Below are 64659 nucleotides of genomic sequence, written 5' to 3'. Positions count from 1 at the left end.
TTTGTCTGAAAGAAGGAAAACAAGATTCCCACCAGAACGCTGCGGGCAGCCTGTAATTTGTCTGAAGTCTGTCCAGGGGGTCGGAGACCCAGGGCCAGGCCTGAGGAGTCACATGCTTCACATACTTGTCTCCGCTCTGTGGTTTGGGAAGCTGGGCTCGCAGGGCGCCATCCCTCGTGTCCTCGGCCTCGGTCCCCCTGCCCGCTGGGCGCTGCTGACCAAGGCCCCGAAGGTGGCGTTTACCAGGCCTGAGCACAGGAAAAGCCTCCCCTGGAGGCCCCGCAGGGTTCCCGGGCAGCCTTCTGCCCACCTGCCCCTCCCCCCACTCCAGGGGAGCCCAGCTGGCCCCCCAGCCCCTGGGGCTCCCCATGTTCTCTGTGAAGGCCTCCTGTCTCCACCTTCGCCCCTCCGGGTGATGGCCCTCAAACATCCCACATACCTGTGTTCCCCTCAAGAAACCACACGGATTTTCAATGAAAACGTGATGACTAAGAGAGTTTTAAACATTTAGCTCCTCCGGGTTGCGGGCTCTATCCCCACTGGGGGGTGTGCAGGAGGCAGCCAACCAATGTTGGTCTCTCATTGATGTTTCTGTCTCTCTATCCCTCTCCCTTCCCCTCTCCCTAAAAATCAATTAAAACATTGTAAAAGTGTAGCTCCGGAGTTTCATTTTGGGACGATGGGAATGTTCTGGGGCAGTGGTCGGCAAACTCATTAGTCAACAGAGCCAAATATCAACAGCACAACGATTGAAATTTCTTTTGAGAGCCAAATTTTTTAAACTTAAACTTCTTCTAATGCCACTTCTTCAAAATAGACTCGCCCAGGCCGTGGTATTTTGTGGAAGAGCCACACTCAGGGGGCCAAAGAGCCGCATGTGGCTCGCGAGCCGCAGTTTGCCGACCACTGTTCTGGGGGGACGGTGGTGACGGTTGCACAATGTGAGTGGCCTGAAGGTGAAGCTGTTCTGTGCGTTTCACCGCAGGAAACAGAACCCCAGCGCCTGGCTGCTGGGCTGCTGAGGCTGTGGGAGGCAATTTGGGTATCGAAACCCTCTGAACCCTAGAGGACTCTGTAGGTCTCACCTGCCCGTGCCTCCCTTCCCTGAAGAATCTGTCACCTTCTTACCAATCTCATTCGGTTTCCCATTGAGTGCTGTGCACAGGTGACATCCTTCTGCAGGGGGCTCAGGGAGCCGGGTGAGGCCCTGGCTGACCCCTGACTTCCTGAGCCCCAGACCCTGCTCAGCCACACACACGTGTGGGGGCAGCCCGGGGACACGGTGGGGAGTGACTTGCATCGTGGAGTGTGAGGCCTGGACCTGTAAGATGAGCATCTTTGCCTGCAGCGGAGCCCCAGTTTGGAAGCAGTGATTGGAAACATCCTGAGGGGTGCGCTGACGCGGTGGGCTCTGCCAGGGAGGGGCCTGGAGGGGCCTGCGGGTTTGGAGGAGGCCTCTCTGGAGCTGAGACCAGCCCCTTGCTCGGGGTGTGGGGGAGCAGGCTGAGCGGTCAGAGATGACACCCCTGCTCCTGGCCTATGCCTGCCCGGGCCCCCAGGCCCGAACACCCTGGGTGGAGAGCAGAAGGGGGGAGTGGGTCCATGTGCACCTGGAGAGGGTGTGGAGGTTATGTGGGGTCAGGTTGGTGGGTCACAGTTAGGAGAGAGGGCAGGAAGACCGACCGGACCGCACCCTCCCTGCACACACCCTGCCCGTCCCCAGCTCCCACGATTGGGGGCTGAGATGGCTGTCTCCTGGGTCCCTTCCCCGTAGAAGATTGGGGAGGCTGTCCCTGGGTTTCGGGCACAAGGATCAGGGTAGCATGTCCACTTCACAACTGGGCCCAGGCTACCTGGACCCCGGGAGTCCTGAACCACAACCGGAATGGGCGCCACCACCCATGAGGTGGGGCTGCTGGCGGGAATCCGTTCCTGAGGCTGGGGGGGGGGGGGGCGGCGAGAGAGGAGCCTCCAGAGATGGCACAGCCCTCCAGGAAGAGAAGGGGCGCTCAAATGCCACCTTATGCCTCACGGAGGGCTGGATGCCAAGGCAGGGAGGGTGTCCATCCTACTCAAAAAACAAGATAGAAAAGGTACGTGAAGAAATCTTTGAAAAAGGTAGAAGAAATGAGGTGAATCGGGGTAGGGTTAGCATCCCCAATATCATAGGCAGCACCAAGGCCTGAGGCTTTGCTAGGATGGGACTCCTGGTTGGCCAAAGCAGGCAGGGAAACAGGATGGGTTCTATGATGCCGAGTCCACAAGATAAAAAGAAACCGGTTTCCCGGGAGGACACAGAAATTCCTGGGACTCAGGCCAGGAAACCGGCTGAATTTCACCGGCTGCAGGAAGGCATCCTCAGCATCCCTCCTGCAAAGAAAACCCCGTCCTGGGACTTTGGTTAATAACGTCCCATACGGCTAGGCCAGCGGCATTGTGCCAAGGTAAACTTTCTGTGGGGGAGAAGATTTTAACATCCCTTGTTTACATAGGAACATGTAGCTAATTCCAAGCAAACCTAATTGGCCTGTTAAGGCAGAGCCTGGCCAGACGTGGTTGTCAGTAAATACTAACAGCAACAACAAGAGCTCAGCCAGCATTTACTGAACAATTACTGTGCCCAAAAGACAGTGTGAAACCATTTTTACAGATAATGAGGTGGGCATGTTATTCTCTCTCACCGACAGTTGAAGAAATAGACTTAGAAGGTTATTGTAAACCTCAAATGCCACGTGGCTCCTTGTGGGAGAAAGATGGGAAAGGTTTCCAGAGCGAAGGCTATATGACCCCGTTGGAAACCACCGAGGGGCCTGGGCTGTTAGATTAGAGAGGGCAGGGCCAGGTGTCCAATGGCAACACACCCAAGTGTCAGGAGGGCAGGACAAGGGCTGTTTTCCTCAGTGACCCGTAAAGATGCTGAGGCCCTGCAGGATGAAGGATTCATGCCCTAGCTGGTTTGGCTCCGCGGATAGAGTGTTGGCCTGCCGACTGAAGGGTCTCGGATTTGATTCCAGTCCAGGGCACATGCCGGGTTACAGGCTCGATCCCTAGTAGGGGGCGTGCAGGAGGCAGCCAATCAATGATTCTCTCTCATCATTGATGTTTCTATCTCTCCCTCTCCCTTCCTCTCTGAAATCAATAAAAATATTTAAAATAAATAAATAAATAAATAAAAACATTTTAAAAAATGATGAAGGGATTCGCTTGTGGTCACACGTCGGGCGTCTAAGAGTGGGGCTGCATTGTTTACCCAGAGTCCCTTTCTTTGGGGAGCTGCCTTTGGGAATAGAGCGGTGCATGAATGGTTCGCTGGAGAGCAGGGGCGCTGTTGGAACTGCAGCCATAGGCAGAGGGGTGACTGTGTGTTGGCATTGGGAAGCCAAACGGTGGCTGGCGGTGAGCGACATCCACCAGGATGGCTGTGGCTGTGATGAACCAGTGACTGGGTCCTGCTCCCAACCAATTAAACTCAAGGTGGAGCAATTAAATTCTCTGTCCTTGGAAATTAAATCTGGTGCCAAAGTACACCCGAGAGAGGGCGGCTGGAGCCAGATTCCTCCAGCTACGGCTGCTGAGACCCTGGGCCTTTCCCTCGTTCTTATTTTTCTTTAAACCTAGATGTGCATGTCTTCCTTCACATGGTTTCCTCCCAATGAATCCCCTTTTCTTTTTTATTGATTTTTAGAGAGAGAGGAAGGGAGAGAAACATTGATGTGAGAGGGGAAACATTGATCAGCTGCCTCCTGCATGCCCCCTACCGAGGACTGAATCAGCAACTTGAGCTAGTGCTCTGACTGGGAATCGAACTGACAACTTGTAGATGCGAGGGACAACGCCCAACCAACGGAGCTGCAATGGCCAGGGCTGAATGCCCCTCCCCCCTTTTTAAATTGACTTTAGAGAGAGGGGAGGGGGAGAGAGAGAAACATTGATTTGTTGTTCCACTTATTTAAGGATTTATCTGTTGATTCTTGTATGTGCCCTGACCTGGGTTCGAGCAAGCAACCTTGGCCTATCAGGTAGATGCTCTAGCCAGTGGTCGGCAAACTCATTAGTCAACAGAGCCAAATATCAACAGTACAACGATTGAAATTTCTTTTGAGAGCCAAATTTTCTAAACTTAAACTTCTTCTTCAAAATAGACTCGCCCAGGCCGTGGTATTTTGTGGAAGAGCCACACTCAAGGGGCCAAAGAGCTGCACGTGGCTCGCGAGCCGCAGTTTGCCGACCACGGCTCTAACCAACTGAGCTACCTGGCCAGGGCTGAATGCCCTTTTCTTGATTCAACTCACCAGTTTCTTTCACCACAACCAAAGATCCTGACTGACCCCGCTAACTCCCCTGCTCTGTTCCCAACAAAATAAAGGCAGGTGTAGGGCGGGGCTCAGCTGGCCTGGCTTCCCTTCGGAAGGACGCTGACCGCCTGTAAAATGCCCTTTGTGGAATTAACAACCCCCGTACGAATTCAACTTGCCTCCAGAATCCCCACGGAACGCGAGCAAATGCATCATTTTGTGGGCAGCTGGAAGTCTTCTGGAATGAGTGGAAACAGATGCTGCTACATCAGGCTCCCTGATGGTCCCGCCTAGGCACACCGCCCCCCTCACACTCCCCGCCAAGCACACGCACACGCACACGCAGGCGCACATGAGCACACACGCACTCCAACCAGCATGCCTCACTGTGTTGGGTGAGAATAAATGCTGCTCACAAGAGAGATGCCCGCATGCAGAATATCTGAGATCTCTGACGGGGAAGCAGGCGTGCATCATCTCACTTGTCTCTGTCCTCAGAGACATGCACTCAGGGGTGGCGTCCACATTCCTCATCTTACTATTCAGGGAAAGGCACTCTTGCCAGGCCTTTGCTCAAGATCTCTCTCTAGGAAAATCCAGTGGGACTGCAGAGAAAAGAAGGACCGAGAGCTTTCCGTGCCTCAGGCACAGAGGTGTGGGCCTGCTCCGCTCACGCCAGATTCTGTCATTTGGCAAACGCCTCATGTAGACGTGGACCATGGCGTACCTGAGATCTACTCACTGGTGGAGTTGACTTTGTCTACTTCACCTCTCTGGGCCTCAGTTTTCTCATCAGTAAAATCAGGAAGATAATCTGTATCCTGAGAAGTTGTTATGAAAGTTAAAAGTTAGCCCTAGCCGGTCTGGCTCAGTGGATAGAGCCTCGGCCTGTGGACTGAAGGGTCCCGGGTTCCATTCCAGTCAAGGGCACATGCCCGGGTTGCGGGCTTGATCCACAGTGGGGGGCGTGCAGGAAGCAGCCAATCAATGATTCTCTCTCATCGTTGATGTTCCTATCTCTCTCTCCCTCTCTCTTCCTCTCTGAAATCAATAAAAAGTATATATTTAAAAAAATTTTTAAGTAAAGTTAAAAGTTATTACACAATGTTTTGAGCACAGTGCCTGCCTTATAGTTGTTACTTGAATATAGTGAAATAATACTATATAGCACAGGAATTATAGTATAATTTTGAAATAATACTATATAGCACATCTCTTTTGTTTTTTGTGTTTTGGGGGAATAATATATATAGAAAGGTTCTACCAGTCTTGTAAATTGTCACTTTCCCATCAGGTAGTGAATACAGAGACCTGGTTTTACCTCCCCATGACCTGTCGCAGGCAGGATGCTGGTGACAAGTGTGGATGGTGGGTAGCTTCAGGTGATGACTTGCACGAGGAGTTCGTGGAGTTGCCCTGAAACCATAAACCCCACTGCACAGTGGGAAGTCACGGGGCGTGGGAAGGTCTCCTGCCTCAGAAAGGCTGGAATCTGGAATGCAGGACAAAGCTTGTCGGTGTCCCCTTTGCAGCAAATGGAAGCTCCGTAATTAAGAAGGAATCAGACCCAAACCTTCTCCTTCCTAGATCATAAAGGGCTAATATGCAAATTGTCCCCACGGGCGGGAGTTTAACCAACTGGGAGTTAGACGTGCACTGACCACCAGGGGGCGGTGCGGAACATGACATGGTGCTGGCAGCAGGTGGCAGTGGAGGCACAGCTGGCCCTGATGGGCCCCAAGGAGAGCAGGGCCACAGCGGGATGGCGGAGCAGGTGAGCTGGCAGCACCAGGCCAAGGCAGGTGTGCGGAGGGGCCCCGATTGCCCCGCTGGTTGCCCCACAGATTGGCCCTGATTGCTGACCAGGCCTAGGGACCCTACCCATGCACGAATTTCGTGCACCAGGCCTCTAGTAGTAGTAGTAGTAATCATCATCATAATAATAACAATAATAATAATAATAATAATAATAATAATAAAAGGAATCAGACCAGGACCCTGACAGAGAAGGAGAGCCGGCACCGCTGCAGCAGCAGCAACCAGAGGAAGGTCCCCGCAGGCCAATGAAATGGATGGTGAGGCCGCAATAACGTGGAGTAGCTTAGCTAAACTCTACAGAGCATTTGGGTTGTTTCCAGCTTGTGACTATTGGAAATAAAACTGTTACAAAAATTCATGTGTAAGTCTTCATATGGACATATGCTTTCATTTCTCTGGGGCAAAGAGAAATGGATGAGTCATATGGTAGGTGTGCTTAACTCTTTAAGAAACTGCCAAACTGTTTTCCCAAGTGCTTGTGCCATTTTATATTCTCAGCAGACTTACATGAAAGGTCGAGTGGCCCCATAACCTTGCCAACAAGAATTCTTGAACAATCAGCCGTTCATTTTAACCATTCTAATAGGTGTGTCTGATGTGCCATTGTGGTTTTAATTTGCTTTTCCCTGATGGCTAGTGATGTTGAGATCTTTTTATGCGCTGATCGGTTATTTGTACATCTCCTTTGGGGGAAATGTCTATTCAAATCTTTTGCCCATTTTTAAATTGGGTTATTTATCTTTTTATTGTTAAGCTGTAAGAGTTTTGTGTTTTTTAAAGTATATTCTGGATACAAAACCCTTATCAGAGATGATTTGCAAATACCCTCTTCCATTCTGTGGATTACGTTTTCACTTTGTTGTGAGAGTACTTTGAAACGTAAAAGTTTTTAATTTTGATGAAGTCCAATTTCTCCTCTGATAGTTTGTTTGCTTATGCTTTAGATGTCATATCTAAGAAATTATTTCCTAATCCAAGGTCATAAAAATTTACACCTATGTTTTCTTCTAAGAGTTGTAGAATTTTAGTTCTTACGGTTAGGTCTATGCTCCATTTTGAGTTAATTGTGTATGTGGTGTGAGGTATGGAGTCCAAGTTCATTCTTTGCATGAGCTGTCCAGTTGTCCCAGCACCATTATTTTTAAAAGATTGTTCTTTATCTCTTTGAATTCTCTTGGCTCCATTGTTGAAAATGAATTGAACACAGATGTATGGGTTTATTTCTGGGTTCTCAATTCTATTCCATTGGTCTATATTTCTGTCCTTATGCTATGCATTGGTTGATTTTTGAATGTTAAACTGACCTTGAATTCCTGGGATAAACCTCACGTGGTCATGATATCTTATGGTTTATATATATTGTTGAATTTAATTTGCTAAGGTTTTGTTTAGATTTTTGCATCCATGCTGAATATTGGTGTATTTTTCTTATAATGTCTTTGATTTTGGTATCAGATAACACTAGCCTAGTGGAATGAATTGAGAAGTTGTCTCCCCTCTTCAATTTTCTAGAATTGGTATTATTTCTTCCTTACCTGTTTGGTATAACTCCCCAGTGAAGCCATATGGGCCTTAAATTCTCTTCGTGGAAAGGTTTTAGCTACAAATTCAATTAAAAAAATAGATATAGGGTTATTCAGATTATATATTCTTGATGGGGTTTGTGTCTTTTATGTTTTCTGTGCTTGAGTTTAGAGAGTTCCTTGGATCTGTGGATTTATAATTATTATCAAATTTGGAAACTCTCAGCTATTATTTCTTCAAATATTTTTGCTGTTTCTTCTTTTCTCTCCTCTTCTCCAAGGACTCCAATTACTCATATATTAGGCTGCTTGAAGTTGTCCCACAGCTCACTGCTGTTCTTTCCTTTTTTAAACATTCCTTTTCCTCTGTTCTTCATTTTGCATAGTTTCTGCTGCTATGTCTTCAAGTTTACTAATATTTTATTTTATTCTGTCATACCCAATCTGCTGTTAATCCCATCCAGGGTTGTTGTTGTTTTAATTTCAGACATTGTTTTCTTTCTTTTTTTTACAGAAAATGATTTATTTTTATATTTAAACTGTGATCAATCACTACACAGAAGTTTGTTCACTGCTGGAACCTAAAACTAAGCATAAAAGTCTTTGAGATTTTTAAGATTACTAAACACTGGAGAGGACATTGTTTTCATCTCTAGAAGTTCAGTTGGGATTTTTTTTGAGATAATCTGTGCATCTACACCTGTGAGCACATGGAATGCAGTTATAATAATGGTTTTCCTGTCCTTGCTGCTCTCCCCTCAACCCCACGTGGGGGTTGGGCAGTTACCTCTATTTCTCTTCCCATCTGGAGTAGTTTGCTCATTCATGCATGTGTCCACCAGTCCCCAGCTACGTATAGGAGAGGGGCCTTCTGCAGGTCTCCAGGATCTCTCCTCTCTGGAACTCTATCCTGCCATCTTTAGCCACTTTGTTCTTCCCAGACACTCAGCTGTTTCTGCAACTCAGGGAGTCCACTGGCTCCAGCTGGGTTCCCGCTGCCTGCTCTCTGGTCTGGAATGCTCTCAGGGCAGCGAGCGGGGCCAGTGGCGGGCTCACCTCAGTTTTTGCTATCTCTCAGGGATTGCTGTCTTTCATTGCCTGCCATCCATCGCCTTGAAAACTGCTGCTTCATATATTTCATATGCTAGTTTTTTGGTTGTTTCAGGTGGAAGCGGTAGGGTAAATCTAATCCTTACGACTCCATCTTGGCCTGAGATGGAAGTCAAAGCTAGTGAATTTTGAAAGTTGTTTAAAACCACCTTCCTAAAACAAACAAACAAACAAACAAAACACACACACACTACAAAACAAACTAAAAAAAACCACCCCTTTTGTCCAGTTAGCCTCTGACATTCCTCTGAGGCTGCCAGGAAGCGTGTGTGGGGGAGATAAAGTGAAAATTGGGGCGGAGGGAATGTTTACCAGCTGGCTTTCATACTACATGTCTTTACTGACACAGCCCTGGTCAGACACCCAGGAAAGGCCCACACATTCCAGTCCCAAACGCGGGGGTGACCGCGGAGAGCTGCATGCATGTCCAGACTCCTCACTTCCCTCTGGGTCAGTGTCTGAGCAAATCTCTGTTGCTCAGAGGGCCTGACTTCTGACTTCTGAGGCCAGCGGCTAGAGGCAGTGGCCAATACAAAGATTTTCTTGGCGTGAGAGGGCGATTTGATGTTTAAGCCTGCTTCCTTTTTAGTCTTGAACCTGATTGGAATGGTCAGTGACCCCTTGAAGCAGACGGAGTGTCCTTCTGGGGATGAGGGATGCAGGCTGTGGGGCTAGCCCAGTGGTGCAGCTCAGCCTCGCTCTGGACCCTCACCCAGGGACCAGGGACCCTGTAACGTCTCATGCTTGTCCCCTCCTCTCTGCACCCTGGCCACGCGGGCCGTGTGGAACACATATATACAGGGTTTAAGGATATATGGCCATGTATTATTCTCCCAACAATAATTTTAATTCTCTGATGGTTGTCCTCCAAACATTAATAATAGTAGTAATAATATTGAAGCTTCTTAAAGCCTTCTTAAAAAAAAAAAAAAAAGGCACAATGTGCTTGTGCATGGTAAAAAAGATCAAGTACAGCTCAGGGGAGACTCCCAGAGTCCTCCCTGCCTCCTGCACACTTCCAGTTTCTGAAGACTCCACCTGTGGACCAGGCTCCGCTTTCTGCCCTCGCCTCTCCGCCTCCTTTGAACTAACCCACCTCCACCAGCGTCTTTGACTTCAAACCTACTGTCCCCACCCACTCCCGCCTCCCGGTGACCCCTCTTTCTGGTGACCCTCCCTCACTGCCTACAAGTAGGGTCCTGCTCCTAAAGCTGAGCTGCCAGCTGACTCACAAGTCCGGGTGTCTCCTGTTAGGCCACTCGGGGAATAACCGCCCAACGCCCTGGGGGACCCCATTATGGGTTTTTGTTTTGTTTTTTTCAGAGTTTTTTATGGTCAACCTTTGGGAGAAGTTCCCGTTGTCGTGATGTGGGCTGGCTTTCCAAAGCCACCCTGCTCACCAACCTCGACCCCCACCCCCACCACGCAGTCACAAATCCCCCCCGAGGTTCGCCCCCCCCCCCCCCCCCCGGCCCTGGAAAGAGCCCCAGCGGGTCCCGGAAATCCTTTAGGACCTGGAGGACCTCCCCGCCCACGCTCTAACCCCCACCCCCCGCGAAGCCGGACCGGAACTGCTTTAATGGGAACCAGCAGACCGGCGCTCGGTGGGGGTTCCTGCAGAATCCTCGGTGGACCCTCCGAGGCGCGGAGCCGAGTGGGCGCGGGGGCGGCGCGGGGCGGCAGCCGCAACTCGCCGGCTCCGGGGGCAGGGACCGGAGTGGCTGGAGCTCGGCCCCCCGGACTCCGGCACTGCTCCGGGGAGTGACCGACCTCTGCGGGAAGCCCACCCCCCTCCGCCGGGGCTCGCATCCCGCCCCCGCCCCTCCCTCCGGGGAGACTTCTTCAGAGTTGGGGTGCACGTGATTTCCCAGCGAGGGCGGACTAGGGCCCTCTCCGACCAGGGGGCCGCTCCCGGCCCCTGAGAGCCCCCAGGTAGGTCCTAGGCCGGGGAGCCTGGAGCGCGCAGCCGCCGGCCCCAGCGAGCCACTCGGACTCTCGGTCCCCCTCCGGGTCCCGGTCCCGGTCCCGGTCCCGGTCCCGGTCCCGGCGGGGCTGGCGGAGGGCGGGCGCCCAGGACAGCAGCCGGGCAGCCGGGAGGTGGCACGTGGAGTCGTCCCGCCGGGGCTGGGGCCGTGGGCCGAGCTTGGTGTCGGGGGACCGGCTGGGGTGGGGGCCGCACGCCGCGGAGCAGTGGGAGGGGACAGGTCGGGGGTGGTCTCTGAGGAGGAGCCGGCCGGGCGGTATTGTTCCTCCCTCCGCCGCCCGAGCGCGCGGCCCGGCCGGGAGGCGTGCGGGACGTGGGGCGCTCGGCTTCCCCGAGTTCCCTGCACCGCCGCGCCCCGAAACGCCTTCGCCCCGCTCGCCGGGCCCGGAGGGAGGCCTGCTCAGGTGGGGGTGTGGGTCTCCCGAGGGGCGTGGGGAGGGGGGCGCTCTGTGCCTGTCGGGCCGGGACTGCCCCTCGGAGGAGGGGGTCCCAAGTGGACTGCCCACGCCGCGCCCGCGGGGCCAGCAGACTGGGAGCGAGGGCCCCCCCTTATCCCGCGCGCCCCGCGCCCCCCGCAGGAGCCTGGAGTCCGGCCGCCGCGATGACCGAGGGACGAAGCCGCAGACGCCCGGGCGCCCCTGCCTAGCGGGCAGCGCCTCCTCGCCCCCTGCGCGGCCGGCGGGATGGGGGGCGGCGGATCGGCCCTGAGGGTCTGCGCCGAGCACCGCGGGGGCATCAACTGGCTCAGCCTGAGCCCGGATGGGCAGCGCCTGCTGACGGGCAGCGAGGACGGCACGGCCCGGCTCTGGAGCACCGCGGACGGCCAGTGCTGCGCCCTCCTGCGAGGTACACACGCCGCGCCTCCCGCGCCTCCAGCTCTGTCCTTCCGTCCGCTCGCCGGCCTCAGACCCCTCCCCGAAGCCCAGCCCCCGCCCAGCCCGGGCACTCGTGGGAGCGACCCGCCGGGGCCCACCGCCCGGCCAGCTGAGGACCGGCGGGGTGGATGCTGGGGGGGCGGTGGGGGCGGAGAGCGGCCGCAGTGGGTCAGTGGGCCGAGAGGCGCCCCCTGCGGGCTGTCACTTGTCAGCCCGGAGCGGAAACAATTTCCTCTCCAAGTTAACAAAAGGAATGGCACTCACCCCCAGGCGGGCAGCGCCTTCTCTGGCCTCTCACTGGCCGGACGTCTCCTCCCTCGGCCGTCAGGGCAGCCGCGGGGCCTGCCGAGTGCCGTGGGCTCCCAGCTGTCAGCCCGGCGCAGACCGGGAAACCGAGGCGGGAGGTCAGGGACAGCCGTGGGGGACGGAGTTGAAATTTGATCACCCGCCCTGCTCTCTGCTGCCTCGCTTTATCTGCAGTTCAGCTTATTTGAAAACTGGATGAAATGGCAGGAATTTTATAAAAGTGTTACAAATACACGTGGGTTTATATTTCTGTACTTACTCACTGGAAGTGGATATATTTCTTACCTGGGACCCCGTCACCTCATCTCAGGTCTTGGGCCGGGGCTCCCAGCTCTCTGAACCCTGTGGGCAGGGGTCGGGGGTATGCATACAGGCTGGAGAAGCTGCCGAGAGCAGGCTGGAGAAGAGGTTTCGGGAGGGACAGACAGAAGCTCCGCCGGGATAGCACAGGGCAAGGGGGCACCACTGCCATGCCCTCTGCAGCCCACCTGGGCCCAGCGCTGAGCCCCTCCGGTACCTGGCGGGGCCAGTCTAAGGGTGTGAGGACAGGGAGGCTGGGAGGGCCCACGACCTTGGCAGGAACCCCTGAGCCTCAGCATGTTCTTTTGAACATAATAACTGCATCTTATCTGCACTCTTCATCCCTTCGAAAATATTTTTAGTTTGGCTTTTTTGCTTATTCTGCATAATTCCGACAGCTCGGTTCCAAGGCGCTGTGGTCCCTGGAGACAGGATGGGCCGGCCACCCCTCCTCCATGCCCTCTCTCGCCCTTGCCCTGCCTCATCCTTCCCCAGGATGGGGTGAGGCCTTGCTCCCCTGGTGACCCTGAAGGCCTGGGGGGCAGTTGAGCCCTGTCTCTGGTCTATAGACCAGGGTCAGGGGTCAGGGACACACTCTGCAGCCTGCAGGGCGCCTCTGCTGGGGAGGCTCTGGGCCAGGACTCAGTTGGCTTGTGTTTTCAGAGTCACGGTGGGTGCTTGGCGCACAGAGGAAGGGGCTGGTCCACCGGGGAGCCTTGACCACCGCAGGGAGCCTCGGCCAGCTCAGGGCCAGGTCCCCAGAAGACAGAGGGTCAGTCGGGCCCAGCTTAAGAAATGAGGTTTTTAAAAAAAATTTTTTTATGTGCCTCAGGCATGAAACAGCTCTGGCCACCAACACAGGCATCAAGCTAGGATGAAGTAAGGACGGTACATCTGCTTTGCCCCCGATTGATATAAGAGCAACACCACCAATCAGGTGTCTCCGTGCCCATTGCCAGGGGGTTTAAAAAATTTTTTATTGATTTCAGAGGGAGGGAGAGAGAGAAACATCAATGATGAAAGAGAATCATTGATTTGCTGCCTTCTGCATGCCCCCAACTGGGGATGGAGCCTGCAACCCTGGAATGTGCCCTGACCAGGAATCGAACCATGACCTCCTGGTTCATAGGTCAATGCTCAACCACTGAGCCGCACCAGCCTGGCGAGATGAGGTTTTTTACATTGAAAAACTTCTTTTCATTATCACCTCTTAAGTTTCTGTTTATGTGTTATATTTTTATTGATTCGGACTCAGTGTTTATATTCTTTTTCCTTCTTCTTACTTCTGTGTATCATGAAAGCAGTCCTGTGTCTCATGATCCTCAGCATCCCTGGTTTCCGGAGTCCTGGGGCACTAACATTTCTCAGTGTGTTTCTTGCCCTAATTGACTTGGCCTTCCTGTGAGATGGAAGGAGGCAGATTGAATGGGGATGACGCCCCCCAAGGTAGCCTGTCTGGGCGGCCTGGGTTAGTCGCACTGGGTTAGGCCTGGGTTAGTCGCACTGGGTTAGGCCTGGGTTAGTCGCACTGGGTTAGGCTTGGGTTAGTCGCACTGGGTTAGGCTTGGGTTAGTCCGCACTGGGTTAGTCGCACTGGGTTAGTCCGCACTGGGTTAGTCGCACTGGGTTAGTCCGCACTGGGTTAGGCCTGGGTTAGTCCACACTGGGTTAGGCCTGGGTTAGTCCGCACTGGGTTAGGCCTGGGTTAGTCCGCACTGGGTTAGGCCTGGGTTAGTCCGCACTGGGTTAGGCCTGGGTTAGTCCGCACTGGGTTAGGCCTGGGTTAGTCCGCACTGGGTTAGGCCTGGGTTAGTCGCACTGGGTTAGGCCTGGGTTAGTCTGCACTGGGTTAGGCCTGGGTTAGTTCACACTGGGTTAGGCCTGGGTTAGTCGCACTGGGTTAGGGCTGGGTTAGTCCGCACTGGGTTAGGCCTGGGTTAGTCCGCACTGGGTTAGTCGCACTGGGTTAGTCCGCACTGGGTTAGTCGCACTGGGTTAGTCCGCACTGGGTTAGGGCTGGGTTAGTCCACACTGGGTTAGGGCTGGGTTAGTCCGCACTGGGTTAGTCGCACTGGGTTAGTCCGCACTGGGTTAGTCGCACTGGGTTAGTCCGCACTGGGTTAGGCCTGGGTTAGTCCGCACTGGGTTAGTCGCACTGGGTTAGTCCGCACTGGGTTAGTCGCACTGGGTTAGTCCGCACTGGGTTAGGCCTGGGTTAGTCCACACTGGGTTAGGGCTGGGTTAGTCTGCACTGGGTTAGGCCTGGGTTAGTCCGCACTGGGTTAGGCCTGGGTTAGTCGCACTGGGTTAGGCCTGGGTTAGTCGCACTGGGTTAGGCTTGGGTTAGTCGCACTGGGTTAGGCCTGGGTTAGTCCGCACTGGGTTAGGCTTGGGTTAGTCGCACTGGGTTAGGCCTGGGTTAGTCCGCACTGGGTTAGGCCTGGGTTAGTCGCACTGGGTTAGTCCGCACTGGGTTAGGCCTGGGTTAGTCGCACTGGGTTAGTCCGCACTGGGTTAGGCCTGGGTTAGTCCACACTGGGTTAGTCGCACTGGGTTAGGCTTGGGTTAGTCCGCACTGGGTTAGTCGCACTGGGTTAGGCCTGGGTTAGTCTGCACTGGGTTAGGCGTGGGTTAGTCGCACTGGGTTAGGCCTGGGTTAGTCGCACTGGGTTAGGCTTGGGTTAGTCGCACTGGGTTAGGCTTGGGTTAGTCCGCACTGGGTTAGGCCTGGGTTAGTTCACACTGGGTTAGGCCTGGGTTAGTCGCACTGGGTTAGGGCTGGGTTAGTCCGCACTGGGTTAGTCGCACTGGGTTAGGCCTGTGTTAGTCGCACGGGGTCCGTGGAGGGCTGCTGGGCGTGAGTGAGCCTGTGTGTGGCCAGCTCGGTGGCACCTCCCTGCTTTCAGGGCACCCGGCTGCCCTCCCCTCACAGGGCTGAGCCTTCCCACCAACAGCTCTGGTCTCAGCGAAGTTTGTTGATAATCTTAACATATTTTATAAACTCTGGGTTTGGCCAAAAGCCGGGCTGTGTTTTGCCAAACAACTTTGCCCTCGACTTTTAAACTGACATGTTTTTAAGGGAAACATAATCTGCAGTTTCTTCAAGTGTTTATTTAATTCGCACAAACGTTGTTTTCCTAGAGGCCTGATCTAGGCTATCCAAGAAGACAGAAATCTTTCTTTTAAAAATTTTTTTAAAAATTGATTTGAGAGAGAGAAAGAGTAAGGGGGGAGAGAGAGAAAGGTTGATTTGTTGTTCTACTTATTTATGCATTCATTGGTTGATTCTTTTTTTTTTTTTTTTAAATCTTCATCCGAGGGTATGTTTATTGATTTTTTTAGGGGGAGAGAGAGAGAAACATCAATGTGAGAAACATCGATTGGTTATCTCTCCACCAAGGTTCAAACCTGCAACCTTAGCATTTCAGGACTACACTCTAACCAACTGAGCTACCCGGCCAGGGCTCTGTCTCCTTTTTTAAAAGATTTTTTTTTGTTAATCCTTATCTAAGGATTTTTCCCCCTTTTTTGTTAATTCTCAGGTGAGGATAATTTTTCCAGTGATTTTTAGAGAGAGTGGAAGGGAGGGGGGAGGAGAAAGGGGGAGAGAGAGAGAAGGAGAGGAATATCGATGTGAAAGAGACACATTGATTGGTTGCCTCCCGCACGTGCCCGGCCAGGACCATGGATCAAACCTGCAACCCAGTATGTGCCCTTTACCGGAATAGAACCTGGGACCCTTTGGTGTGCAGGCCGACACTCTAGCCACTAAGTAATGCCAGTCGGGGCTCTGCCTCCTTCTCATGAGGACACCTGCATTTAGGGCCCATGCTGATAATCTCTCCAATTCTCAAGATCCTTCACTTAATTACATCTGCAAATGTGCCTTTTTCCAAGCAAGGTAACATTGCTAGGTTCCAGGAATTAGGACTCAATATTCTGCCTACCATAGTGTTTCTCCCCGAGCGTGAAAATAGCTAACACCTAGCAGCTCCACCTGCACAGCAGCCCAGGGAGATAGGCGTTGTTCCTCTCCCTGTGTCAGGTGAGGAAGTCAAGGCACAGGGCGGCGGGAGAACTTGCCAGTGGCCAGTCAGTAGTAGCTCGGGGACGCTAGCCCAGCCGTTTGGGCTTTGAAGACCATGCCCTTGGCCTCTGTGCTTCCCGCCTCTGTAACACTGAGTTACAGAGTTGGTTGAATGACTGGATAGTTTGAAGAAGACAGAAAGATGATGATGAAGAGGGGGGAACAGAAGGATTCGGGGGGCAGCAGGGTGAGTGTCCCCTGAGTTGCTCCTGGCGCCCCACAGACTCTCCCAGACTTAATTTTTCATTTTAAAGGGCTAGTCATTTCTGGACTGGTCAAACACCCCTCCCCGCGCGGCCTCAGGCATTCTTCCCAGAAGAAAAGCAGAAGCCGGCATGCCCCCAGGCTCACGTCCCCCTCACCTACAGGCCACGAGAGCTACGTGACCTTCTGTCAGCTGGAGAACGAGGCAGCCTTCACGTGCAGCGCTGACCGCACCATCAGGAAGTGGGACGTGCTGACCGGGCAGTGCCTGCAGGTGTTCCGAGGACACACGTCCATTGTGAACAGGTGAGCGTGGCCGGGCCGGGCGGACAGGCAGTGAGGACGCCGCCTCTCCTCTTCCCGGGCTGGGCCCCAGGGGACGGAGGTGTAGCCCTGGGCCGTGGCCGTGGGCACGCAGAGTGGGCATCAGGAGCACACAGCAATGGAAAGCTCAGGACAGAGTGTCCCCAGGTGTGACAAGTGCTCAGGCCCCAGGGCTGCAGGTGGGGGTTGGGAGGCCGAGGTGGGGAACACATGGGCTTGGCTGCATACTGCCCCCTGCTGGGCACAGGGAAAGGCATCTGGAGGCCACAGCTCCTAGGACGGAACAGATTCCAGAGGAAGCGGCTTAATTGGTACCCGATGGTGGGCCAGGGACTTGGTGGAGCAGCCAATGGGATGGCTCTGAAGATGAAGCCAGGGTATTTTTAAACCTCTGCTTTCCATGTTGCACTTGAAACTGTTCTCCCTTTACCCCCACCCCCCGCCTCAGTGTGAGTTTTCCCTTATTGAATTTGGGTCTGAGCTGAGCCATGAAATTCCTTTGCTGATCAGATCAATTTAACATTATTTATGTAACTGCGGCCATCTCAGGCTCCTGAGGGGCTGCCGGGATAAGCGGGCGTCTGGCCAGCCGCCCTCGGGCTGCCCGATGCCTCGCTGACGGGAGGGCACCTGCCTGGGAGGTAAGTAAGGAAAGACCCAGTGCCGGCAGTCGTTTGAGGGGACAGGTGGGCTGGGCTGGGCTGGGCTGGCGGACAAGGATAGTCCCAGCCAGAAGGGACGCTGCCAGCATGGGCTCTCCTCACACCTGGGTCGGGGATGGGACCTCACTTGCCTAGTGGCCAAGTGCCCAGAAATGGCCAGGCTGACCAAGTACCAGCTGCCTGCAGTCGGAATGGTGCACCCACAGGGCAGGAACTCAACAACACCCCGAAGTAGAAAATAGTAAAGAGCTGTGTTGGCACACCATGCACACATGTTCACACACACACACACACACACACACACACACACACACACGATGGTGCCGCCCAACTTTTGTCCCCCACCCTTAGCTGGAGCAGGCATGGCCGGAGACCTGGGAGGCCAGGGCCAAGCAGACAAGTGGTAGCAAAGGGGCTAGAATTAGGGCTCAGGACTCACAGCTCTGCTGGCCTCTCCCAGCACTCTTGCTTCTTCTTTCCCTCCCTCCCTCCCTCCCTCCCTCCCTCCCTCCCTCCCTCCCTTCCTCCCGCCCTCTCTCTCTTTCTCTCTCTCTTATATTTATTTTTTTAAACATATTTTTTTCTATTTCTTTTCTTTTTTTTAAAATTTCTTTATTGATTAAGGTGTCACATATTTGTCCTCATCCCCCCATTCCCATCCCACACCCCTCCCCACGGATGCCCCAACCCCCTGTTGAACTTAACCATTGGTTAGGCTCATATGCATGCACACAAGTCCTTTGGTTGATCTCTCCCTTCTCCCCCCACCCTCCCCTATCCTCCCTCTGAGGCCTGATAGTCCGATCGATGCCTCCTTGTTTCTGGTTCTGTTCTTGTTCATCAGTCTATGTTGTTCATCATTTCCCCTAGATGAGCGAGATCATGTGAAACTGCCATGCGAGGCAACAGATCAGCCGTTCACCTCCGCCGCCATCTTGGCTCTAAACATATTTTTATTGATTTCGGAGAAGAAGGGAGAGAGAGAGACACTGGGGATTGAGCCCACAACCTGGGTATGTGTGTTCTGACCGGGAATCAAACTGTGACCTTCATAGATCGACGCTCAACCACTGAGCCATGCCGGCCGGGCTCTTTCTTTCTTGAGAGAGAGAGAGAGAGAGAGAGAAGGAGAGAGGAACATCAGCTTGTTGTTCCACTTATTTATGCATTCATTGGTTGGTTCTTGTATGTGCCCTGACTGGGGATCAGACTCACAACCTTGGAGTATCGGGATGACACTAACTGAGCCACCCGGCCAGGTCCCAGCACTCTTTCGTGAGACAATTTGTGACGGAGGAAAAGTACGGGGAAGGGGTCTCCTTCTGTGAGTGTGAGGGGTTGGAAGTGCTGACAGGTGGCAGAGGCCACACCTCAGTGACCAGCTGCTCTCAGGTTGTACCCAGAAACTGTCAGCTGCTTTTTATTGAGTTCAGAGAGGAAGGGAGAGGGAGAGAGGGATAGAAACATCCATGATGAGAATCATTGATCGGCTGCCTCCTGCACGCCCCCTAGTGAGAATTGAGCCCGCAACCTGGGCATGTGCCCTTGACCGGAATCAAACCTGGGACCCTTCAGTCCGCAGGCCGACGCTCTGTCCACTGAGCCAAACCGGCAGGTGCACCCACTACTTTGGAGCGGTAGATCTGGGAAGACGTTTGCATTATTAACTGTGCTTGCAAATGTGTGACACCCTGAGGTGAGGACGTGGAATCCACTTCCTCCCGTGTTTTCAGACCTGGGCCAGGTGCGTGAGCTTCTGGGGGCGCCCACCAGGCCTGGCGTCCCTGCTCTCTCAGGCCAGGCCACACCCGGCAGCCTGCAGGCGCCGAGCATCACCCATGGTGCTATGTGACAGCAGCTCGTCACTTTCCTTTAGAAATACATACGTCGTGGAAACCACGTCCACCAGGGCAGGAGCTGGTAGTGAGTGTCTCCTCAGCCACCTGCAGGAGTGAGGACCTTGCAGGGGTGAGGGCCGGGTGCGGCGCAGGCAGGTCTGTTCTCTCGTGTGGTCCATCTCCCGCTGCGCCAGCCTCCAGGACGGAGGGAGCGCAGGGTGTCGCTAACCTGACCCCTCCGTCCCACACTGAGGACGCGGCCTTAGTCCAGCCTCAGCCTTGGCCTCTGCCCTTTGTGGTCTGTGCTCCTGGGGCTCAGCCTCCCCCACACGGCCCTTCGGAGTCACACCCAGTGTTCCATACCGAAGACAAGTGTGGATTTTTCTGGGAAGAAGGGCTCAGCGTTTATCAAAAGGAGAAATGGGTTTTTACTGTTGAGAGGCCTTTCTTCCTGCATTGGGGGCGGGGGGAGGTGGCCAGACCCTCTCCGCTCTTCTCACCCAGAATTCCCTGGGGCCCTTGGTGGAGTGTTGTCAACAGATGTCAGCCCAGATGACATTCGGCTATATGAGCTGACAGCAGATGCCCATGCGCACCCCACCCCCACCCCACCAAGACTTGCCTGTGCCTCCCGTGGCCCTGACTTTATAGAAGGCACTCGTGGGCTGATCTGGCTGTGAGAGTGACAGCAAGGCTGGCCTCTGGCGGGGAGCACAGAGGCCTTTCAGAAAATCCACATAATGCCCAGCTTCCCCAAGGCTCTGCCATCCCGGTGCCCCGCCCAGCCCCTTGTCTGACCTGTCCCTAGTGTGTCCCACTTTGCCCAGAACTTTCCTGGTTTTTAAACTACAAGCCCCGTGTTCCCAGAAGCCTTTCAGTTTGGGGAAAACCTGGAGGGTGGGGCCTCCCCGCCTGTCCTCCCCCACCCCCACTTCTGTAACGGGTAACTGAGCGGCTGCTATAGTCACGCGCTGGGAGGGATGGGAGCATCAGAGCCTTGGGCCCTGCTGAGGGGGAGGCTGAGTGGACCACAGGCTCCGTACATGGTGGGGATTCTGGGCGGCGTCCTAGCGAAGGGGTGTCTGAGCTGAACCCCGGAGGTGAGTGTGGCCACTGGGGGGAGAGGGAGTCTCTTCCAGCCACAGGGCAGAGGCAGCCGGCCCCTGGCCCGGGCCGGGGTCCATGCAGGTGGTGGGGCGGCGATGGCAGTGACCCAGGACGCCTTGAGTCTGGGCTTTGTTCTGTGGGTGGTGGCCTCTGACTGGGCCCCAAGATTTCAGGGGTGTTCTCCTGACCCCCTCACAGTCCCCCCTAAAGTAGGGGCCTGGGGTACTCTAGCCCAGGGCTCTCTCTGGGAGCATTTCATGCTTTCCATTGCCGGGGCTCACTGAGCATGGAGGACACCTGCCACGGGGACCCTGTGAGGGCCTGCCGGCAGCCCTGGGGGCCACACCCTGGCCTTCCCCTCTGCCGCCAGGATCCTGGTCACCAACAACCAGCTCTTCAGCAGCTCCTATGACCGGACGGCTCGCGCCTGGAGTGTGGACAAGGGGCAGGCGTCCCGGGAGTTCCGGGGCCACCGCAACTGTGTGCTGACTCTGGCCTACTCTGCCCCCTGGGACCTGCCCGGGGCTCCCTTCGAGGAGGAGGCTGTGGCCGGGGGGCTGCTGGTAACAGGCAGCACGGATGGCACGGCCAAGGTGTGGCAGGTGGCTAGTGGCTGCTGCCACCAGACGCTGCGGGGCCACACGGGTGCTGTGCTGTGCCTTGTGCTGGACACTTCCAGCCACACGGCCTTCACGGGCAGCACGGACACCACCATCCGCGCCTGGGACATCCTGAGTGGGGAGCAGCTGCGGGTGTTCCGGGAGCACCAGGGCTCTGTCATCTGTCTGGAGGTGAGACCGCTGCCCCCCCCCCCCCCCCCCCCCCGTCTGTGCTGCCCTGCCCAGTATACAGTCAGCTGGGCCTTCGTGACAAAGTGCCGCAGGTGGGGGTGGGGAGGGGGTGAAACAGCAGAGCTCGGTTGTCTCAGTTCTAGAGGCTGGAAGTCTAAGATCAAGGTGTCTGCAGGGCTGGTTTCGCCTGAGGCCTCTCCCTCTGGCCACACTTAGCCTTCCCTCTGCGCCCACATTTCCTCTACCTAGAAGGACACCAGTCCTACTGGGTTAGGCAGGAATCACCCCATCGACACCTGTCCGAAGTAGTCTCTATGCCGGTGAATGTTGGGGGTCCTTGCTCTTATCAGTATGGTGCTGGCACAGTCCTTATCTTCTGTGAAGCTGCTGAGGAGCAGTCAGTGACTTGGCCAAGGGCAAGTGACAGTCAAGACCTGAAGCCCGGTCTGCCTGCCTGCCCGGCCCCACACTCTCCGGGAAGCGGGGAGGAGCAGGGAGGTCCTGGGTGCCCGAGCAGGCGGTCAGGGGGGACCCACAGACGGGCGTTTCTGGCTCCTGCACTGTTTCTCCGCTGAGACCAGCACATCCCCTCCCCTTCCACTCAGAGAGGCTGGGAGGGCCTCTGAGCCGCAGTACCCATGTCCCTCCTTAGCTCGTGAACCAGCATGTGTACTCGGGCAGCGCCGACAGGACCGTCAAGTGCTGGCTGGCGGACACGGGGGAGTGTGTGCGCACGTTCCCAGCCCACAGACACAGCGTGAGCGCCCTCAAGTACCATGCCGGCACCTGTAAGTGACCCTCCCGGCACCACCCCACCTGCCGAGCCCGCCTTGTTCTGCCTGCCCCGCCACTCCGCTCCCCCGAGTCCTCCCTGCTCAGCACCTCTGTGCTTCTCTCCTTCTCCCTAAGATTCCCTCGTGGAGCCTCAGCTGTCATTCAGGATGGGCAGCACCCGAGAGCTGTGGCCAGGTCACCTCCATTCCCGTGTTCCTCCAGCGTTATTTACAAAGAAAGCCCCAAAGGGGGCGGGGACTCCTCCCTAACTTTACCCACAAGAACATGCAGCCACCTGGGTGTTCAGAGGCCCGGGGGTCAAGAGCACGTCTCAAGGACACACCCTAATTCTCAAAGTGAGACAGTGACACCGCTTACTCCAGCCAGCTTGAGGGCCATGTGGGTTTGGCTTCACTTGGCATTTAGGTTTGCGTACAGATAAGAGCAAACCCAGAGAGCAGTGGTTTAAATGAGATGGTGGTTTATTTTTCTCTCAGAAGAATTTTAGGGGCTATCAGTTATCAGGCATCCAGATTCCTTCTATCACGTTGCTACATCACACATACTTTCTAACCTTCAGGGGCCTGATGGTCCAAGATAGCGGCCGGAGCTCTCCTGTTTGTGCAGGAAGAAGAGGGAAGGGCAAAAGGATGCGTCTCCAGCTGATAAGGCCCCTTTAAAACTTTCCTGGAAGCCCCACCCAAAGACTTTGCCTGCATCTCAGACCGCTGCCTGCAGGGGCGGCTGGATAATGAAACCTCTTCTCTGGGGACATAGTCCCAGGATTAACCAGGATTGTCTTGTAAAGGAAGAAGGGCAAATGGCTTATTAGGTAGGCAGCAAGCTGTTTATCCCACAGGCTCAGATAGTCACACGCTGGGCTTTGCGGGCTCTGTCCACTTGGCTTGTGTGTTTACACCCCAGACAACAAAAGACAGACACTGTTCCCGGGAAGCAAGCCCCAACCTCATCACATCTACATGGCCGGGGGCTCCCAGGTTCCTGAGCGTCTCCCAAAGTGATTCCCAATGCTCTGTGTTGCCATCAGCCTCCCCCCCCCCCCCCCCCCCCGCCCATGTGTGCGCGTGGACACACACACACACACACACACACACACACACACACACACACAGCACTGAGCCTGCTTGTCATCTTCCTAGCATTGGAGAGAGGGAGCAGACGGGGTGGAGGAAGAGTCACAGCGGAAAATTCACACACTTCACAGCATAGGTGTTAGGCGAAGACGGAATGTAGATCTCTGAAAATAGCGCCTGAGATGCCCCCGGGATTTAGGTGTCTGACACGGGCCAATTATTTTCTTCTTCTTCCTATATCCAAACCTGTAAGTGTGACTATGTGTCAGCCCCAAGTCGGACACTTAAAGAGACTGTCACCTAGAGCACCTCCCCTTGGCAGCAGCGGGGATGGAAGCTGCCGCTGTATTGGATCCCAGGGACCCTACCTGTTGCCGCCAGTCGTTAAGGAACTTGGACTTGGTCTTTCCAACAGGCTGTAGGATGATTAGACTTACTTCCTGACCCTGCTCCCACCCATGGGATGCACAGCAACCAGGCTGGGTTGGTGGGAGGGGACGGCAGGAAAGGAGCTGAAAACCCAGAAAGGGAACTGCCCGTCCAGGGCCACGTTGACCAGTAGCTTTAGCAGAAAGGCTGGAACACAGGAAGTGGGGTAAGAAAGGGGGCCCCTGGGGTTGCTTGCTGTGACTTGCTCAGGCTGCAGGCGGGTGTAGTGGATGCTGGGGGTACCATGTTCAGGGGTGCTTCTTGCCGCAGCACCTAAGGTCCTCAGCCCGCATGTGTGTTCCTGTGAGGGGCAGGGTAGAGAGCTGGGATTGACACCCGCCAGAGAGGCCCTCAGCCAATGAGGATGAGAATTGCTGGGTGGGTAGCCCAGCATCCTTGCCCTCAGGTGGGACAACTCTGATAGTGGTCTGCTCCTTCTCCCAAGGGCTCATTGGTACACGGGTATGGGTGTCCATCAGTGTTTCTCTCCCACTTCGGGAAAGCCTTGCCAGATGAACTGTTGGCACTAAAATCCTAGTGTTGGGTCGGCTTCTGGGACAACCCGGGCTAGACAGTAGGTGAGCCAGAGGGTCAGTGTTCTCAGTGTGGTTCCTGACCAGCAGGATCAGAAGCCCCTGGAACTGGTTAGAAATGCAGGTCCAGGCCGCCTAAGTCAGAAACTCGGGTGAGCCCAGCAGCCTGTGTCTTAAGCCCAGCAGGTGATTCTAATGACACTGGGCTGTGAGGGCCCTACTAAGTTCTAGGAAACCGGGCTTGTCCTTGCAAGAGGCTGGGCAGGGGCACTGCTGCCCGGAGGCCTGCGCTGGTGGGTGAAGTTCCTTAATGAGGGGAGAGCATCTCCGAACGGTCCTTGCCCCGCGGCCTCACATGGTAGGGAAGGGCATGCCCCTGAGGCAGGGCCAGAGCAGACCAGTTTCACCCATGGCTTCCACCAAACGCCGGAGAGGGAGCCTGGGCCCAGGCGGTTCTCGGGAGGGACGGCAGCCCCTGGAGGGGCAGCGCAGGACGGTGGGCGCCCAAGGAAGTCGGGTTCAGCAGCCAGAGCCCCGCCGGGCCGACTGCAGGCCGCAGAGGGCCCCTCCGGGCCCCCAGGGTCCCCCTGACTCGGATGTGGTCAGAGAATGAAGGTGCTGCGTCCTTCCTGCCCAGAGGCTTCCTCTAGGCCCCAGGGAACCTTAGGACACCTTGAGGCGGGCGGATGGGGCCCCGGAGGGCCCAGGGGACATTCTGGAGGTGGAAGGGCGGTCGGGCAGGAGGCCCAGTGGCGCGTGTGTCCACAGTGTTCACGGGCAGCGGGGACGCCCGCGCGCGCGCCTTCGACGCCCAGTCCGGAGCGCTGCAGAGGGTGTTCCGCGGCCACGCCTTCATCATCAACTGCATCCAGGTAGGCGCTCCCGCCGCAGTCCCTGGGCCCGAGCCCAGCCCACCTGCCGGGGAGGGTGGGGCGGGGCCGGAGCTCGCGTCCCCACGCCCCCAGCACTCCACAGGCCGACTCCCCAAGGCCGGGTCCTCGGGGCTGACGGCTCCCACAGTCGGCTTCGGTAGCGGATGTTCCGGCGGCCCCCGGGGCCTGCAGTGGCTGCGGCAGAGCAGGGCCTGGGCCTGGTCCGCCCTGTGACTGCTGGGCCGAGGACGGGCGGAGTGGGGCGGCTGGCTGCCTCCCAGCGCCCTCCCCACGTCACCCCGCAGGTGCACGGCCAGGTGCTGTACACCGCCTCCCACGACGGCGCGCTGCGCCTCTGGGACGTGCGCGGACTTCCCCGCACCCCACCACCGCGCCCCGCCGCCCCCCAGCGCAGCCTCTCCCGCCTCTTCAGCAACAAGGTGGGCTGCGCCACCACGCCCTTGCAGCCGGCCTGAGCCCGTCGACACCTGCCCACCCACGGACCCATCCAGAGACCCACAGAGGGAGCGCCGTGCCCCTGGTGTCCGGAGGGGACAAGGCGGTTTTGCCTTTCCTTCGTGTTCGTGGGCGTTGGAAGCTCTCCCGTCCACTGCGAGCCCGCCCACAGGACACTGTGCTCGCCTGCGGGGATACCTACCCGCCGCCTTCACCCCAGGCCCCTGCACAGAGGCCTGCTCCGGACCCTCCATGGTCCCCAGTCGCCAGAAGCCTAGCCCTTCCTGCTGAGAGGAAACAGATGTTTCTTCAAAAAAAGCCCTTGAGCCACAGATTATTATTTTTGCAAATTGTTTGTCCTGAGGACACTGGTCAAGAACTGAAATAAATGTCCTTCAAAGTGCGCTGGATTCTCTGACTGATGTGGCTCAGTTGGTTGGGCATCATCCATGCACTAAATGGTTGCTGGTTCAATTCCTGATCAGGGCACATGTCTGGGTTGAGGGCAGGATCCCTGGTAGGGGGCGTGTAGGAGGCAACATAGATTTTTTTAAAGTATGTTTTTATTGATTTCAGAGAGGAAGGGAGAGAGAGAAACATCAGTGATGAGAGAGAATCACTGATTGGCTGCCTCCTGCACGTCCCCTACTGGGAATCGAGCCCAGAACTTGGGTATGTGTCTCCGACCTGAATCAAACCCGGGACCCTTCAGTCTGCAGGCCAGTGCTCTATGCACTGAGCCAAACCGGCTAGGGCAGCGGTAGATGTTTTTCTCCCTTTCCCTTCCTCTCCCTAAAAGTCAACTTTAAAAAAAAAATGCTGTGGAATTCCTTTTGTTCTGCACATTGAGTCTCAGCTCCTGGGGCCTCATACACCTGCTCCTCCCAGTGGGTGAAATGTGGGGCTGGGGCTGTGGAAGAGTCGGGGAGCAAGGGACCAGCTCTCCAGCGGGCACCCACCAACCCTGCTTTGGAGCTCCCATTGCTGCATGAATCTGGGTGGGCCTCTTCTCTTAGTCTGGGGCAGTAGCCCCCTGGCCATGCACAGGAGCCAGCTCTGTCCTCTGTGTGATGAAGGTGGGGCATAGATACAGGAGCAGCTGTAGTAGTACTAGCCAAGAGGTGCTTCATGGGAAGTGGGGCTCAGACTCTGGAGAGGCTGGGAGGGGAGCCGCCCCCAGCAGCCTCTCTCATCATCAGAAGCTGGCACAGCTTTCTACATCCACATTGCCCTGTGTGCCAGGCCCTGGCTGGCCCCTGGTGCAGGAAGACAAAAAGGTGCAGTAGAGAAACAACATTTGACACAGTCCTGCACCAGAGATTGAGAGGTGTAGCAGATCTACCTAATACAAAACAGGCAGCCAAAATGGGGAGACAAAAAAAACAACAAAAAAACTCCCAAATGAAAGAACAAGATAATTCTCCAGAAGAAGAGAGAAATGAAATGGAGATAAGAAATTTATCTGAAACAGAGTTCAGAATAATGATGGTAAAGCATGAGAAAAGATACAGTAACTATGAAAAAAGAACAGTTGGAAATAATGACATAGCACTAATAAAGAACACATTGGAAAGAATACACAGCAGATGAGGGGAAACTGAGGATCGAATCAGTGAATTAGAACAGCGGTCGCCAACAGGTGGTCCATAGACCACTGGTGGTCTGTGAGGTCCGAAAGGTAGGCAACCACTGGTTTAAGGAAACCTTTGGAGCAGTGGTCACTAACTGGGAGTCTACAGACCACTGATGGTCCATGAGGTCCGAAAGGTTGGTGACCTCTGAATTAGAAGACAGGGTAGAAAAAAATCAGAGAACCAAAAAGAAAAAACAATTAAAAAACAGGACAGCTTAAGGAAGGTGTGGGACAACATGAAACATAACATTTGCATAGTAGATGTGACAGAAGGGTAAGAAAGGAAGCAAAGGATAGAGGAGTTTGAAGAAATCATGGCAGAGCCCTGGCCGGTTTGGCTCAGTGGATTGAGCGTCGGCCTCAGACTGAAAGGTCCCGGGTCGATTCTGGTCAAGGGCACATGCCGGGGTTGCAGGCTTGATCCCCAGTAGGGGGCGTGCAGGAGGCAGCCAATCAATGATTCTCTCTCATCATTAATGTTTCTATTCCTCCCTTTCCCTTCCTTTCTGAAATCAATAAAAATATTTTTTTTTAAAAAAGAGAAAGAAATCATGGCAGAAAACTTCCCTAACTTGGAGAAGGAAAAAGTCACACAAGTTCAGGAGACACAGAAAATCCCAAGCAAGAAGAACTCAAACTGGCCAATGCCCAGACACATCATAATTAAAATGCCTAAAATTAAAGACAAAGAGAGAATCTTAAAGGCAGCAAGAGAAAAGCAATTTGTTACCTACAAAGGAGCTCCCATAAGGCTGACACTCATCAGAAACTCTACAGGCCAGAAGGGAATGGCATGAAGTACTCAAGATAATGGAAAGCAATGATCTGAAACCAAGATTACTATATCCAGCAAGGCTATCATTCAAAATAGATGGTGAAATAAAGAGCTTTCCAGACAACAACAACAAAAAAGGCTAAATGAGTTCATCACCACCAAGCAAGCATTACAAGAAATGCTGAAGAGACTGCTGTAATGAGAAGAAGAAATTGAGAAACCTAAGCATACAGAATTAAAGTGACAATAAGTACCTATCAATAATAACCTTAAGTATAAATGGGTTAAATGCTACAATCAAAAGACATAGGGTAGCTGAATGGATACAAAAACATGACCCAAATATATGTTATCTACAATAGACCCACCTCAGAACAAAAGACACACAGGATGAGAGTGAAGGGCTGAAAAAAATTTTTCCATGCAAATGGAAAAAAAAAAAAAAAGCTGGGGTAGCAATACTCATATCTGACAAAATAGACTTCAAAATGAAGGCCATCACAAGAGACAACAAAGGTCACTACATAATACTAAAGGGATCAATCCTGCAAGAAGATATAACCACCCTGGTAAACATATATGCACCCAATTTGGAGCACCTAAATATATAAAAAAAACTTTTAGAGGACTTTAAGAAAAGGATCAAAAACAATACAATCATAGCAGGGGACTTTTACACCCTGCTGACTTCACTGGATAGATCTTCCAGACAAAAAATTAACAAGGAAACAGTGACTCTAATGACACACTGGATGTGATGGATTTAATTGACATTTATAGAACATTTCACCCCAAAGCTACAGAATATACATTCTCCTCAAGTGCACATGGGTCATTCACAAAGATAGACCATGGTTAGGACACAAAACAAGTCTCTACAAGTTAAAGAAGACTGAAATCATATTAAGCATCTTCTCAGATCACAGTAGAATGAAATTAGAAATCAACTACAGAAAACAACACCCCAAAATATTCAAACACATGGAGACTAAATAGCATGCTATTAAACAATGAATGGGTTATCAACAAGATCAAGAAAGAAATAAAAAACTTCCTGGAAACAAATGAACACATAACAACCCCAAATCTCTGGGGCACAGCAAAAGCAGTCCGGAGAGGGAAGTTAGCACTACAAGCCAACTTCAAAAACAAGAAAAATCAACAATAAACTATTTAACCCTACAACTTAAAGAATTAGAAAGAAAACAACAAGAAAAGCCCAGAGTGAGTAGAAGAAAGGAAATAATAAAGATTAGAGCAGAAATAAATGTCACAGAGACTAAAAAAACAACACAAAAAGATCAATGAAACCAAGAACTGGTTTTTTGAAAGGACAGGCAAGATTGATGAACTGTTAGCCAGACTCATCAAGAAACAGAGAGGACCCAAATAAAAAAAATCAGAAATAAAAGTGAAGTAACCACTGACACCACAAAAATACAAAGGATTGTAAGAAAATACTATGAACAACTATATGTCAACAAGCTGGACAATGAGGATGAAATGGACAAATTCCTAGAAAAATGCAATCTCCCAAAACGGAATCAGGAAGAATCAGAAAACCTGAGTAGGCTAATAACAACTGAGGAAATAGAAGCAGTAATCAAAAAACTCCCAGCAAACAAAAATCCCAGGTCTAGTCAGCTTCACAGGGGAGTTTTACCAAACATTCAAAGAACCAACACCTATATTCCTCAAACTATTCAAAAAAAAAAAAATTCAAGAGGAAGGAACACTTCCAAGCTCTTTTTATGAGGCCAGCAATATCCTAATTTCAAAACCAGATAAAGACACTACAAAGAAAGAGAGTTACAGGCCAATATTCCTGATGAACATAGATGCTAAAATCCTCAACAAAATATTAGCAAATTGGATCCAGCAATATATTAAAAAGATCATACACCATGACCAAGGGAGATTTATTTTGGGAATGCAAGTCTGGTACAGTATTTGCAAATCACATCACAAAAAATCACATGATCATATCAATAGACACAGAAAAGGCATTTGACAAAATCCAACGCCCATTTTTGATAAAAACTCTCAGTAAAATGGGAATAGAGGGAGCATATCTCAACATGATAAAGGCCATATGTTACAAACCTACAGGGAACATCCTACCCAATGGGCAAAAACTAAAACCATTTCCCCTTAGAATAGGAATAAGCCCTAGCTGGTTTGGCTCACTGGATAGAGCATTGGCCTGCGGACTGAAGGGTCCAGGGTTCAATTCCAGTCAAGGGCACATGCCTGGGTTGCAGGCTTGATCCCCAGTAGGGGGCACGCAGGAGGCAGCCAATCAATGATTCCCTCTCATCATTGATGTTTCTATCTCTCCCTCTCCCTTCCTCTCTGAAATCAATTTAAAAAAATTAAAAAATAAAAAGACCAGGAATAAGACATGGATATCCACTTTCCACTCTTCTTCAACATAGCACTGCAAGTCCTAGCCACAGGGATCAGACAAGAAGAAGAAATAAAAGGCTTCCAAATTGGAAAGGAGGAAGTAAAACTCTCATTTTCACAGATGACAGTATATTGTACATAGAAAACCCTAAAGACTCCACTAAAAATCTACTGGATTTAATACATGGATTTGGCAATATAGCAGGATATAAAATTAACACCCAAAAATTGATGGCTTTTTATATACCAACAATGAATTCTCAGAAAGAGAAACAATCCCATTTACCACTGCAACAAAAAATTAAGATACCTAGAAATAAACTTAACCAATGAGGTAAAAGACTTGTACTCAGAAAACTACAGGACGTTGGAAAAAGAGATAGAAGAAGATATAAACAAGTGGAAGAATATACCGTGTTCATAGATTGGTAGAATGAAGATCATTAAAATGTCCATACTACCCAATGCAATCTACAGATTCAATGAAACCCCTATTAAAATACCAACAGCAAAGTTCACAGATCTAGAATAAACATTCTAAAAATTTATATGGAACCAAAAAAGATCCTCAATAGCTGCAGCAATCTTGAGAGAGAAGAACAAAGTTGGAGGAATCACAATACCAGATACCAAGTTATACTACAAAGCCACTGTAATCAAAACAACCTGGTACTGGCACAAGAACAGGCATGTAGATCAATGGAACAGAACAGAGACCCCAGAAATTGACTCAAGCCATTATGCTCAATTATCATTTGAACAAGGAAACGAGAACATACAATGGAGTCAAGACAGCCTCTTCAATAAATCGTGCTGGGAAAATTGGACAAACACATGCAAAAAAATGAAACTAGACCACCAACTTACACCATACACAAGAATAAACTCAAAATGGATAAAAGACTTAAATGTAAGTTGGGAAACCATAAAAATCCTAGAAGAAACCATAGGCAGCAAAGTCTCAGACATCTCTCATAGCAATGTATTTACAGATACATCTCTTAAGGAGAAAATAAACAAATGGGACACATCAACATAAACAGCTTCTGCACAGGAAAAAGAAACCATCAACAAAACAACAAGGGAGCCCACTGCATGGGAGAACATATTTGGCAATGATACATTCAGATAAAGGGTTAATATCCAAAATATATTTGGGACTCATACATCTTAACAAAAGGAAGACAAATAATCCAATTTAAAAATGGGCAAAGAACCTAAATAGACACTTCTCCAAAGAGGACATACACATGACCAAGAGACATATGAAAAAAATGCTCAAAGTCACTATCATCAGAGAGATGCAAATTAAAACAATGAGGTATTACCTCATACCTGTCAGAATGGCTACCATCAACAAACCAACAAATGACAAGTGCTGGTGAGAATGTGGAGAAAAGAGAACCCTAGTACACTGCTGGTGGGAATGCAGACTGGTGCAGCCATTATGGAAAACAGTATGGAGTTTCCTCAAAAAATTAAAAATGGAACTGCCATTTGACCCAGTAACCCCACTTCTAGGAATATATCCTAAAAATTCTGAAACACCAATCACAAAAAATATGTGCACCCCTATGTTTATAGCAGCACAATTTACAATAGCTAAGATCTGGAAACAGCCTAAGTGCCCATCAGTAGATGAGTGGATAAAAAAGCTGTGGTACATTTATACCATGGAATACTATGCAGCAGTAAAAAAGAATATCTTACCCTTTGAGACAGCATGGAGGGACCTGGAGAGTATCATGCTAAGTGAAATACATCAGTCAGAGAAAGACAAGTATCACATGATCTCACTCATATGTGGAATCTATTTAACAAAATAAACTGATGAATGGAGTGGATCCAGAGACATGGAAGCATGGAACCGAGTGCGGATTCTCGGAGGGAAGGCAGGGGAAGGTGGGTGAGTGGGAGGTGATCAAAGAACAACAACAAAAAAAGGAAGCTGTAGTAGACATGCCTGTCCTTGAGAGCTCAGCATCTCTCCAAGGACAAGCCTCCCTCTGCCAGAGGCAACCCTTGATACAGGTAAGTGGATGCTCCACTGTCCCAGTGCAAAAGGTGTTCCGTTAGCAAGATGCACTGCTGGATGGGCGTCACCTGCTCCCCTGGTGCTCAGGTCCAGGCCCGATGACAGGACAGTACTGGCACCACGTGTGGTAGGAAGGGGTGCACACCCTCAAACGCTAGGAGCCCAGGAAGACAGGCTTGCTGGTGAGAACCTGCAGAAGCCACATCACTCAGCAGGCATCCTTTGGGTGGGACTCAAAGCACATGGTCCAGGTGTAGGGCTCCCTGGGTGCCCCCGACCACATCCGGGAACACTCACGTCCTAGCCAGCGCCCACCCACCCCAGAGGGTTTCCCAGGACGCTGAAGTTCATGTCGGGGAGGGCAGGTGGAGCACCACCTTGAATTCTTGTGCCCACGTTTCCCCACCTCCTCAGACTGCTTTGCAGACAGAGGCAGCCCGAGTACCAGAAGCTGGGGATGCTACCAACTGACACTGCATCCTGATCACCAGCTCTTACATCATCAGATCCCCGTCATATCTACACACAACAGAGAATAAGCACACGTGCCAGGGGCCAGCCACTGGGTGCAGACCCTACGTCGTCGGGGGTTACTGTGCTTGCTTCTCCAGCCTGCCTCTCCTGGAGCGAGGAGGAAACAGAAAAGCACCATTTGCATTTATATAGCAGAGCACTGAGGAAACGTGTACGTCAGCACCACAGAGGCCTTGGCTAGATGTTGAGCTTTAATAAAGACCAACCAAAAGCTATTTCTTTGCTTTTGATATCTTCTTGCCTTTGATAAGGCAACAAAGACAGGAAGTAAAGGACAGAGGGGCAGGGAACAGGGATAGGACAGGGCAGTGTCACCAGAGCCAAGAGCAGACAGATTTCACAAGAAAAGCAATGGGCACCAGATCTGACAGAGGGCAGCATGTCCCAGCCACAGCCCCCCACGTCTGGCCGAGGGATCTGCCGTACAGACACCTGCGGCCCCTCCTGGGAGTCCTGTGACGGGCCTGGTAAAGTAGGTGCCTTTCAGGGTGCTCTGCAGTGGGACTCGGCAACCCTTCCAACCTCGTTCTCCTCCCAACATGCACACTAGGTGGCTCTAGAACAGCCCTGCGACCCCGTGAACATGGCACACTTGGCCTACCCCCACTTTTACTGTTAATCTTCACCCAAGGATATTTTAGAGAGAGTGGGAGGGAGAGCGAGACCACACTCATCCTGACCTCCAACCCAGGTACGTACCCTTGATTGGAAATCAAACCCGCAACCCTTAATCCGTGGGCCGATGCTCTAACCACTGAGCCAATCAGAGCCATACCCCAATCTTACCATTTGTCCCAGGTCTGAAATGTCCTTTTCTCCTCTATCCAAGGAGAGCCCCTCCCAGGCCCATCTCCTCTTCCAGTCTGTTTCCTGCTGTTCACGTTAACAGCCTTTTCATCACAAACGCCCTTTGCTTCTTCCCTTGCCCACCAGAGCAGGAGTGGCACGTGGTCGCTGCCTGCCCAGCTTCACACCACCAGCTAGAGGCAGGGCCAAAGCCCATCTCCCAGCTCATGGAGGCGAGCAGCCCCACAGGGGGACAGTGGAACCTGGGACTGCCCCCAACTCAACTGGCTTCTCTGCGTCTCTTCATGACAAAATGGGGCAAAGTCAGAGACCTGCTGGTGTGGCTCTGCTTCCCTAGCCTTTTCCATGATCATTAAGAAAGCATGCCTGGCCCAAGCCCGGGACAGTACCTTACTAGCCAAAATCCGAGTCTGACATGGTCTCAAACAAGGCTCAGAACCCCCTCATCACCTGGGCTGTCAGCACAATCCCTCTTGCCCTCCTCACTCAGTCTGCCTCCCCACCATCAGCCCTGCCCTGCCTTTTACATGCACCTTTTTATAACAGGCAATGATGTTTTGATTTCCACATGAACTTGGGGGAAGCAAAAGTTTCTAATCGAAATGATGCTCTAGGCCACCCACGCATTTTCAACACTTGAACAGTTTAGGAGTTTGAGTAACTTACTGCAAAGTTAGGCTGACAAATTTTGAATATATTTTCCTTTATTTCTCTCTGTATCATCCATTTTAGAATGACAAGAAAAGATTTCCACCCATTCCAACTGGACTGCTGCCCAAGCATTATGAAAACGACTAGTGAAAAAGTGACAGCATTTCAGCCAGTCCCGACAAGACATGGCAGTGCCCGTTGCCCTCAGCCAGGGAGCTTCCAGCGACGTGGGAACACATCTGGCCATTGACTCCGGCAGTGCCCGTGGTAGAAGTTTTCATTTAATATCCATCTATAGAGGACCGCAAGGCGCCGTGAGAATGGTCATTTGAGCCAGTAAGAGGCCATGTACCTTTAGAAAGAGTCTTCTGTAATATCTATATCCCCCCAAATCCCACAAAATCTGCAGAAAACCTATCTTAATCTCTGGAGGTAACTCAGCCAGCAGTGAGTTTAATGTGGCAGTACAGCGTCTGAAAATGCTAATTAAAAATAAGTTGCTTTTGTTAGAGTTTAAGACTTTCCTATTTAATAAATTTTATTTTTGTAAAGAATTTGAACACATATAAATTCTGAATTTCAAGAGCATATTTTACTAAACTAAGAGCATAAAACACTGACGTTGCAGGCTGAAGCGTCTGGCATAATTCGGATTGGCTGCTAAAGCTGATGCCCCATTTTTATGCCCCCAAAGCGCTTGGAATGTTTGGAGATTTAAAGAACCTTCAGGGACGGGGCAGAGAGTGAAGCAGCAAGGCAGAGCTGCATCATGGGAAGAAAGGAAAGAGGAGCAGTGGGCTCAGGGCAGGAGAGCCAGGCAAGGTGAGGAGACAGATCGGAGCGCTCCCTCCCCATGATCTCACCTGCGACCTTCCCCAGGCCGCCCTCTTCTCCAGTCCTTCCCATTTCTCGGAGGAAAGGAACCCAGCAGGGAGCTCTTGCCCCAAATCACCCTGAGGGACCACACCCCGGCCCCTCCCCAAGTCTCCACTAACTTTATCCGTCCCTGTCCCCTGCCTGCCCCTCCTACACTCAAGTAGGAAGCACTCTGGAGCAAAATTGGATGAAAAGAAAGAAGGAAAAAAAGGGAAAACCTGCATTACACTTTTCGTAATGATGGAATTTATAAGCAGAAACTTAGTGCTTCTTTCTGTTCATTACTTAGTTTTTCTTTGTTGCTGACTTTATATTTTCTACATAGGATAAGTACTCTGCAATAATAATTTCTTCGTCTTCCAGAGTTGAGTCAAGGTAATCCTCTTCATGTTCTGGAAGATCTTCCAGTATTTCATTGACGGCCTCTGTCTCCATATCTTCATCTGTGGAGACACCAGAGGTACCTGCAACACAGTCACGCAGTGACAAGTGAGTCGGCGAGAACAGAAAGCGGAGAAAACCCCACGAGAGACCGCACTGATCCACGTCAGCGCGGCCACAACTGCCCTGGCCACACCACGCAGCCGGGTCGGATGTCCGCGCCCTGCTCAGTCCCCAGGGAGGTCTACCGATGTCACATTCCCACCCTCCTCTTCCTCCGTGTGCAGAGGCCCAGACCGACCTGCAGAATCAGAGAGGGACGTGGTTGGCGTTGATGGAGAATCTTCCAGCGGGAACTGCAGGTCAGGAGGAAGACTGCCTCCGTTGTGAGCAAGGGTCTGAGCTGCCAGCTGGACGTTTCCCTTGAACACTCTCAGGGCGGCTTCGGCTGCTACTGTGTCAAAGCCCATGTACACCAGCTGGGGGAACACGGGGTGGCGGCCACTGCTGAGGCTGGGCTGCCCGGAGCTGGCACACATCCAACACTCCTGTCCCCCCTGTGCAGCCAGCCCAGCCTTATTGCCAAGGGAATAGGTTTTTAAAACCCTCGGCATGCGTGTCCCAGCACAGGCCTTCTGCACACGCCGCTCGCCAGCACCATCACTCGGCCTGGGAAGCGTGGAGGAAGACGCCTCCCACCTGTTGGTGCCTGGTCATCAGAAAGGCGGGAGCTCATGGGCTGAGGCAAGTGCTACCCGAACCTCGTTACTAAGGCCTCATGCGAAGGGGGACAAATGAGGAGCGAGGAGCTCCACAGACCTTTCTTACTCCTCCTGCTCCCCTTCCACCCACCGCAACTCCCGGTGCTGGGCTGGACCCTGGGACGGGCCTACGTCACACCAGGAGTCCGGGGAGCCAGGCTCAGCCCTGTCCCACTGCCAGCCTTGTCACCCCACCAATCCCACCCAAGGCCGGGCAGGCGGAGCGAGGTATAGATGACTCTCACTTACTTGGTCAATATTTTCCTGGGAAGGGCTTTCTTGATGGTTGTTGGTGTTCGGATCAGAATCATTGAACCACCACATGTGGGGATTACTGAGGAGAATCTAAAACACACAAGAATAGCCTTTACTCAGCACCAACACCTGCTCACTTGTGCAGAGACTGAGCAGCTACTACGTGCCAGGCGGACGCAGCCACAGGGCTCACACCCTGGGGCAGTGTGGTGAACTATGCAAAGGTGCTGTGGAAGCAGAGAACAGGGACCCCAATGGGGCTGAGTGGCCAGGCAGGTGTTCAAAGGCTTCCTGCCAAAGGTAGGGAAGAGGTGAGGCCCATCATGCTATCTCTGTCACGGGTTCGAGAACAAGACAGTACTGACCCTCAGATCCAAACCCGGAAGGAGGGCCCATAGGAGTGGGGCTCCGTGCAGTGGGGAGGACACTGGAGAGGAGCTCAAATGGAGACGTGGAGGAAGCGGTGCCTGGGCCCAGAAGAGGGGCTGCTCAGGGCAGCCAAGGGGCGCCTCGGGGACGGGTGTTACCTTCAGGGCCGCATCCAGGTTCCCGCTGGCCTGATGGAGGGCCTGCTTGGCTGCGTGAATGGAGTAGCCCATTCCTTTCAAAGAGTTGATGTTCTCCAGGCGGCGTCTTCTCTTCTCTTTTTCCTCTCTTCTTATTTGGGCCAATTCCTTCAGGAAAACAGCAAAATTCACTAAGTGGGGACTGAGGTGCTGTAGAAAGCATTTCAATCTATGCTCCACAGGATTTGTGGGGCTGATGGCAGGTGACCCCCTGCCAGTCGCGGCTTGTCAACAGCATGAGGGCTGCAGGGCAGACATTCTGGAGGGGCTCCCGGTGCAGGCCAGTGGGAGCAGGAGACTTCAGTCAGAGGGGAAGAGAGCACCTCATAGCTACCACCAGCCGGCATCAGAACTGCCACTCAGAACCAGCGAGCTCACTGCTGGGTCCCAGAGAGGTGGACGGACCCCTTCTAGGGAGGGGCTGGAAGAACATTCTGCATGGGTGGGAGGGCTGCTCAGCCTCTGATGAATCACTGGGCTCTTGATAAAATGTGGATTCTGAATGGGGGAGGGGTCCTGGGTGATGCCATAGCTGCTGATTCCCCCACCACACTCTGGGTTTATAAGGTGCAAGAAACGATGAGAATTATTTTTCAAATTATCTCATTTTAAAACACTGGCTTTCCAAATGCTAAAGAAATCTTACTGATAATCAAGTAACGGTCCAGTAGTAAATACGGTATCAGCGATGTTTGCTTTCCATTAATACTGAAGTAGTCTGCAACAAATGCAGGCACACAGAATCGGGCTCTCTGGAGTCTCTGCCTTAACCCGGAGATTTCTGTGGCTGGGTTTACAGCTACTGGACCTGAGGCAATCTACACCAGCTTCGTGTGTCAGAGAGAAGAAGGTGGTTCCACCTCTCACTATCCCATCATTAACGCTCTCCGGACCTCAGCTTCTTTACTGTAAAACTAGCATATTAGTCATGTAACGTTCCTTCCAACTCCAAAATCCTAGTTCTTTTACTGTACTTATTTCTACTTGTTTTAAACGATAATTTTGTGCCTTTACTTCCATAACATAATATTGGTTGTTCCTATGATTTGACTCATGTTTCTAGGCAAGAATACCATCTCAAACCACAACCATGGCCCTATGGGAAAATATGACCCTGTACAAGGGTTTCCAGCACTGTACTATGATAAAAATAGAAAAGCGAGAGAAGACTGCTTGGATCACTGTACTTAGGAGCTCCCTGCCACCAGAGCAGGCGATAAGAGACTGCACTGTCTGAAACTGAACGGTTAAAATGACCAGCTCTTCCTGACTTCCCAGCCTGAGGTGGCGGAGTTCCTTGTTAATACCTACTATGAATTATCTTTTCCTGTTCTTTCATATCCGAGAGCTAAGGCACTTCAGAAATGAGCTGGCTATGCTTCAGGTTTCACACCTACTAACAGCACAGGCGGCAAACCAGGGTCCGGAGACCACGTTAAGGTACCTCTCTGCGGTTGGTAATGTGGATGGCTGCGTGGTCCACGTTCCCGTCACAGGCCCTGAGGCCAAGCCGGGCTTCCTGGGCAGTAAAACCCAACTGCAACAAATTGTGAACTTTTGATGGATCAATATATAGCTCTTTAAAGAGCTGACGAGCCTACAGACAGGAAAATAGAAGAGTCATACAACCAATGCAACATTAATATTTAACACAGAGCTAAGCCTGGAGGAGATTAGACTATTCTCAATGGGAATTAGGGAGTGTCAGGCTTTAAAAACTCTCCATGAAAATGCAGACAGGCAACACTGCTCACATGACTTATCCACAACGTAACAGCAGAAAATAGGCTGAATAGTGTAGAAGGGGCTGGTTCCTTCATCCTCTCCTTTTTGCAATAAATTCCCTGAATCTGAGCTGTGCAGAGGTATTTCTCACCCTCCCTTGAGCTGGGGGTAGCCATCTGGTTAAGTCCAGGCGATTGCATTCAGCAGTATTGAGGGGCATAACTTCTGGTTCTTTCTCTAAAGACTCACTTGCCCCCTCTGCTGGCTGGAAGAGGCACTGACAAGACCAACCTTCAATGCCACAGCAGGGCCTCCGCTGCCCTGGCCTGCTTGCCTCTAGGTGGCTGGATGACACAAAGAAACTTCTAGCCAATTAAAGTCACCATCTTTTAAAGGTTTTCTTATTGTGTGGCATCTGGCCTGACCCCTAATAAATACAAATATGTTTATGGTATATCTAAGAGAGAAGGGATGGGAAACAGATCTATGGTCATCACAAGTCACAAACTATCTTATATAATAAAAGGCTAATATGCAAATTGTCCCCTCGACCAGGAGTTCGACCAGGGGGTGGGGCCAGCCAGCCAACTGCCCGCGGCACCCAGCCCGGCCAGATCAGCCCCGATTGGGGCGGGCGGGCCAGACCCCACCCATGCATGAATTCGTGCACCAGGCCTCTAGTTGAGTTTATAAAATACCTAACTTCTAGGGATAAAAAAAAAACACACAAAAAACGTAGATGGCCCTGGCCAGGTGGCTCAGTTGGTTGGAGCACTGTTCTGTACACCAAAAAGTTGTGTGTTTAATTCCTGGTCAGGGAGCATGCCTGGGTTGCAGGTTCGGTCCCCCGAGTGTTAGGGTGCATATGGAAGGCAACAGATAGATGTTTCTCTCTCTAAAGTCAATAGAAGCATGTCTTCGGGTGAAGATTTAAAAAACAAAACAAAACATAGGTGAAATGGTTACTGCTCTGAGTGTTCATTTTCTTACCTTGTTGAGATACTCACATGCCTCTTCACCATTTCCACTGTGATAATTTCGGATACCCTGAAGCAAGTAAAGTCTTAAAAACAACACCTTCTCTTTTCCACAATTTCCCTAAAATTATTGGGAGGGAAAAAGGATAAAACTGTCTTATTTCTAAGTACAGGTCAATGCTAGTCGCAATTGTAATTGCATTCACCTCCAAGGGAGTAAAATGGAATTACTAAGATGTCTGTATTTTTACTCTTGCTGATGGTCACGGGGAAGATTCCAGAGGACAATGACACCCTCTGGCCCACATGGAAGAAATGGTATCAGAACACCTGTCTCCAGATCTCCAGGGCAGTGGCCCCGGTGCTCAGTGAGAAGTATGCAGAACCCAAACCAGGAACAGCTTATGCTCCCTGTCATCCCCAAGCAGCATTCCGATGACGTGGAAATCACCTGAGAAAAATCCTTATTCAAATCACAGCACTTGAGCTGTGACTCATTCATGGGAACTGTTATTCTTCAAAATACCTATTTTCTGCATTTTAATCTCCCAATAGACTCTACTGAACAGTCACCTGCCCCCTCAGTCAGGTGATCAGAGGGGTTCCATGAAGAGGTGACCGTGTTCCTCTGGGCTAAATACTGCACAGACCAAAGTAACAGCCAATCGCCTCTGGGCAGCAGTCTAAACACTGCGGTAGAAATGAACTCAAATTCTAGAAACAGGCTCAATAACACCTCGAACTAATTACAGTAACGTACTTTTATGTGGACCAGTCTCTGATGATTTTCTCCATAGCAATTTTTAAAGCATTTCTGGGCCAAGTTTAATTTTTTTTCTGCATCGTCAAGGCATTCCAGTTGCTCCAAGCGGAAGTAACACCACACTATGTCCAGCTGGAGCACTGCGTAGTTGTCCACCGTGTCCAGCAGCTCTCTGCAACACTCACTGGGGAGAGAAAGGCATGACATCACCGAAACAGGGCCTTACACACCCTTTTGGGAATTCCTGGGATTCTTCTCCAGTTCTGGTGTATTTCCAAAGACTGGCTGCTCTATATCAGTTCATGTCGAGGTTGAAGTCTCGTGACGACTGGTGCCATGGATCTGTCTATCACCCAGTAGGGCGAACTGAGCCCTCCCTGGAGAAGAAACCCGGGTTCCAAAAGATATGTGATCAGTGCTGGGGCCCCGCCAGCAGGCGAGGGGATCCCAAGGCAGGTGCTGGGCATGGAGGCCACGGGGGCATAGGCTACCAAGGAGACAAAACTGAACCTCACGTCACCCTGCTTGGCCCCGGAGGATGGCTGGTTAGTCAATGACGGGTAAGATTCCTCAAGGAAGGAACAACCTAAGACAGGCACAGTCGCATAGGGGCCATCAGGAGAGAATTTGGGGATCAACAGAGGTGGGGCACAGACCCTCACCCCCCCAACATTGCAGGGGCCTGAATCCTAGCCCCTTCTGAGGGAGGTCTCCTGCCCCCATGGCTGCTTTGTGCTTCCCATGCCCAGCTCAGATCAGGACCCAGGTGACCGACAGAGACTTGGCCGACAGCAGCTGCCCTCTCACTCCAACAAGAATTGTTTGAGTTGCCCTGTACCCATGGTGTGGGGAAGGGGGTTTACGATATCTAAATCCAGCCTACCACCAGGAATGCTCAGGACCTACTCAAGAAGGCAAATAATCCCTTCCACCAATATTTACAGGGTAAAACAAGATTATTGTTAGAGTAATAAATTTGACAGTAAAATAGTAGTCAAGTTTTCAGACAAATTTAAATTGGCTAGTTGAAACAAGTGAATATTCTAGAAAAATTAATTGTACCAGACAAAAAGGTGTTCCTAAAGAGTCAACTAAAATTTTTATTGGTACTTCATCTCATGATAAAAGTGTGCACCATATAATGAACCTAAAACAGCTATATTATAGTGCAAAAAATTAAAATTTAAAAGCCACCAAGAATATACTATAAAATTTTCAAAAGCCTCCTAACATTTAAATCAAAAAAGGAGGGGATAGTAGAGGAATATCATGTAAGGAAAAATATCCTGTAAGTAAATTACATCTAGAAAATTAATACGTTAGAAAATTAATTGTAAGGCTAAAAGCAAGACACCCATGAAAAACACACAAGGTGACAAAACAAGCCAGAGGAAAATCATTTGGGCAAAAATTGAAAAAGGATCCCCAGTCAAATTTATAGAAAATATTCCTTTATTAACCTTTGGTCGAGAATATGTTTGTATATTTTCAGAAAACAACTCCGAGACCATGTGGATTCCAGCAAGAGAGGAATCGACAGGACTACTCCAGCCATGAAGACAGAAGAGAAGCAGTCCAGAGACGGAAGACGCTGATGTGGCCTTCCCATACTAGCAGTTAGCAGCTGTGCATCACTGCAGATTGCCCAGGACCAAACCGGACAGAGTCGGACCTGCATTACCACCATTTGTCCACCATCCAGAACTGAAATGTCAGTGCTGACATGTACACATAAGGAACTGTTGGACATTGAAATTGGGTCTCAAAAGAACTGTTGGCCCAGAAAAAAACTCACTACACACTGATTCATTTGCCTGTCACCATAACCATTATTGCTTGTCTCATTTTCGGTTCTTATAAGTGTATTTCTAATAGCACATGATCTCACTCATCTAGGGGAAATAATGAACAACATAGACTGATGAACAAGAACAGACCCAGAAACAAGGAGGCATGGATCAGACTCTCGGGCCTCAGGGGGAGGGTAGGGAAGGGTGGGGGTAAAGGGGGAGACCAACCAAAGGACTTGCGTGCAGGCATATGAGCCTAACCAGCGGTTAAGGACAACAGGGGGGTGGGGGCATGTGTGGGGAGGGGTGTGGGATGGGAATGGGGGGACGAGGACAAATATGTGATACCTTCATCAATAAAGAAATTAAAAAAAAAAAAAAACAAAGACTGGCTGCTCTAAAACAGAGACCCGGATGTCTATGAAGGGAGCCATATTTATAATCTCACACACCACACACACACACACACACACACACACACACACACACACACACACACTGCTATGCTGGGAAAGAGGCCTAGCATAAAGTGGAAGTTGGAATCACTGTGTCAGATCCCCAAGCAAACATGGGGAGACCATGCTTTAATGCAGTGGTTTCCAACCCTGAGTGCAAATTAGAATGACCCGGATGTGAGAAATTTCTCTTTTACTTTTCTCTCTCTCTCTCTCATTTCTTTATTAATACTGATGCTGAGACCCAATCTAAATAAATCATAACAGAGCCACTGGGCCCTACAGGACCCCTACTACACAAGGTCACTCTACCAATTCCAGGAGACATAGCAGATCTACCTAATACACAGAAACAAACACAGGGAAGCAGCCAAAATGCAGAGACAAAGAAACATGTCACAAATGAAAGAAATGGAAGCAAGCAAACTGGATACAGAATTCAAAACCATGGTTATAAGGTTACTCAAGGATCTTAATGAGAGCTTCAAGGGACTTAGTGAGACTTTCAAGGATCTAAGCGAGAATGTCAAAGACATAAAAAAGGACCAGTCAGAAATTAAACAGACACTAACTGAAATAAAGAATAATTTACAGGGTTTCAACAGTAGAGTAGAGGATCCCAAGAATCAAATCAATGATTTGGAATATGAGGAAACAAAAACACCCAATTAGAAAAGCAAAAAGAAAAAAAAGAGTAAAAAAAATATGAAGATGGTGTAAGGAGCCTCTGGGACAACTTCAAGCATACCAACATTCTCATTATGGGGTGTCAGAAGGAGAAGAGAGAGCAAGATACTGAAAACCTACTTGAAGAAATAATGACAGAAAAGTTCCCCCACCTGGTGAAAGAAATAGACTTACAAGTCCAGGAAGTGCACAGACCCCCAAACAAGAGGAAGCCAAAGAGGCCCACACCAAGGCACATCAAAATTGAAATGCCAAGGGTTAAAGACAAAGAGAATTTTTTGTTTTTTAAATATATTTTTATTGATTTCAGAGAGGAAGGGAGAGGTATAGAGAGATAGAAACATCAATAATGAGAATCATTGATTGGCTGCCTCCTGCACACCCCACACTGAGGATCGAGCCTGCAACCCAGGCATGTGCCCCAACCGGGAATCAAACCCAGACCTCCTGGTTCTTAGGTCTATGCTCAACCACTGAGCCATGCTGGATGGGCAAGACAAAGAGAGTCTTAAAAGCAGCAAGAGAATAGCAGTTATTTACCTACAAGGGTACATCCACACAGCTGTCAGCTGATTTCTCAACAGAAACTTTGCAGACAAGAAGGAGTGGCAAGAAATATTCAAAGTGATGAATAGCAAGGACCTACAACCAAGATTACTCTAGCCAGCAAAGCTCTCATTTAGAATTGAAGGTCAGATAAAGTGCTTTACAGACAAGAAAAAGTTAAAGGAGTTCATCAGCACCAAACCAGTGTTACATGAAATGTTGAAGGGTAGTAGTCTTTAAGAAGAGGAAGAGGAGGAGGAGAAAGTGGAAGAACAACATTAAAATAGCACTAAATACATATCTATCAACAACTGAATCTATAAACCAAAATAAATGAACAAGACACCTAATGAAGAAAATAAACTGGTGAATAAAATAGAACCAGAGGCATGGAAACATGAAACAGAATGACGAATCTCAGAGGGGAGTAGAGAGGTATGGGAAGAGATTAGCCAAAGATCTTACATGCATATATGTATTACCTATGGACACAGACAATAGGGTGGTGAAGGCCAGGCACGGGACTCCACAAAGCTGTCTCCCTTGATTCCCAGCTCATCTTCCACTCGGGGAGAACACATAGGGCTGCTCCCTGCCCAGCAGCCTGGAACCACCACACCTCGGCTCCCACCTTTGTTTCCCCACCTCAGGGATCACTGTTCTGAATTGCAGAAAACCTATGTTTTCATACATTTTGCCCAATTCCAGGAGCAAGTAAATGTCAGGTGGGAGGGTAAATATTTAACATATGTCAGGTGGGAGGGTAAATCTAGTCCTGGTTATTCAGGTGGGAGGGTAAATGTCAGGTGGGAGGGTAAATCTAGTCCTGGTTATTTCCTCTTGGCCAAAAGCACAACTCCCATTTCTTATTTTAAGTAGGGAAAGAAACTATTCTTGATACCACACTCCCCAAGGTGTATGACCAAGTTTTGATAGAACTTCTAGCCTTTTGGAGAAGAGAGGGGAAACAAAGTGTTCGAAATGAAATGAAATGAAACTTCTCCTAGTTACATGACCGACTTGCATTAGATTTGATCTCCTCAATGAAGAGGGGAAACTCACAAAAATTATGCTAATAAGCTGGCCTAATAAACAGATCCTCAGAAAAAAGTCATTCTCTACTTAAAAGACACTGACAGGTATTGTTGGATTATATCTACTACTTACTGAACATGTTGCTGTAAACTGAAGGAATAGTCATTGTTGCTCAGGAGCTCCCCAAGACCTGAGAATCACTGGGAGGACTTGCCCAGGGTCAGAGGAGTGAGAGGCACATACAGACCAACAAAGACCAGCCATGTCTTGCTTGCTGAAACTGGATTATGAGTACACGGGAATTCATTATACCAGCCCCTATTTTTTTTTTTACATTCAAAATTTTCCCTAATGAATTAGGAACGAAGGGAGGAAATGAGAAATTTGCCTGCATTTTAAGGACCTAACTTCCAGCCGGCACTGCCTGCAGCAGTGGAGGGACAGTCGCTCAGCAAGCAGCAGACAGAGGCGAGTAAGAAAAGCCTAGCGGCACCAAGCCCTTGTCCTAGCAACTTCAAGTGTTGCCCTTCCTCCCAAATACTTGAGACAATAAAGCTCCCTTTTTGCTTAATTTGGGATTTACTCACTTAAAACCCAAGGGTGCTGCCAATACAGTTGGCAAACTATACACATTTGTATTTATCTTCTTGAAGTGTACAGTATATCTTGGGAATTCATCAAAATCGAAAAGAAAATGACACGAAAGTCATTTTGATCATTTCAAACATCATCTATTTTTCAAATGTCTCATCTGCCTGGGTCACAGTCTCTCAGTACCATTTCCCATTATGAGGACAGGAGTCGCTGGGAAGCTGCTGGCTCCTGGTGTGGAACAGGAAATGCCCACGATGACTCTGGAACACCGTGGGCACCAGAGACCAGAGACTACCAGGATTAGGTCAAAAGGAGGCAAGACCTGCCCGCTGGCCACAAATGGCCAATTTAACACTGAGGTGTGAAACACATCAAATGTGTTAAAATCCATTCTGATCCTTAGAAAGAGAGAAAACCTCATTGGTAATGTCGTTTGGAGGATGCTAGGGAAGCCACTCATTTATTCTGCACTTGATCTTGGGCAAAAAGCCGAGAAGCAATACACTCATTTATTCTGGAGGACAAGAAAATAAGGAAAAAAAAAACAAGCATTTTATCCTTTCAGTACTAATAGTACCTCACCATAACCAAACAGCTGATGAGGAAAACTATTTCTTTTCAGAAGAATTCTAGCAACAAATGCAGAAGGAGTAGAAAGGTATCACTTCTGCATCCCAAAAAAACAATGGGTTTGGGGAATGGTCATCTACACCAAAGCCAATGGATGGAAAGCTGATGGGGGCTGGAGACTGGGCCATTCAGGCTGACAACACCTCGCAGAAAACAAATGTGATGTCCTACGTGCTTGTTGTAAAAACCTAAGTGCATATGTTTATACACTCTTTACAGGGAAGAGAGATCAACTAGAAATATTTAGAAAAGAAAGAATTTACAAATCGGCCTACACCATAACTACTCTTTCACATTAACCATTGCTGGGGTGAAAACCGGAAGTCTGAGGCGTACAGAAGTTGGGAGGGTGCTGCGGATAATTTTGGGCCATCTTCCTTATACCTCGTGTTCACCAAGTACAAAGGTGCCTACCAGAAATATTTGTCGGCGTCCAGAAGACAAGGCAAGGCTATTCCGTATTCTTTTCTTTTCAGGAAAGCTCGGCCCTTCTCATGATATCCCATAGCTAACGTAAGGGCCTAAGAAAAAAAAGAGGATTTTAAAAACATCACTTTAAACTATAATAAAACATTATATTAAAAGCATATTAAGTCTAAAGAAATCAAAGTTTAAAAAAGAGATCACAACTAATTTAAAAGCCCAAATTAAAAATATATAATTAGCCCTAGCTGGTTTGGCTCAGTGGATAGAGCATCGGCCTGCAGACTGAAGGGTCCTGGGTTAGATTCCAGTCAAGGGCACATGCCTGAGTTGCGGGTTCGATCCCCAGTAGGGGCATGTAGGAGGCAGCCGATCAATGATTCTCTCTGATGTTTTTCTCTCTCTCTCCCCCTCTCCCTTCCTCACTGAAATCAATAAAAATATTTTTTAAAAGAAAATATAATTCAAGTTTTATTTTACTTATGTAATTCAACCTTGCAAAGGTTTTCCAAAATGACCTGGATGTCATCATCTATCTTCTATAATAATAAAAGTGTAATATGCTAATTAGACCGCACATCTTTCTGGACAAAGCCGGGACTGTGAGGGAAGCCCGGGTCCCAGGTGCCTGCCTGCCAGCGGCCGGAGGAAAGCCCGGGTCCCGGGTGCCAGAGGGAAGCCGGTGCCGGCAGTTGGGGGAAGGAAGGCCTACTCTTTCACGAATTTCATGCATTGGCCTCTAGTATATATGTAAAAGGCTAAGTGACCGTCCGACCGTCTGGTACCTATGACGCACACTGACCACCAGGGGAAGACACTCAATGCAGGAGCTGCCGAGCTGCGGTGCCTTGGCAGCGGCAGTTCTCGGGTGACGCACCCCAAACTGGAAGGGAGGGAGCCCTATTCCTTGCCGGGCCATGCGATTCCACCTTTGGCCATGGGTTATGTTGTTCCTGGGGCACTGTTGCCCAGAATCTGGTGTACTGCACACTTGCGTTTGCATTCCACACCCTGTACAACAGCAACTCACACTCTGGAACCCCTCGGGGGATGTCGGAGAGCCAGTTTCAGCCAGATCCCCACAGGCCAGGCTGAGGGGCCTCACCTGCCAGAGGGACCCCACTCACTCCGCAGACAGCCTTCGAGCCAAGGCGCCGGCCCTGGAATTCTAATTAATTTCCTTTCAATGTGCACAAATCCATGCACTGGGCCACTAGTTTAATATAAGAGAGCACTGGACAAATAATTCCAACAGTTAAAAGACAATAGCCCAGCCAGTGTGGCTCAGTGGTTGAGTATCAACCTATGAACCAGGAGGTCATGGTTCGATTCCAAGTCAGGACACATGCCCGGGTTGCGAGCTGGACCCCTTTGTGGGGTGTGCAGGAGGCAGTCGATCAATGATTCTCTCTCATCATTGATGTTTCTATCTCTCTAGACCTCTCCCTTCATTGCTGAAATCAATAAAAATATATTTTTTAAAAATGAAATAAAAAAACAATAAAGCAAGCACCAATCCACTGACAGTTATAAAGTTCTCTTATTAAAACTTAATTTTAATCCTCAATAATCCTATCTAATAAAGAGGGAATATGCTAACTGACCATCACACCCTTACAAAGATGGTAGAGCCCACAGCCAATAAGGAGGGAATATGCTAATTGACTGCCATGCCCTCAAAGATGGCGGCGCCCACAGCCACAAGATGGCGGCGCCCAATCCCCTCAGCCCTGCCGGGGTGGCAGGCGCGCGGCACGGCCAGGCCCACCCCGCAGGCGGATCCGGCCGCTCCGCACACCTGCCTCCGGAGTCCCCTAGTCACCTCAGCCCCCCAGCTGCCCAGGGCCGGCCCAAGGCGCAGGCAAGCCTCGGATGGTGGCTGCCCAGCCATCCAGGGCCGCCCGAGGCTCAGGTAACCAGGGCTGGCTGAGGCTTGCGCTGCCGGCAGTGGCAGCAGCAGAGGTGTGATGGGGGCATCGCCTTCCCCTGATCGCCGGGTTGCCTCCCACCCGAGGGCTCCCGGACTGTGAGAGGGGGCAGGCCGGGCTGAGGGACCCCCCTTCCAGTGCATGAATTTTCATGCAACGGGCCTCTAGTTTTAACAGAAAAATTCATATAGTGAAACTTCCTCAAGACTGTCCTTTAAAGATAGAAAAGTCAAAATTACCTACACCCACAGTCACTAGTTTTTTTTGCTGTAAGAAGTTACTGGACTCCAGTTTAGAGACCTAGCTCAGGGTCCAGGTTGTACAGTGCTGCTACATACAGAACCCCTTGGATGTGTCCAAAGGTAAAACCACCCTCCTATCTATTCCAAATTCTAGAACAGGGACGGGAGGAGTGGGAAGACAGGGGAGACACCGCAGAATCACCTGTCATTTTTCCCCCAAACAGTTTCCCCAGCCACCCACTCTAATCCATCCCTTGCCCTCTAGTAAAATCAACCCCACCAAACCACCAATACTGAAGGCAGGGCCTCACATCACTCGGGAATGTTCAGTCACTGCTACAGGATAGTGAGGTAATGCTGTTTTGTACCTCTGCCCTGGAAATCACAGTGAATATGCTTTGTGCATTGTATGGTTATATCCTCTGTTTATAAGCTGGAGACAGAAAACTGTTTCTGATCCTTTGCAACATTCCAAGATAAAATGACTAGAAAACCAGCTCGGTTCCGACAGCAAATCCAAGAATAAGCTGTAAATGCCCTGGCCAGCATGGCTCAGTTGTTAGAATGTCAGCCTGGGCACTGGAGAGCTGCGGGTTTGTTTCCTGGCCTGGCTGGTATGGCTCAATGGTTGAGTGTCAACCTATGAACCAGGAGGTCAGGGTTCGATTCCCAGTGCCCAGGTTTGGGGCAGAATCCCCAGTAGGGGGCATGCATGAGGTAACCAATCAATGATTCTCTCTCATCACTGATGTTTCTATCTCTCTTTCCTTCTCCCTAATTCTATGAAATCAATAAAAATATATAATAACAAAAAAAGGACCTGTACCTGGGTTGCAGGTCTGATCCCCACCCCTGGTCAGGCGTGTGTGGGAGGCAATCAATCAATGTGTCTCTGTCATATCAATGTTTCTCTCTCTTTCTCTCCCCTCTATCTCTGTCTCTTCCACTCCCCTTAAAAACAAACAAAAACAAGCCATAAATTTTTTGAAAAATATATTTTTATTGATTTCAGAAAGGAAGGGAGAGGGAGAGAGCGATAGAAACATCAATTATGAGAGAGAATCATTGATCCGATGCCTCCTATATGTCCCCTACTGGGGATCGAGCCCACAACCCGGGCATGTGCCCTTGACCAGAATCAAACCCGGGACCCTTCAGTCCGCAGGCCTAACCAAAACTCTATCCACTGAGCCAAATCAGCTAGGACCGTAAATTTCTTACAGTACTTACTTTTCTTTCTGATGGAGGAATTTTAATTGATCTGCCCGTCTGGTTAGCTATCTCTAAGTATGGTGTGGTTTCTGAATCCACCATCTCACCTGCAAGAAGGCCAAAGGGAACTTTATGAATTCAATGTTAAAAAGCAATGACGGTTATATTTAAAATGTTAAGACTATTGGGAAGAAAACCAATGAGAGCACTGGCCGGTGTGGCTTAGTTGATTGGGCATCTTCCCATGCATTGAATTGATGTTTCTCTCTCTCTCTCCCGCTCTGAAATCAATAAAAATACATTTAAAATGAATGAATAAATAAAAGTATTAAAAAGAAGAAGAAAAGCCCTGAGAACTGCTATGTCCCCACAATGGTGGGACTGGCTGCTACCTTGAAGTAGTCAGTGAGGTGAAAAGCCCAAAGCCCCATGTACCTCTCTCTGCCAGTATCTCTAGTCCTCTCTTTGTCCTCTGAATTCTCTTTTCTTTGAGTTCGGCTTCATTTTGCTCTTCTTCTTCGACCTGGAAGTTCTTCCTTGCGTCCTCTTCAGACTGCTTTAGTTCCAGCACCATGGCTTTCACATTGTGGGTCACTCCCTGTTCTTCAAGTGCTTTCCCTGTGAAAATCAGAAATGCACGCTGTAAAAAGCCCTTCCACGTACTCGGCAACAGGCCACTCTCTCCATGCTCAACAGGATTCTTAAACCTGCCTTAGCACTTGCAAACTGCCAGGTCACATGGTGAGGACACGTTTAAATTTGGTTGTGTGCCTCTATGACCATTAACCAGTGGCTAAATCGACCAGTGAAAACGGAGCCAATTCATTCTTTCCAATCTTATTTTCATCATTAGATCAGACTGAAGCAATACATATTTCAGACTACCACTGGGAGAGCACTACACTAGGCAACAGAACAGGAAAACGAGAAAATGTAATCAGCGAATTTTCCTACCCCCTGGTTGGAGAAGTAACCCACCCAGGTCAGAGCACCGAAGGAGCAGCCACAGTGCAATAGTGCACTGGGAGAAGTCATTTACTGTCGAGGTTAAGAGCAAAGACCCTGGGTTCTATCACTTTCTAACTCGGAGGCCCTGAGTAAGCTGCTTATCTTCTAGGACCCAGTTTTCTCATATATAAGCTGGCTCTATGAATAAAATTAAAGCCCAGCCAGAATGGCTCAGTGGTCACAGTTTGATTCCCCATCAGGGCACATGCCTGGGTTGCAGGCTCGAGCCCCAGTGTGGGGTGTGTAGGAGGTGACTGATCAATGATTCTCTCTCATCATTGATGTTTCTATTTTTCTCCCTTCTCCCTTCCTCTCTGAAATCAATAAAAAAAATATAATCAAATATATAAACCTAACAAAAATTAAGTCAAAGATACAAATAAACCACCACCAAAATGAGAAAGGGTAAACACAAATGCAAACAGATTTTAAAATAAAAATTATGAACTACAAATATAAAAAAATCTAAACAGAGTTCTGGAAAATGCTATTTGGATATATTATACACACACATATATTTATGTATATATATGTATATATATACATGTTTAAATATATTTTTATTGATTTGAGGGAGGAAGGAAGAGGAAGTGATAGAAACATCAATGATGAGAGAGAATCACTGATCGGCTGCCTCCTGCATGCCCCGCACTGGGGGTTGAGCCTGCAGCCCGGGCATGCACCCTTGACCAGAATCAAACCTGGGACCCTTTAGTCCACAGGCTGACACTCTATCCACTGAGCCAAACCAGCTAGGGCTATCTATATATATAAAAGCCCAGCAACTGGAATGGCGGAACAACCAGAACGACCGACCAGTGGCTATGATGTGCAATGCGGCAGCCAACCAGCGTGATCTGGGCCCTGATCGGCCTGGCCCCCGATTAGCCTCCAACACCCCAATCAGGGGCAGGGCCAACTGCCCGCCCCTCTGGCCCGATGGGACTCATCGGGGCAGGCCAGCCAGACCCCACCCGTGCACGAATTCATGCACCGGGCCCCTAGTCTATATATATAAAAGCCTAAGCAACTGGATGACCAGACAGTAGCTATGACACGCACTGACCATCAGGAGGCAGACGCTCAATACAGGAGCTGCCCCTGGTGGTCAGCGTGCTCCCTCAGCGGGAGCACCACTCAGCTGAGACGGGCGCCAGATACTGGGCTCACAGCTGGCAAGCGCAGCTGCGGCGGCACAAGCCTCTCCCACGGACACTCCCCCTGTGCATTTGAGCAATGGTGGCGGCAGGCGCAGCAGGGCCGGGATGAGCGAGAGCGGCATGTCACCCAGCCCAGGCTTGGGTACCTCCCCAGCCACCTGCTGCTTCCCGCGCTACTTCGTGCTGCGTGGGATCGACACGGACAGCGGGCTGGAGCCTGACGAGCTGGCGGGTAAGGCCGGGCTGTGGCAGTGTGGAGGTCCACTGATCCCCGCAGGCCAGGCCAAGGGACCCCACCAGTGCACAACTCTGTGCACTGGGCCTCCAGCATATATATATAGTTTAAAGAAACTTGACATAAAGATCTACTGATGGCCAAGTCACATTGGTAAGGAACCAAGAGGGGGCTTGTTTTTTTTTGTTTGTTGTTTTTTAAAAAAATATATTTTATTTATTTTTTACAGAGAGGAAGGGAGAGGGATAGTTAGAAACATCGATGAGAGAGAAACATTGATCAGCTGCCTCCTGCACACCTCCCACTGAGGATGTGCATGCAACCAAGGTACATGCCCTTGACTGGAATCGAACCTGGGACCCTTCAGTCCGCAGGCTGATGCTCTATCCACTGAGCCAAACCAGCCAGGGCTTTTTTTTTTTTTTTTTTTTAGCGGGCTTGTTTTTTTTAATTCACTTATAATTTATCCTAGTTCTGCTATGATTTCATCTTTTTTTAAAATATATTTTATTGATTTTTTACAGAGAGGAAAGGAGAGAGAGAGAGAGTTAGAAACATCGATGAGAAACATCAATCAGCTGCCTCCTGCACACCTCCTACTGGGGATGTGCCCGCAACCAAGGTACATGCCCTTGACCAGAATCGAACCTGGGACCTTTCAGTCCACAGGCCGATTCTCTATCCACTGAGCCAAACTGGTTAGGGCCAAGAGGGGACTTGTTTTAATAGGTTTTAAAACTATAATAAAACCACAGTAGGGAGATTAAAAATGGCAGCAGAATAATTGGAAGCTACACTGACATGCTCCCAAGACCAAACTGGAACTACAACTAAAATACAGAGAAACATCCTGAATAACCAACTAAAGACTAGCTGGAGAGAACCCTGATAACCAAGTATGTAAAGTGGAGACCTCAGAGACACTGGTAGGAAGGGTGGAGGTGCGAAAGGGCTGGCCGGCCTCTCACAGTCAACAGGAGGAATATGTCAGCTGTGGGAGGTTCCTACTGAGAACTCTGGGGTGTAACCCCAAGCTGGGATCCTCAGCCCAGAGCACCAGAACTGAGAAAGGTGCCCACATAACATCTAGCTGTGAAAAGCAGCAGGGTTGCTGTCTGCAAGGGAGAGATGGCTGGAAATGCAGGCACCCTCTTAAAGGGCCAGCGCACAAAATTTCGTGTGCAGCCACTCACCTAGGGCTCCAGCAGAGGGAAGGCAGAGTGGACTGGAATTGTGTGAGCAGAAATCAGATTTGGGTGGCTCTGGAGTTAGAACTTGAAAGGCAAACACCCTGGTTTACTATGCTGAGTCATTCCCTCAGGCTGCAGAGGACATCTTTCTCTGGTGCCCATTAAAACAGCAGTCGCCAACCTTTCAGACCTCACGGACCACCAGTGGTCCGAGAACCACCGGTTGGTGACCACTGCATTAAAAGATTAAGAATAACTATCAGCCTGAAGGCAGAAGAAATTGCCCCACCCTGTTGGAAAACCTGTTGCCCGACCCTGTGGTCCATAGCCTGAGGCTAATCAAGACTGAATACAATCAGATTGCAGGCAGAGGCATGTCTCTGGAGGCTTTGAGTCTTTGCCTGATCTAAGCCAGGGCCCAGGGCTAGGAAAAGCAGACTCTGTATACACATCCTGGTCCTTTCCAAAGGCACCTAGCCTCAGCGGAGGGAGCCACAAGCTGTGGTTTGCTGATAGCTCCAAACAGGGAATTCAGGGCCTGACACTGTCAAGCACTAGCGATTGGGAGACATAGCAGATCATTCTAATATATAGCTACAAACCCAAACAGGCAGCCCAAATGGGGAGATAAAAACCAAGCCCAAAATGAAACAAGACAATTCTCCAGAAGAAGAGATAAATGAAATGGAGATAAGAAATTTATCAGACATAGAGTTCAGAATGATTGCAAAGATGCTCAACAGCATGAGAAGACATAGAAACTCAAAGTGTTAAAGAGAATAAAACAGGGCAGAGAAAAACGTATTGTGCTTAGCAGATATCTTGTAGAAAGCTTGCAACCTTGAGCACTGCATAGCCCAGATAACTACTAGCCATCTGATGCTGGGAGGAACCAAGGATGGACTAGACCAGTGGTTGGCAAACTGCGGCTCTGTTGACTAATGAGTTTGCCAACCACTGACCTAGACTCTCGATTCCAATAATTACAGGCTGTTGTTGTTCCTTGTGATTAAGCCCCTATCCCAGTGGTTGGCAAACTCATTAGTCAACAGAACAGCAAACCGAGGCTCGCGAGTTGCATGTGGCTCGCAAGCCGCAGTTTGCCGACCACTGGACTAGACCCTTACATCAGCAGAGCTGCTTACAGCCAACAAAAATTAATAAAAACCTATTTCTCCCTGCTCTCTTCACTGATGCCTTTCTTGGTCTCCGCCCACCTGCACCCAGGTGCCTAAAATAAAAATCTCTTTTGATACATTATGACTTCATGTCATAGGTGTGCGACCCCAACCCACTCTGAACCTTTCAGTAACGATGAAGAATGACATGGCACTAATAAAGAACACAGTGGAAGGAATACACAGCAGATTAGGGGAAGCTGAGGACTGGATCAGTGGATTAGAAGACAGGGTAGGAAAAAAAGCACTCAATCAGAGAACCAAAAAGAAAAAATAATTAAACAACAGGAAGACAGCTTAAGGGAGCTGTGGGACAACAGGAAATGTAACAATGTTTGCATCATAGGAATGCCAGAACATGAAGAAAGTGAGCAAGGGATAGAAAACATGTTTGAAGAAATCATGGAAGAAAATTTCTCTAATCTGGTGAAGGAAAAAGTCACACAAGTCCAGGAGGCACAGAGAATCCCAAGCAAGCACTCAAAAATGCCCATGCCCAGACACATCATAATTAAAATGCAAAAAATTAAAGATAAAAGAATCTTAAAGGCAGCAAGAGAAAAGCAATTTGTTACCTACAAAGGAGCTACCATAAGGCTGTCAGCTGATTTTTCATCAGAAACTCTACAGGCCAGAAGGGAATGGTATGAAATATTCAAGGTAATGAAAAGCAATGATCTGAAACCAATATTACTATATCCAGCAAGGCTATCATTCAAAATAGATGGTGAAATGAAGAGCTTCCCAGTCAAAAAAAAAAGGTTAAATGAGTTAATCACCACCAAGCAAGCATTATAATAGTGAATGTCTTTCTTCCCCACTAGCACAGAATAGACAATGAATATTAGAAAAGCTGCTTGCTGCTTTACTTTTTATTTTAGTAAACTCTAAAATAATTGGTTTTGGATTATATATGCAATAAAACCACTAGACATTTATGAATAGGGGAAGAGAAAAAAAGATGCAAAACCATTATTTCTATATTAACTTTATTTTTAAATTCTGCATACTTTGCCAAAACATACCTAGCTGAAGTTGCTTCTTATTTATGACAATTTTGATATAATTTTCTTGAAATCCAAAGGTTTCAGCTATTCTGTAAAATAAACAAGTGAAAACTGTAGATAATCAAATTTGTTATTTTCCATTAAATAGTTTAACCATGATTAGCTATTTTATACATTTTACTCAGAAACACCCAGTATTTCAATTTACTGACTCACAAACATCACTTCATAATATGCAAGAGACAATGTCCTTTTTAAAACTAGCTATTTAACGACTTGTTTCCTCATGAAGTGGAGACACTGGTGCAGGACAGCCATTTAAACAGCAGGGCCCTAGCTGCCCGTCAGGAGAAGATCCATTCTCTGTACCTTCTGCAGCCCCCTGGAGGAGCCCATAATAGGGGGCTCTTCCACACAATCCTGAATCCATCCCTAACAGCCCTTTGCAGACCAAAGAAGAAAATGAGAAAAATCAGCTTCAGAAATATGGGCTGGCTAACCCTGGAGATGCTCACCAGTGAGTGAAACAACTGACCAGGTCTCTAAAGTTAGAATTTCACTAGTAGGTGACAGGCAGGTACTTTTTTCTTTCTACAGATGGGCCAACAGTCTGAAATAGGCTAAAACACTTTGCTGAATGGCTCAGCAAGTTATCAGGGCAATCTATATAATAAAAGCCTAAGCGACCATTATGGCGGAACAACCAGAATGACCGGTCACTATGATGTGCACTGACCATCAGGGGCAGATGCTCAATGCAGGAGCTGCCCCCTGGTGGTCAGTGTGCTCCCACAGGGGGAGGGCTGCTCAGCTAGAAGCCAGGCTCATGGCTGGCGAGTGCAGCGGCGGCAGTGGCGGGAGCCTCTCTCACCTCCGCGGCAGTGCTAAGGAGCAGCGAGCAGGAAGGCGGTAAGGAGCAAGGGGTCCTGGACTGCGAGAGGGCACAGGCCGGGCTGAGGGACACTCCTGTCGTTCCCCACCACCACCAGTGCATGCATTTCGTGCACCAGGCCTCTAGCAAGAAATAAAATTCAAAGCTAAGGACCTGGTGACCCCCAGCTGTCTCCTATTTATATAGTATTCATTCATGAGTCATACGTGCATCAGGTGCTTGTTAGGTGGTGAACCCGAAGTTCCCACCTGATCTCAAGTTTACCAGGAAATGAAGAAGAGTGATGGGAGTTGAGCTCTCATTTGTCCTTCACTACCAGTGTGAGCCTGAGTAAGTACTGCAGCCTCAAAGCCTTAATTTTCCCTTCCATAAAGTGCGGAGACTAACACCTGCCCTTTCTCTCTTCCAGGCTGCCACCAGAATCAAATGACCCCACTTAAAAGGTTTGGGGGCACCAGGCACACGGATACTTACTTAGCTCTCAATTCTCTGCCGGTGATGTGCAATCGAGTTTCTAAGAGGTTCTTCCTATCCTATTTAAAAATCAGACAAATAAAATAACTTTGGATTATAGCTTTCTTTATTATTATTATTATTATTATTATTATTATTATTTTAGGGAGATAGATATATAGAGAGAAACATCAATGTAAAAAAGAAACATCAATCAATTTCTAGCCTACAACCTGGGCGTGTGCCCTGACCGGGAATGGAACTGGCAACCTTTCAGTGCACAGGATGATGCCCAACCAACTGAGCCACACTGGCCAGGGCTGGATTATAGCTTTTTAAAAAATATATCATAATTTATTTGATCACCTCACTGAGTTAACTAGGCATTACTACCTACATAAACTTGAGAAAATTACTCACTTTTCTTAGTCGTGGAGGTAAAAATACCTCAATTGTAGCAATTCCTGTTGTCTTATAATTTTCATTTCCTGTGCCACGCTCGATTGCTTTGCAACGTATTTCTTCTATTATCTTCTCTACTTCATTTTCACAACATTCTAGCTTGTCAGAGTACTTCTTAGCAAGGTCCTAAGAAAAACCAGAAAACACAGATCAACATAGTACCAACCCAAAATAAGATGGAGGTCAAAATACAGAATAACACATGCATGACACCAAGGCAAAAATCTCTGATGAGTGGTGGTCATATTATAGCGAAATCCAGGCTGGCCTGATATCTTTTCCCCCCCCCTCACCCACGGAGTGAGGATATTTTTCCATTGATTTTTAGAGAAAGTGGAAAGGGGTGGGGGTACGGGGTGGGGGGGGGGGGAGAGAGAGAGAGAGAGAGAGAGAGAGAAACATCTATTGGTTGTCTCCCCTCTCACCCTGACCAGGGCTGGGGGTTGAACCTGCAACTGAGATACAAACCCTTGACCAGGAATCGAATCCTTGACCCGTCAATTCTCTGGCCGACACTCTTAACCAATGAGCAAAACTGGCCAGGCCTGATATCTTGCAAGGTATAGAAACAAATAAAGGATAGGAAAACAGACCCAAGAAAAAAGTGAAAATAATTGAGATTATTCTAGGGAGAAAAGACAAGTGGACTATAACTTATGTGACTGTAATACATAAAAATTATTTTAAGACATGCCTTGGCTAGGTAGCTCAGTTGGTTAGAGCGTTGTCCTAGATACGCCAAGGTTTCGGGTTTAATTCTCAGTCAGGGCACATACAAGAAGCAATCAATAAATCCATTAAATAAGGGGGACAATAAATCAATGTCTCTCTCTCTCTCCCTTCCTCTCTCTCTAAAATCAATCAACAAATAAAATTTTTTAAAAAGAAAGAATGAACTAATCAACTACACTGGAGGGGGAAAAAACAAAGGAGAGAAAACATTGTAAGTTTTCTAACTTGTGAGAACAAGTCAGGGTAAACATAAATAACTTTCTTAACAGAAAATTCTGAATCACTGATACTACTTGTAAAATAATAATTTGCTAGACTTATTCGACAGAACTCAAGAAAATGCTCCACTTCCTATTATGGTTTATTTTAAAGGGTACAAATGAACACCCAGATAAAGAGGGAAACAGGTGGAGTCTGAAAGGGCCTGAGGTTCAGCACATGGACATGTTTGCCATCTGGAAGCTCCCCAAAACCCACCACTTAAGGGTTTTTATGGAGGTTCCATTATGTGGGCATGACTGATTAAATCACTGGCCACAGGTGATTAACTCCAGCCCTCGCTGAATCCCAAGCCTCTAATCAGTTTGGACTTTTGGTGACCAGCCCCATCCTGAAGCTGTTGCCAAGAGCTGCCTAGTTAGAACAAAAGATACTCCTATCGCCCAGGGTTTTAGGAGTTCTGTGCCAGGAACCAAATAGCTTTCTTATCATGCCACACCTAACTTCTGAGCCAAGAGATAATAATAAGCAAATTCAGAAAAGTCAGAAGATGGTTGCAAAAAGTAAAAAGTGAGGCCTGTCAGGGACAGGAGACAGGAAAATTCTTAAGACCCTGTTACAGCTGTCACTTTCCAAGTGCATCACTGTGTCACAACAAGGACAATCTGACGCCCTCATGACCATCCTTCATCCCTGATAAATGTTACATCATTGATCTCAAGATACTCCAGACTGAGAAAGCAGAAAAGTGTGTGCTAGGATATTCCAATAGATTTCTATAAAAAAATTATTAACATTTTTCTCTGCTCAAAAAAGCAGAAAATTTTCAATTTCTAGAAATTTCACTTGTATCGAATAAGGCCATTTCTGATGCCATGAAAAACTGAGGCATAACTATTAGAAAAATATGGTAGTTTGGGAAAATGAACAGAGCCATAGTGTAAAAAAAGTCAGGAGAGGGGAGCAATTGTTTCCTAGCAGACCATGTTAACTAGGGGGGCTGAGCCCCACCCAAGACACTCACCCTGCACATGTAACACTCACTCACTGGCACCGGTACTGCCACACTAGCAGGTCAAAGGTAGTCTCCAGATTAATAACTTTAGATAATGCTGTGAAGGTATTAAAAAAAGTATATGGCCTGGCTGGTGTGGCTCAGGGTTGAGCATCGACCTATGATCCAAGAGGGCACATGCCCAGGTTGCAGGCTCGATCCCCAGTAGGGGCAAGCGGGAGGCAGCCAATCAATGATTCTCTCTCTTCATTGATGTTTCTATCTCTCCCTCTCCCTTCTTCTCTGAAATCAATAAAAATATATTTTAAAATAAAATAATCTCATCCCCCACCTTGCTTTCTCCCTTGATTTCATGTAATCTCCCTTAAATTCCCTTCTTAATTCCAAACGTATATAAGAAACTGCAAACTGTCATTCTGGGAAGCATTTTTCTCAGTCTGTTAAGATCTTGCTTCCAGGTTTGTCCTCTGTTTGGTTCAAATAAAAACTCTAATAACGTGTACAAATTTCTACAGGTTTGGACATTCTTACGTAGACACCAAGGAGACACTGCTAATTATCTATGTCTTAAAAGAAAAATACCTTCAACGCCAAACCAACTTCTTTGTTTTCATCTGTATATGGAGGTTTCCAAAGTTGAATTCTGTCTTCCCTTAAAAACTGGGTCAATTTTGCTTGGAGATATTTCTTTTGCGCCATCCTTGAAAGCAAAACAGTACAGCAATGATACCCCCACACATCTCAAGGTGCTTTATAACTACCTCCATGCTGATGTGTTTTATAGCATAAGCAGAGCTCCTTCACTCTTCCCACTCCAGTTTAATCTAAATTATTTGTAGGTTAGGTTTTAACTAGCTCCAGACTTCTCTAAAATATACATACTTATATATATTGGGATATACACTGTGTGGCCAGATTATGATGATCTCTGAACGCATATAATCTGGCCACTCAGTGTATATCCTATATAATAAAAGGCTAATATGCAAATTGTCCCCTCGACCAGGAGTTCGACCAGCAGGCAGGCTGGCCAACTGCCCATGTCCACTCCCCTGGCCAGGCTGGCTGGACCCCACCCATGCACGAATTCATGCACTGGGCCTCTGATATATATATATATATATATATATATACACATACATACACACACACACACACACATACACACACACTGAGTGGCCAGATTATGTGTTCAGAGATCATAATAATCTGGCCACTCAGTGTGTATTTCTTATATAGTCAATTATACATTACATTAAATATGTATTTCAAAGTTGCCAATATGTAGCAAGGTTTATTACACCTTTTTATTTGTTAACCTATTATTCTCTAAGCTAAGTAAAAAGATAAAATAAGAGAAAGATGAATCCCTAAAGTAGTGAACTTTTCTAAGAAACTCAACCCTGAGCTTATAAAGTCTCTTGTATTTTGGCTAGTTTAACATGAAACAAATACCAACTACTCTGGTAGATAAGCATAAAGAAAAACTTTATGTGAACTATCAATAATACATATTCTTTGTATCTGAATTTTTAAAATTCAGTACTTACAATACTGGAAAAGTATTGCATGATACTTTGTGACAATAACACAACAGCAGACCTACATCTTTAACACCAACTGCTTGAACCATCATTTACAGCTGAGAAAACCCAGGCCCCAGGTTGGTAAAATAACCCAGCTAAGGTCACAAAATTAGCCAGCACCATCACTAGCACTGGGACTTCTGCCTCCAACGCTGGACTCTGCATTCTGTCTCAAAGTCTCCTGCTGCTTCTCTGCCCGATGTACGTAACTGCTCTCTCCCAAGAAGCACCTGCAAGTAAGGAGCTGGCTACTGGGACTTCAGTAGCAGAGTGGTCAAAGGGTTGGGCGAGGCTGCCAGGGTCAGGGAACAGCTGGAAGGGATAGTGCAGCCAAATCAGACAAGCAGTAAAAAAAAGTAGAAAGTTATTAGGTCCTGCCCTGCTGGGTAGCTCAGTTGGTTAGAGCGTTGTCCCCATACGCCAAGGCTGTGGATTCTATCTCTGGTCAAAAGCAACCAATGAATGCTTAAATAAGTGGAACAACAAATGAATGTTTCTCTTTCCCTTCCTCTCTCTAAAATCAATCAATAAAAAAATTTTTTTAAACAAAGTTATTAGGGCCCTAGCCTGTTTGGCTCAGTGGATAGAGCATCGGCCCACAGACTGAAGGGTCCCGGGTTCAATTCCGGTCAAGGGCACATATCTCGGTTGCAGGCTCAATCCCCAGCCCCGGTTGCCATGCATGTGGGAGGCAGCCAATGGATGTGTCTCTCTCACATCGATGTTTCTCTCCCCCTCCCTTCCACTCTCTCTAAAAATCAATGGAGAAATATCCTCAGGTGAGGATTAACAAACAAAACAAAAAAAGAAAAAGTTATTAGGTACTGAGGATGAAGATAAGTTCTAGAGAGCAAAAAAAATTGGAGTTAGCCTTGGTCAGTTTTGCTCAGTGGTTAGTGTGTCGACCCTCAGACCAAAGGGTCTCGGGTTTGATTCCTGCTCAAGGGCACATACTTCAGTTGCAGGTTCGATCCCTGGTCTGGTTGGGGTATGTGTGGGAGGCAACCAATTGATGTTTTTCTCTCTCTCTCTCTCTTCCACTCTCTCTAAAAATCAATGGAAAAAATATCCTCGGGTAAGGATAAAAAAGGAAAAATAGGAGTTAATGTAACCTAGATAAGTAACTTTTCTATTCAGGACCTGTATTCCACAGTCACAGTCCCAAAACCCAATTCATCTGATTTTTTTAAAGAACAGTTTATTGATTTTTAGAGAGAGAGGGAGAAGAGAGAAATGTCAATGTCAGAGTGAAACATCAATTGGCTGCCCCCTACAATCGCCCCTACACTGGGAATCAGCCTGCAACCAGACATGTGCCTTGACCAGGAATGGAACCAGCAACTTCTCAATGCATAGGATGATGCTAAAAAATCAGCCCTGGCCAATGTGGCTCAGGTTTTTAGAAAGTAAAACAAATCCTCAGGTGAGGATTACAAATTTTAGAGAGGGAGGGAGAGAACGAGAGAGAGAGAGAGAGAGAGAGAGAGAGAGAGAGACATCAATAGGTTGCCTCCCCTATTCACCCTGACTGAGGATGAAACCTGAAAGCTAGGTGTATGCCCTGACTGGAATCGAACCTGCCCCCTTTTGGTGTACCAGGCGACGCTCCAATTAACTGAGCCACACCAGCCAGGGCCCCAATTCACCTGATTTTTAAATCAAGTGTGATACCTTCAGTGTATCCCATAAACAAGAATTTTAGAAGAAACTCCAAATCTATTCTATTTTATATCAGTTTGGAGGAAGAAAGGGGGTAATCAGGACAGGGAGGAGGAAGGGGAGGAAGGAACAAACACATTAGGAGGGGGTTGGTGACCTAACTGCTTCTCACACAGTAAAAGCACAGAGTAGTGCGACGTGTATTCGCTTTACAAACAACTTACATGACCACTACACAAAAGCTAGTTCCCGACTCATAAAATTTCAGAAATTCTGAATAAAATATTTAGAAGGTTGAACGCACAGCTCTCTGCCATTACCTGACCAAAGGGTCTCATACACCCGGTGGGTGCCCCGCACTCCACCCACGAGCAAATGAACAGCAAGGAGGTGGGTCTACACTGCCCCACTCAATGTTGAGAGGAAGATGAAACCACTGTTGTGAAACTTAACAAAACTTCAGTTACAGACAACAGAAAAAGCGAGGATACAGATTTCAAATCAAACCCAAAGGAAAAAAGACTTAAAACATCCGTTTTCCCTTTGAACTGGAGAACTGAAAGTATTGTGGGTGCCAAACAGTGTTCCCCATTATAGCCCCCAAAGCAGAAATCCATTTGCTGCTCCAAACTGAAAGTGAAACGTTATCAACCACTCCTTAAATTTTTCACTTTCGCTTTTGCAACAGACTGATCTACGCAACCTTTACCCAGAGCTTCTCAAATATATATATATATATATATATATATATATATATATATATGGAAAATTAAAAGTTCCTGTATTTAAAAATAAGAGGAAGTGAAGGAAGTGAGAAATACTGAATCAGATCGTCAAGGCTGGAGAAAATCAACCGTGTTCTCCCATTAAATAGCAAAGAAAATCTGGCTTTGATTGCAAATAAATCGCAATGGCATATGTGAAACACCAGCGCTCGGATTCACGCTGGTTTGGCTAATTAGTGTTGATGCACACACTCTGTCTCCCTCCCAAACTGCACTCGGTCTTTTGGAAATACCCCACCACCCTCGCCCAGCTCAGCCCAGCGCAGCGCAAACCTAGGGCCCGCGAACGGCGGGGGCGTCCAGACGCCCGAGCCGCAGCCCCGGTCCCGGTCCCGGCCTCCACGCAGGACGCCCAGCGCCCGCCGCGGGCGGGAAGGCGTCGGGGTCGCGCCGGGGACGAGGGGCACCGGGCGGCGGCGCTGAGCCCCCGGTCCAGGGCGGGAAGCTCGGCCGCTGTCTCCTTACCTACGCCACCGCTGCGCCACCAGGACCTGCGGAGTGCCCGGATGCGGCAGCGGCCGCCGTTGGTTTTCATTCCGGGTGAGCCCGGCCACGCCCCTCCGCCGCAGTCGCCGCCGCTGCCCGTCCCGCCCCGCCCCGCCCTCGCGAGGCCAGAAAGGAAGGTTGTGGGCGGGGCTAGACGGGGCGGGCCTTAGGCAGGGAGAAGGCGGACTGGCGAGGAGGCTGCGGGGGGCGGGGCCGGAGCAAAGATGGGGCGGGACCTGGCTGTGCTGGGGGCGGGGCCGGAGCAAAGATGGGGCGGGACCTGGCTGTGCTGGGGGCGGGGCCAGAGCGTGAACCTGGCCTAGCGCGAGGCGGTGGAGACCCAGGACCGCGCCCTGGGAACTGAGGGGGAACCATGGGCGCGACCCAGTTTGTCCGACTTCAGAGGAAATTGAGTCTGGCTTCATTTTTCCAAAAGCCTTGAAAGAGGCCAGAGTGCCTGGCAGGAAGACCCGGAGAGAGGTCTGGACCTCCTGCAGCCGGGTGCCGCCCCCTCGCCCGTCCT

The 64659-nt window shown here is 49.4% G+C and overlaps 2 protein-coding genes across 5 annotated transcripts; one reads left to right on the top strand and one right to left on the bottom strand.

Moving 5' to 3' along the window:
• The first annotated feature begins 10340 nt into the window (after positions 1 to 10340).
• WDR86 (WD repeat domain 86) lies at positions 10341 to 25545 on the top strand. 4 transcript variants are annotated; one of them, XM_079786354.1, is made up of 7 exons: positions 10341 to 10678; positions 11309 to 11576; positions 16667 to 16808; positions 20837 to 21224; positions 21877 to 22012; positions 24823 to 24926; positions 25232 to 25545. In XM_079786354.1, exons 2-7 carry the CDS (start codon positions 11414 to 11416, stop codon positions 25400 to 25402), a joined length of 1104 nt encoding a protein of 367 aa, XP_079642480.1. In that variant the 5' UTR covers positions 10341 to 10678; positions 11309 to 11413; the 3' UTR covers positions 25403 to 25545. The 4 variants fall into 4 exon arrangements, with proteins under 4 accessions (XP_079642480.1, XP_079642478.1, XP_079642481.1 ...); XM_079786352.1 differs by having other exon boundaries at positions 20804 to 21224; XM_079786353.1 differs by lacking the exon at positions 10341 to 10678 and adding an exon at positions 11008 to 11134 and having other exon boundaries at positions 20804 to 21224.
• An 8817-nt stretch (positions 25546 to 34362) lies between these two features.
• NUB1 (negative regulator of ubiquitin like proteins 1) lies at positions 34363 to 64185 on the bottom strand (the record flags this gene model as incomplete). Its single annotated transcript, XM_079786348.1, is given in 16 exon segments — positions 34363 to 35563; positions 35782 to 35959; positions 36491 to 36586; positions 37024 to 37170; positions 38507 to 38659; positions 39778 to 39885; positions 40525 to 40711; positions 46679 to 46785; positions 50088 to 50176; positions 50505 to 50687; positions 55866 to 55936; positions 57214 to 57272; positions 57613 to 57780; positions 60203 to 60320; positions 64116 to 64146; positions 64149 to 64185. Coding segments are annotated over 16 exon segments (1911 nt in total). The 3' UTR covers positions 34363 to 35384.
• Between the last annotated feature and the right edge of the window lie 474 nt (positions 64186 to 64659).

The sequence above is a fragment of the Cnephaeus nilssonii genome (assembly GCF_951640355.1).
Source record: "Cnephaeus nilssonii genome assembly, chromosome: 12".
NCBI lineage: Eukaryota > Metazoa > Chordata > Mammalia > Chiroptera > Vespertilionidae > Cnephaeus > Cnephaeus nilssonii.
Note: the sequence above shows the minus strand (reverse complement) of the source record. Positions and strands in the feature narration are given on the sequence as shown.

Bases quoted from the DNA above. Each gene is read 5' to 3' on its own strand.
- WDR86 (XM_079786352.1), top strand. From the start codon at position 11,414: ATGGGGGGCGGCGGATCGGCCCTGAGGGTCTGCGCCGAGCACCGCGGG. The intron at 21,225-21,876 runs GTGAGACCGCTG...GTCCCTCCTTAG, and splicing joins GCTCTGTCATCTGTCTGGAG to CTCGTGAACCAGCATGTGTA. The intron at 24,927-25,231 runs GTAGGCGCTCCC...GTCACCCCGCAG, and splicing joins TCATCATCAACTGCATCCAG to GTGCACGGCCAGGTGCTGTA.